Source organism: Dasypus novemcinctus, chromosome 8 (assembly GCF_030445035.2).
Source record: "Dasypus novemcinctus isolate mDasNov1 chromosome 8, mDasNov1.1.hap2, whole genome shotgun sequence".
NCBI lineage: Eukaryota > Metazoa > Chordata > Mammalia > Cingulata > Dasypodidae > Dasypus > Dasypus novemcinctus.
In genome coordinates this window covers 687,715-759,803 of record NC_080680.1, presented here as the reverse complement: position 1 = coordinate 759,803, position 72,089 = coordinate 687,715, and the positions used below count along the sequence as shown (strand labels likewise).

The 72,089-nt window shown below is 38.9% G+C and overlaps 1 pseudogene; it reads left to right on the top strand.

Moving 5' to 3' along the window:
- Positions 1–30,067: 30,067 nt before the first annotated feature.
- On the top strand, positions 30,068–68,270 carry LOC111766382 (SERPINE1 mRNA-binding protein 1-like; annotated as a pseudogene).
- Positions 68,271–72,089: the final 3,819 nt, after the last annotated feature.

The following is a 72,089-nucleotide window of genomic DNA, read 5'->3' as shown; positions in this document are numbered from 1 at the left end:
TCCAAGAGCAGACAAAGAAGCTAAGGAACTGATTAAATCCGTCAAGATAAAGAGATGACCAGAAAGCAACAAAAATCTACAAACCAAACCAGTAATCAGGAAAACATGGCTGAATCCAAACAACAAACCAATAATCACGAAGGGGAGCAAAACTTGGCACAAGCAATGAAAGATCTCAGAACATTTATCACCGACAAATTTGACGAAGTAATGAAAGAGGTTAACAACATGAAGACATCACTTGGAGGGGAAATTGCAGACATACGAAAAAACATAATAGATATGATGGGAATGAACACCACAGTTCAAGAAATCAAAAATACACTAGCAGCAAATATCAGCAGACTAGAAGAGACAGAGCAGAGAAGTAGTGATGTGGAAGACAGTACTTCAGAAATCAAACAGATAGTAGAAGGGGTCAATAAGAAGATAGAAAAAATCCAATTAGGATTTAGGGACCTGAATGACAATGCAAAACGCTCAAGCATACGTATTATAGGCATTCCAGAAGGTGAAGAGAAGGGAAAGGGGTCAGAAGGAGTGCTGCAGGAAATAATGGCTGAAAACTTCCCAAATCTACTGAAAGAGACAGATGTACATATCCAAGAAGCACAGCGCACTCCACAAGTCATAAACCCCAACAGGCCCACCCCAAGACATATACTTGTCAAATTATCCAATGCTCAAGACAAAGAGAAAATCCTAAAAGCAGCAAGAGAAAAGAAAACCATCACATACAAGGGAAGCTCAATTAGATTAAGTGCTGATTTCTCTTCTGAAACCATGGAGGCAAGAAGGCAGTGGTATGATATAGTCAAGGTACTAAAGGAAAGAAATTTCCAACCAAGAATACTCTATCCAGCTAAATTAGCATTCAAACATGATGGAGAGTTCAAAATATTCGCAGACAAACAGAAACTGAAAGAGTATACCAACAAGAAACCTCCCCTTCAAGAAATTCTAAAGGGAGTTCTACAGGAAGAAAGAAGAAAACAGGAAAGGCAGAGTTGGAGGAGAGTATAAGACCAACAACAATAACAAAAAAGACAAAAAAAATATACAAACAAAATATGACAAACACAAATCCAATCAAAATATGGCTAACACAAATAATTCCTTGATAGTAATAACACTGAATGTCAACGGATTAAACTCACCTATCAAAAGATTCAGACTGGGCCATTGGATAAGGAAATATGACCCATCCATATGGTGTCTACAAGAGACACATCTTAGACCCAGAGACGCATGGAGATTGAAAGTGAATGGCTGGAAAACAATCATACAAGCTAACAATAACCAAAAAAAGGCAGGAGTAGCTATATTAATATCAGACAAAATAGACTTTAAATGTGAAACAATTGTGAGAGACAAAGAAGGATACTACATTTTAGTGAAAGGGAAAATCTGGCAAGAAGATCGAACAATCATAAATATCTATGCCCCTAACAAGGGTGCCTCTAAATACGTCAGGCAAACGCTGGAAAAACTAAGTGAAAGAATAGATACATCTACAATTATAGTGGGGGATTTTAATACACCACTATCAACTCTGGACAGAACATCTCAAAAGAGAATCACCAAAGAAACAAAACATCTGAATAGTATATTAGAGGAGCTGGATCTAATAGATATATATAGATCGCTACACCCAAACACAGCAGGATATACATTTTTCTCAAGCGCACATGGATCATTCTCCAAGATAGATCATATGCTAGGCCACAAAGAAAGGCTGAATGAATTCAGAAAGATTGAAATCATACAAAACATTATCTCTGACCACAGTGGAGTCAAGCTGGAGATTTGCAAGGGACAGAAGCCCAGATTTCACCCCACGATTTGGAAATTAAACAGCACACTCTTAGAAAAACAGTGGGTCAAAGAGGAAATCTCTAAAGAAATCAATGACTACCTTGAAACAAATGATAATGATAACACAACATACCAAAATTTATGGGATACAGCAAAAGCAGTACTGAGAGGGAAGTTTATAGCCATAAATTCATATATCAAAAAAGAAGAAAGAGCAAAAATTGAAGAACTAACTGCACATTTGAAGGAATTAGAAAAACAACAACAAAGTGACCCAACAGGAAGAAGAAGGAAGGAAATAACAAAGATAAGAGCAGAACTAAATGAAATAGAAAATAAGAAAGCACTTGAACAGATAAACAAGACCAAGAGCTGGTTTTTTGAGAAGATTAACAAAATTGACAAACCTTTAGCAACACTAACAAAGAAAAAAAGAGAGAAGATGCAAATACACAAAATAAGAAATGAGAAAGGCGATATCACCACTGACCCCACAGAAATAAAGACTATCATAAGAGGATATTTTGAAAAACTATATTCCAACAAAAATGACAATCTAGAGGAAATGGACAAATTCCTAGAAACACATAAGCAGCCCATATTGACGAAAGAAGAAATTGATGATCTTAACAAACCAATCACAAGCAGAGAGATAGAATCAGTTATTAAAAATCTCCCAACTAAGAAGAGCCCAGGGCCAGATGGCTTCACAAGTGAATTCTACAAAACATTCCGGAAAGAACTGACACCAATCCTGCTGAAACTATTCCAAAAAATCGAAACAGAAAGAACATTACCCAACTCCTTCTATGATGCCAACATTACCCTAGTACCAAAGCCAAACAAAGACATCACAAGAAAGGAAAATTACAGACCAATTTCTCTAATGAATCTAGACGCAAAAATACTTAACAAAATACTTGCTAATCGTATTCAACAACACATTAAACGTATTATACACCACGACCAAGTGGGATTCATCCCAGGTATGCAAGGATGGTTTAACATAAGAAAATCAATCAACGTAATACACCATATAAACAGATTGAAGGAAAAAAATCACATGATTATATCTATTGATGCAGAAAAAGCATTTGACAAAATACAGCACCCTTTCTTGATAAAAACACTCCAAAAGATTGGAATACAAGGGAATTTTTTGAACATGATAAAGACTATATATGAAAAACCTAAAGCCAATATTGTTTACAATGGAGAAATCCTAGACTCCTTCCCTCTAAACTCAGGAACAAGACAAGGATGCCCACTGTCTCCGCTCCTATTTAACATTGTCTTAGAAGTACTTGCTCGAGCACTGAGGCAAGAACCAGAAATAAAAGGCATTCAAATTGGAAAGGAAGAAGTCAAAATTTCATTATTTGCAGATGACATGATCCTATACATAGAAAACCCTGAGAGATCTACAACGAAGATTCTAGAACTCATAAATGAGTTTAGTAAAGTCGCAGGTTATAAGATCAATGCGCAAAAATCAGTAGCATTTCTGTACACTAATAATGAGCAAGATCAGGAGGAAATCAAGAAACAAATACCATTCACAATAATAAATAAAAAAATCAAATACTTAGGAATAAATCTAACTAAAGAGGTAAAGAACTTATACACCGAGAACTATACAAGATTGTTCAAGGAAATCAAAGAAGACCTAAATAAATGGAAGACTATTCCTTGTTCATGGATAGGAAGACTGAATATTATTAAGATGTCTATCCTACCAAAACTGATCTACACATTCAATGCAATCCCAATAAAAATCAATGCAGCCTTCTTTAAGGAACTAGAAAAACTAACTATGAAATTTATTTGGAAAGGAAAGAGACCCCGAATAGCCAAAGACATACTGAAAAAGAAAAACGAAATTGGAGGAATCACACTACCTGACTTCAAAACATACTACAAAGCTACAGTGGTGAAAACAGCATGGTATTGGCATAAGGAGAGACACATAGACCAATGGAATCAAATTGAAAGCTCTGAAATAGAACCTCTCATATGCAGCCACATAATATTCGATAAAGCCACCAAACCCTCTCAACTGGGAGAGAGTGGCCTATTCAACAAATGGTGTCTGGAGAACTGGATAGCCATATGTAGAAGAATGAAAGAGGACTACCATCTTACACCTTATACAAAGATCAACTCAAGATGGATCAAAGACCTAAATATAAGAGCCAAGACCATAAAAACCTTAGAAAGCAGTGTAGGGAAACATCTACAGGACCTTGTAATAGGAAATGGATTTATGAATATCTCACCAAAAGCACGAGCAGCAAAAGAACTAATAGATAAATGGGACTACCTCAAAATAAAAGCCTTCTGCACCTCAAAGGAGTTTGTCAAGAAAGTAAAAAGGGAGCCCACACAGTGGGAGAAAATATTTGGCAATCATATATCTGATAAGAAACTTTTAACTTGCATATATAAAGAACTTCTATATCTTGAAAATAAAAAGATAAACAACCCATTCAAAAAATGGGAAAAAGACTTAAACAGACACTTCTCCGAAGAAGAAATACAAATGGCAAAAAAGCACATGAAAAAATGTTCCAAATCTCTAGCTATCAGGGAAATGCAAATCAAAACTACAATGAGATACCATCTTACACCCATAAGATTGGCAGCTATGAAAAAAACAGAAGAATACAAGTGCTGGAGAGGATGTGAAGGAAGGGGAACACTCATCCACTGCTGGTGGGAATGCAGAAGGATCCAACCGTTCTGGAGGACAGTATGGCGTTTTCTCAAAAAACTAGCCATAGATTTGCCATATGACCCAGCAATACCACTGCTGGGTATATACCCAGCAGAACTGAAAACAAGGACACAAACAGATATATGTACACCAATGTTCATAGCAGCATTGTTCACTATTGCCAAAAGTTGGAATCAACCCAAATGCCCATCAACAGATGAGTGGATCAATAAAATGTGGTATATACACACAATGGAATACTACTCGGCTGTAAGAACAAACACACTACAAACACATGTGATAACATGGATGAATCTTGAGAATCTTATGTTGAGTGAAGCAACCCAGACATTGAAGGACAAATACTACATGACCTCAATGATATGAAATAAACAAGCTGCCTTAGATAGCAAGAGACTGAACGATAGGCTTACAGGAAATCGGAGGGTGGAGGAAGGATATGAGCCGATGTCTGCAGGGGTGGAATTTAAGACGAGATGGTGGTAAGTATGAACACAAAGAAGAGATAAAAGGGGGGCAAGGGGTTGCCTTTGGTTGGGGCTTTGCGGGTTTGAGGGTGGCTGGGGAGGGACGGATGGGTGACATTGCCCAAAAGTGGGGGGAGGGAGGGGTAGCATACGAACAGAGGAGAGGGTTAGGTGTTGGTGGAGAGTAAAATGCCGAGAAAATCATATCAAAATATAATAAAGAGGGTTACCTGTTTAGAATGCTCGGAGGGGAGGGTCTGATGCAGGACGGGCTCCTGGGGAATGTCTAAATGCTCATTCTGCCAGAGTGGGTGTCACCATGGGGTAGAAACCCAAGTAGTGAGAGTGGGGGTGGACCCACATCCTGGGGAGGATTGATGCCACCAAATAGAGGGAACTGTATCCCTCGAGAGAAAGGGTGGCTCCCAGGGCATTGGGGCAGTTGAGCAAGTTAGGCCCTGAACACTATTCCATCTATCTCTGGAAGTGGCTCCTCAGGAAACGGAGGTTGGCTGTCACTGTGGGCACCAAGGTGGAAGGGAAAATGGACGTTAAATGTGTGGAACCAAGGTAAATGGGGGGTAAGAGAGGAGTTTCTTGAGAGTACACAAGGATGGATATAAAACATGTAATATTACACCATAACATATAGGAGATGACAGACTGATAATGTAAACCATAATGTAAAACATAGGATAACTAAGAATGTAAAGAACTGTGTATCCTAAAGTATGCACCATAATGTAAGCACAGATGTCACCTTGTTAGAAACCTAATGTCTCAGACTCTGTACATCACGTTAAGTAAATATGATGTGAATAGGGTGTAAGTGTATTGCTCTGGAAGGAAAAAGGTTTTTGTGGGGGATGTATGGGAGTGCTGTATATTATATATATGCATTGCTGTGGTCTAGGACTCCTGTGAAGAGAAGCTGAATAATTAGGGGGGGGGGGGAAAAAAAAGATAGGATGTAGAATTTTTTCAAGTCAACATTCTTTATCTAAGTTCTTTATCTAACTTTATCCAAGTTCTTTATCTAACCTTTAAATCCCTCGCTATATGCCATTCCCTAGTAAGGGACCATGACATTATATTGGGCTTCAAATTTCGGGGAGTTCTGGATCACAGAGTGTTTCAACAATGGCAATGGAGGGATACTGGTATGGGATACCAATGACAGGTGATATATGGCTGACAGGGAGCTGTACAGAACATATGTCCAGGGTGCATGGTAATGTTTGGATATACTCATAGTGGCAACAATTAAAAACCACAGCAGGGGGGGGTACTGGGTTCCTGGCCAGTGGTGCTCTGTCGTGGTCCCTAGGGGAGCAGCGACAGTCTCCCAGGTACAGCGGTGGGGACCGGGAGGGAGTGAGGGTTCAACGGTGAGCCCCTGATGCTAATGACTATGCTTGTGAGCTGATAAGCCTAAAATAAGAACAAGGCCTAGAGCAACATTGTGCCTGGGAATTTCCTCCTGTCAGCCTTCATGTTACTCAAATGTGGCCAGTCTCGAAGCCAAACTCAGCATGTAAATGCAATGCCTTCCCCCCAGCGTGGGACATGACACCCGGGGATGAGCCTCCCTGGCACCGAGGGACCACTATCAACTACCAACTGATGATGCAACTGGAAAATGACCTTATACGGAAGGTTCAATGTGGATCAGCAGAATATCCCTGTCTACATAAAATAACATGACTTTAAAATGCTGTTTGAACTAAAGTAAGGGGGAAATGGAAAAGAGAAATGAGTTTATATGGCTACGAGTTTCTAAAAAAGAGTCTGGAGGCTGGCAGAAGGATTGCCCTCATGCACAACTGAGCAGAGTCAGAGAGACAGATAAAGCAGATACAACCCCCAGATATCGGTTCCTTCGAGGGCTAAAGAGACCCATGGGAGTTATGGTCATGGCCGATGGGGTTAACTACCAGGTCAGATGGCCCCTTTTTGGAACTGGTGTTTATGTGTGATGAATCTGGACTCAGATGGGATCTTCCTTCATAAGACTTTCATGCTAATGTGCTGGAGGTGCAGTTAACGTTGGGGTTTAAGATATATTTAGGGGATTTGAATCTCTGGACTGACAATGTGATAGCCAGGTCCTGAGCCTCAACAGACTCCAGCACCTACAATCTGATTTATTGGACTTACCACACTCAGCTAAGATGGAGTTGAAGAAGGACAACCACCACACCATGGAGCCTAGAGTGATTACAACTGAAAGTGGGAGGATTGCATCCAGCATCCATGTGGAATCTGAGCCTCCTCTTGACATAGAGGTGCAATGGACACAACCAATCCAATGTCCACATAGAAGAGGTGGCATTGGATTGGGAAAAGTGGACATGGTGGCTGATGGGTATGGGGAAAGGCAGGAAAAGATGAGAGGTGGAGGCTTTGGGACATGGAGCTGCCCTGGATGGTGCTTCAGAGGCAATCACCGGACATTGTAAATCCTCACAGGGCCCACTGGATGGAATGGAGGAGAGTATGGGCCATGATGTGGACCATTGACTATGAGGTGCAGAGGTGCCCAAAGATGTACTTACCAAATCCAATGGATGTGTCATGATGATGGGAACGAGTGTTGCTGGGGGGGGGGGGGGGGGAGAGGTGGGGTGGGGGGGTGGGGTTGAATGGGACCTCACATATATATTTTTAATGTAATATTATTACAAAGTCAATAAAAAAAATAAAAAAAAATAAAAAAAAATAAAGTAGATCTCAATTATATACACTATTTCCAATGTTTTTAAAATTGTGCTGTGGAAAGAGAACAAGGTACTTTTTTAAACTTTATTTTGTGTATTTGATAATTGGAAATATAAACCATTAAAAAGTAAAAGAAAACACAGTTGAGTTAAAACATGCATTTCTCAATTATATGTACTGGATGCATATAAAAAATGTTTGCATCATACAATATATTACACAATATATTTGGTTCCTAGTAATGCAGTTTTTCAGGATTTGTCCTTTTCTGTCTGGCTTGCTTCACTCAACATAATGTCCTCCAGGTTCATCCATGTTGTCATATGTTTTATGACACCATTTCTTCATACACCTGCATAATATTCCATTCTGTGAATAGACCACAGTTTGTTTATCAGTTCTTCTGTTGATGGACACCTGGGTTGTTTCCTACTTTTGGCAATCACTAATAGTGTCATTATGAACATTGGTGGGCAGATGTCTGTGTCACTGCTGACAGTTCTTCTGGGCATATACCAGAAGTTATATTGCAGTGTCACATGGCAAATCTATACTCAATTTCTTCAGGAACTGCCAGAAAGTCCTCCACAGTGGCTGTACCATTCTGCATTCCCACCAATAGTGAATAAGTGTTTCTATCTCTCCACATCCTCTCTAACACTTGTAGTACTCTGTTTTTAATAGTGGCCATTCCGATAGGTGTGAAATGATATTCCATTGTTGTTTGGTTTGCATTTCCCCAATCATTAGTGATGCTGAGCATTTCTTCATGTGTTTTTTTACCATTTGAATTTCTTCTTTCAACAAATGTTTATTCAAGTCTTTTGTCCATTTTTTAATTGGGTCATTGGTCTCTTAATTGTTGACTTGTAACATCTCTTTATATATCCGGGATATAAAATGCTTATCAGAGATGTGATTTCCAAACATTTTCTCCCATTGAGTTGGCTGCCTTTTCACCCTATTGACAAAGTCCTGTGAGGTGCAACAAAAGTGTTTAATTTTGAGGAGGTCCCATTTATCTATTTTTTCATTTGTTGCACATGCTTTGGGTATATGGCCTAAGAAACCACCACCTACTATATGGTCTTGAAGATGTTTTCCTATAATTTCTTCTAGTAATTTTATGGACCTGGCTTTTATATTTGAGTTGATTCATGTATAGGGAGTGAGATAGGGATCCTCTTTCATTCTTTTGATTATAGATATCCAGTTGTCCCAGCACCATTTGTTGAAGAGGCTGTTTATTCTTGTTTATTAAATTGGTAGATTTGTCAAAAACTAGTTGACTGCATAGGTGAGGGTTTATTTCTGGGTTCTCAATTCTATTCCACTGATCAATGTGATTTTCTTAATGTCAGTTCCATGCTGTTTTGACCACTGTAGCTTTGAAATATGTTTCAAGGTCAGTAAATGAAATTCCTCCTACATCACTCTTCTTTTTTAGAATGCTTTTGGCTATTCGGGTGCACTTTGCCTTCCAAATGAATTTGGTAATTGCCTTTTCTAATTCTGTAAAGTAAGTTGTTGGGATTTCATTTGGTATTGCATTGAATCTATAAATCAGTTTGGGTAAGATTGGCATCTTCACTATATTTATTCTTCTAATCCATGAACATGGAATGTGTTTCCATTTGCTTAGGTCTTTTAAAATTTCTTTAACATTATTTTGCAGTCTTCTGCATATAGGTCCTGTATGTGTTTGTTTAAACTAATTTCAAGTTATTTGAGTCTTTTTGCTGTCCCCTGATTTCCTCCTCAGAATTGTTCAGTAGTAGTGTACAAAATCTTAGCAATTTTTGCATGTTGATCTTGTATCCTGACACTTTGCTGAACTCATTTATTAGCTCAGGTAGCTTTGTCATGGAAACTTCAGGATTTTCTAAGTACAGGATCATGTCATCCACAAACAGTGAGAGTTTTGCTTCCTCTTTTCCTGCTGGATGCCTTAATTTTTTTTTCTAAGTGATCTAGCTAGAACTTCTAGTACATTATTGAATAACAATGGTGGCCTTGGACATCCTTGTCTTGTTCTTGATCTTAGAGGTAAAGCTCTCCACTGTTTCCTATTCAGAATGATGTTGACTGTGGCCTTTTCATATGTCTTTTATCACATTGAGGAATTTTCCTTCTATTCCTATATTTTGAAGTGTTTTTATCAAAAAGGGATGCTGGATTTTGTTAAATGTCTTTTCTGCATTGATTGAGATGGTCATGCGGTTTTTTTCCCTTCAGTTTGTTAATGTGGTATATTAGGTTGATTGATTTTCTTATGTTGAACCAGTGTTGCATACCAGGAATAGATGCCACTTGGTCGTGATGCGTAAGTCTTTTGATATGCTGTTGAATTCGATTTGTAAAAATTCTGATGAGAATTTTCTATCTATGTTCATTAGAGAGATTGGTCTGTAATTTTATTTTCTCACAATATCTTTATCTCGCTTTGGTATTAGAGTAATGTTGGCTTCATAAATGTGTTGGGTATTTTTCCCTTCTCTCCAAATTTTTGAAAGCGTCCAAACAGGATTGGTGTTAATTCTTTTTGAATACTTTCTTGAATTCACCTGGGAATCCATATGGTTCTAGAGTTTCCTTAGCCAGGAGATTTTTGATGATGGAATCAATCACCTTAATTGTGGTTTTTTTTTTTTAAGTTCTTCTATTTCTTGTAGTATCAGTGGAGGTTGGTAGTGCATTTTTAGGAGCTTGTCCATCTCACCTAGGTTGTCTAGTTTGTTGGCATTCTCAGATATCCTCTTATGATCTTTTTGATTCTTTTTGTTTTTGTGGGGTCAATTCTAATTGCCCCTTTCGTTTCTGATTGTATTTATTTGCATCTTCTCTCTGTTTTTCTTTGTTTAATCTGACTTGGGGTTTTGTCAAATTTATTGATCTTCTCAAAGACCAGGTATCGATTTAGTTGATTTCCTCTATTGTTTTTTTTGTTCTCAGTTTCATTTATTCTGCTCTAATCATTATTATTTCTTTCCTTCTGCTTGCTTTGGATTGGTTTGCTGTTCTTTTTCTACTTTCCCTAGTTCTTCAGTTAAATTTTTGAGTTTAGCTGTTTCTTCTTTTTTAATATAGGCATTTAGGGCCATAAATTTCCCTCTCAAGACTGCCTTCCTTTTATCCCATAAATTTTGATACATTGTGTTCTCATTTTCATTTGTCCCAATATATTTTCTGGTTTCACTTGCAACTTCTTCTTTGATCCACTGATTATTTAGAAGTGTGTTGTTTAGCCTACACACTTTTGCAAATTTACTTTTTTCCTATTATTTATTTCCAGTTTCATTCCATTGTGATGTGAAAAAGTGCTTTGTATAATTTTAATTATTTTTTATTTCTTGCAAGCTGCATTGTGCTGTAACATGTGGTCTATCCTGGAGAAAGATCCATGGCCACTTGAGAAGAATGTATAACCCACTGAGTTTGGATGCAGTGTTCTATATATGTCTGTTAGGTCTAACTTATATATCATATTGTTCAAGTTCTCTGTTTCCTTGTTGATCTTCTGTTTAGTCCTATCTAATGATGTCATTTGGATGTTGAAGTCTGTAACAATTATTGGAGAGATGACTTTTTCTTCCTTCAGTTTTCTCAGAGTTTTTCTCATGTATTTTGGTGCACCCTGATTAAGGGTATAGATATTTATAACTGTTATATCTTCCTGGTGGATTGTCCCTTTTATTAATATATAATGGCCTTCTTTATGTCTTAAAACTTTTTGCCTTTAAAGTCTGTTTCATCTGATATTTGTATAACTTACTGCTCCCCTTTTCTTATTATTATTTGCCTGGAGCATCTTTTTCCAACCTTCACTTTCAGACAGTTTGTATCCCTGGCACTAAGGTGAGTTTATTGTAAGCATCATATGGATGTCTCTCTCTCTCTCTCTCTCTCTTTTTTTTTTAATCCATTCTGTCAGTCTGTTTCTTTTGATTGGGGAAGTTTAGTCCATTCACATTTAATGATAATACTGTAAAGGCACTATTTACTTGCTCATTTTTATTCTTTGGTTTTCCTATTTCATATCTTATTTTTGTCTGTCTTTTTACTCTTTTGGTTAGCCTTTCTGTTATTCTTTCTTCTGTACTCTCCTCCAAGCCTTCCTCTCCTGTCTTGTTCTTTCAGGCTCTAAAGCTTCCCTTAATATTTTCTGCAAAGTTGGATTCTTTTTTATAAACTCTCTTTATTTCTATTGTTTGTGAATATTTTATACTTACCTTCATATTTGAAGGAGTATTTTACTGGTTAAAGAATTCTTGACTGGAAGTTATTCTCTTTCAGGATCCTAACTGTATCATACTACTGTCTTCTCACCTTCGTAGTTTCTGTAGAGAAATCAGCCCTAAGTCTTACTGGACATCACTTGTATGTGCTGGTTCACTGCTCTCTTGCTCCTCTTAGAATTTTCTCTTTATCTTTTACATTTGACATTCTGAGTAGCATGTGTAGGTCTATTTGGATTTATTCTGATAGGGGTACGGTGTTCCTTTTGGACATATAAGATAATTTCATTCATAAGAGTTGGAAAATATCAGCTATAATTTCCTCAAATACTCTCTCTGCCCCATTTCTCTTCTTCTGGAACTTCCATGATATGTGCACTGTTGCTTTTTGTGTTGTCTTTCAACTCTCAGATTCCCTGCTCAATTTTTTCCATTTTTTTCTTTCTTCAATTTTAGCTCTTCTATGTTTGGTATCACTTATGCATTCTTCTATAACTTTGAGTCTGCTGTTGTATGCTTCAAAAGTGTTTTTGATCTCACCTTTGTGCCTTTCATCCCCCTAAGCTGTGTTACTTTTCTTTTTAGGATTTCAAATTTTTCTTTGTACACACTTAATGTCTTCTTGATGTCCTTTATCTCTTTGACCATATTGTCTTTCAACTCATTAATTTCATTTTGAAAATTTGTGTGTATCTCACTGATTAGTTCTCTCAAATTCTGCATCTCTTCTGGGGCCTTGATATATTCCTTTTCTTGGGCCATGTGTTCTATTTTCTTAGTATGATTTGCAATCTTTTGCTGATATCTAGGCATCTGGTTAGGATGTAATTTACTCGATGCTCAGTTTTTTTTTTTTTCTTTCTTTTTTTTATTGACTTTGTAATAATATTACATTAAAAATATATATGTGAGGTCCCATTCAACCCAACCCCCCCACCCCCCCTCTCCCACCCACCAATAACACTCATTCCCATCATCATGACACATCCATTGGATTTGGTAAGTACATCCTTGGGCACCTCTGCACCTCATAGACAATGGTTCACATCATGTCCCATACTCTCCTCCATTCCATTCAGTGGGCCCTGTGAGGATTTACAATGTCCGGTGATTACCTCTGAAGCACCATCCAGGGCAGCTCCATGTCCCAAAGACGCCTCCACCTCTCATCTCTTCCTGCCTTTCCCCATACCCATCGTCCACCATGTCTACTTTTCCCAATCCAATGCCACCTCTTCTATGTGGACATTGGATTGGTTGTGTCCATTGCACCTCTATGTCAAGAGGAGGCTCAGATTCCACATGGATGCTGGATGCAATCCTCCCATTTTCAGTTGTAATCACTCTAGGCTCCATGGTGTGGTGGTTGTCCTTCTTCAACTCCATCTTAGCTGAGTGTGGTAAGTCCACTAGATCAGATTGTAGGTGCTGGAGTCTGTTGAGGCTCAGGGCCTGGCTATCACATTGTCAGTCCAGAGATTCAAATCCCCTAAATATATCTTAAACCCCAACATTAACTGCACCTCCAGCACATTAGCATGAAAGTCTTATGAAGGGAGATCCCATTTGAGTCCAGATTCATCACACATAAACACCATTTCCAAAGAGGGGCCATCTGCCCTGGTAGTTAACCCCATCGGCCATGACCATAACTCCCATGGGTCTCTTTAGCCCTCAAAGGAACCAATATCTAGGGGTTGTATCTGCTTTATCTGTCTCTCTGACTCTGCTCAGTTGTGCATGAGGGCAATCCTTCTGCCAGCCTCCAGACTCTTTTTTAGAAACTCGTAGCCATATAAACTCATTTCTCCTTTCCATTTCCCCCTTACTTTAGGTCAAACAGCATTTTAAAGTCATGGTATTTTATGTAGACATGGATATTCTGCTGATCCGCATTGAACCTTCCACATAAGGTCATTTTCCAGTTGCATCATCAGTTGGTAGTTGATAGTGGTCCCTCGTTGCCAGGGAGGCTCATCCCCGGGTGTCATGTCCCACACTGGGGGGAAGGCATTGCATTTACATGCTGAGTTTGGCTTCGAGACTGGCCACATTTGAGTAACATGAAGGCTGACAGGAGGAAATTCCCAGGCACAATGTTGCTCTAGGCCTTGTTCTTATTTTAGGTTTATCAGCTCACAAGCATAGTCATTAGCATCAGGGGCTCACTGTTGAACCCTCACTCCTTCCCGGTCCCCGCCACTGTACCTGGGAGGCTGTCGCTGCTCCCCTAGGGACCACGACAGAGCACCACTGGCCAGGAACCCAGTACCCCCCCTGCTGTGGTTTTTAATTGTTGCCACTATGAGTATATCCAAACATTACCATGCACCCTGGACATATGTTCTGTACAGCTCCCTGTCAGCCATATATCACCTGTCATTGGTATCCCATACCAGTATCCCTCCATTGCCATTGTTGAAACACTCTGTGATCCAGAACTCCCCGAAATTTGAAGCCCAATATAATGTCATGGTCCCTTACTAGGGAATGGCATATAGTGATGGGTTTAAAGGATAGATAAAGAACTTGGATAAAGTTAGATAAAGAACTTAGATAAAGAATGTTGACTTGAAAAAATTCCACATCCTATCTTTTTCTTCCCCCCCCCCCCTAATTGTTCAGCTTTTCTTCACAGGAGTCCTAGACCACAGCAATGTATATATATAATATACAGCACTCCCACACATCCACCAGAAAACCTTTTCCCTTCCACAGTGATACTCTTACGCCCTATTCATATCATATTTACTTAAAGTGATGTACAGAGTCTGAGACATTAGCTTTCTAACAAGGTGACATCTGTGCTTACATTATGGTGCATACTTTAGGATACACAGTTCTTTACATTTTTAGTTATCCTATGTTTTACATTATGGTTTACATTATCAGTCTGTCATCTCCTATATGTTATGGTGTAATATTGCATGTTTTATATCCATCCTTGTGTATTCTCAAGAAACTCCTCTCTTACCCCCCCATTTACTTTGGTTCCACACATTTAACGTCCATTTTCCCTTCCACCTTGGTGCCCACAGTGACAGCCAACCTCCGTTTCCTGAAGAGCCACTTCCAGAGATAGATGGAATAGTGTTCCGGGCGTAACTTGCTCAACTGCCCCAATGCCCTGGGAGCCACCCTTTCTCTCGAGGGATACAGTTCCCTCTATTTGATGGCATTAGTCCTCCCCAGGATGTGGGTCCACCCCCACTCTCACTACTTGGGTTTCTACCCCATGGTGTCACCCACTCTGGCAGAATGAGCATTTAGACATTCCCCAGGAGCCCGTCCTGCATCAGACCCTCCCCTCTGAGCATTCTAAACAGGTAACCCTCTTTATTATATTTTGATATGATTTTCTCGGCATTTTACTCTCCACCAACACCTGACCCTCTCCTGTGTTCATATGCTACCCCTCCCTCCCCCCACTTTTGGGCAACGTTACCCATCCGTCCCTCCCCAGCCACCCTCAAACCCGCAAAGCCCCAACCAAAGGCACCCCCTTGCCCCCCTTTATCTCTTCTTTGTGTTCATACTTACCACCATCTCGTCTTAAATTCCACCCCTGCAGACATCGGCTCATATCCTTCCTCCACCCTCCGATTTCCTGTAAGCCTATCGTTCAGTCTCTTGCTATCTAGGGCAGCTTGTTTATTTCATATCATTGAGGTCATGTAGTATTTGTCCTTCAATGTCTGGGTTGCTTCACTCAACATAAGGTTCTCAAGATTCATCCATGTTATCACATGTGTTTGTAGTGTGTTTGTTCTTACAGCCGAGTAGTATTCCATTGTGTGTATATACCACATTTTATTGATCCACTCATCTGTTGATGGGCATTTGGGTTGATTCCAACTTTTTGCAATAGTGAACAATGCTGCTATGAACATTGGTGTACATATATCGGTTTGCGTCCTTGTTTTCAGTTCTGCTGGGTATATACCCAGCAGTGGTATTGCTGGGTCATATGGCAAATCTATGGCTAGTTTTTTGAGAAACCGCCATACTGTCCTCCAGAATGGTTGGATCCTTCTGCATTCCCACCAGCAGTGGATGAGTGTTCCCCTTCCTTCACATCCTCTCCAGCACTTGTATTCTTCTGTTTTTTTCATAGCTGCCAATCTTATGGGTGTAAGATGGTATCTCATTGTAGTTTTGATTTGCATTTCCCTGATAGCTAGAGATTTGGAACATTTTTTCATGTGCTTTCTTGCCATTTGTATTTCTTCTTCGGAGAAGTGTCTGTTTAAGTCTTTTTCCCATTTTTTAAATGGGTTGTTTATCTTTTTATTTTCAAGATATAGGAGTTCTTTATATATGCAAGTTATAAGTTTCTTATCAGATATATGATTGCCAAATATTTTCTCCCACTGTGTGGGCTCCCTTTTTACTTTCTTGACAAACTCCTTTGAGGTGCAGAAGGCTTTAATTTTGAGGAAGTCCCATTTATCTATTAGTTCTTTTGCTGCTCGTGCTTTTGGTGAGATATTCATAAATCCATTTCCTATTACAAGGTCCTGTAGATGTTTCCCTACACTGCTTTCTAAGGTTTTTATGGTCTTGGCTCTTATATTTAGGTCTTTGATCCATCTTGAGTTGATCTTTGTATAAGGTGTGAGATGGTAATCCTCTTTCATTCTTCTACCTATGGCTATCCAGTTCTCCAGACACCATTTGTTGAATAGGCCACTCTCTCCCAGTTGAGAGGGTTTGGTGGCTTTATCGAATATTATGTGGTTGTATATGTGAGGTTCTATATCAGAGCTTTCAATTCGATTCCATTGGTCTATGTGTCTCTCCTTATGCCAATACCATGCTGTTTTCACCACCGTAGCTTTATAGTATGTTTTGAAGTCAGGTAGTGTGATTCCTCCAATTTCATTTTTCTTTTTCAGTATGTCTTTGGCTATTCGGGGTCTCTTTCCTTTCCAAATAAATTTCATAGTTAGTTTTTCTAGTTCCTTAAAGAAGGCTGCGTTGATTTTTATTGGGATTGCATTGAATGTGTAGATCAGTTTTGGTAGGATAGACATCTTAATAATGTTCAGTCTTCCTATCCATGAGCAAGGAATAGTCTTCCATTTATTTAGGTCTTCCTTGATTTCTTTGAACAATCTTGTATAGTTCTCGGTGTATAAGTTCTTTACCTCTTTAGTTAAATTTACTCCTAAGTATTTGATTTTTTTATTTACTATTGTGAATGGTATTTGTTTCTTGATTTCCTCCTGATCTTGCTCATTATTGGTGTACAGAAATGCTACTGATTTTTGCGCATTGATCTTATAACCTGCAACTTTACTAAACTCATTTATGAGTTCTAGAAGCTTTGTTGTAGATCTCTCAGGGTTTTCTATGTATAGGATCATGTCATCTGCAAATAATGAAATTTTGACTTCTTCCTTTCCAATTTGAATGCCTTTTATTTCTGGTTCTTGCCTCAGTGCTTGAGCAAGTACTTCTAAGACAATGTTAAATAGGAGCGGAGACAGTGGGCATCCTTGTCTTGTTCCTGAGTTTAGAGGGAAGGAGTCTAGGATTTCTCCATTGTAAACAATATTGGCTTTAGGTTTTTCATATATACTCTTTATCATGTTCAAAAAATTCCCTTGTATTCCAATCTTTTGGAGTGTTTTTATCAATAAAGGGTGCTGTATTTTGTCAAATGCTTTTTCTGCATCAATAGATATAATCATGTGATTTTTTTCCTTCAATCTGTTTATATGGTGTATTACGTTGATTGGTTTTCTTATGTTGAACCATCCTTGCATACCTGGGATGAATCCCACTTGGTCGTGGTGTATAATACGTTTAATGTGTTGTTGAATACGATTAGCAAGTATTTTGTTAAGTATTTTTGCGTCTCAGTTCATTAGAGAAATTGGTCTGTGATTTTCCTTTCTTGTGATGTCTTTGGCTTTGGTACTAGGGTAATGTTGGCATCATAGAAGGAGTTGGGTAATGTTCTTTCTGTTTCGATTTTTTGGAATAGTTTCAGCAGGATTGGTGTCAGTTCTTTCCGGAATGTTTTGTAGAATTCACCTGTGAAGCCATCTGGCCCTGGGCTCTTCTTAGTTGGGAGATTTTTAATAACTGATTCTATCTCTCTGCTTGTGATTGGTTTGTTAAGATCATCAATTTCTTCTTTTGTCAATATGGGCTGCTTATGTGTTTCTAGGAATTTGTCCATTTCCTCTAGATTGTCATTTTTGTTGGAATATAGTTTTTCAAAATATCCTCTTATGATAGTCTTTATTTCTGTGGGGTCAGTGGTGATATCGCCTTTCTCATTTCTTATTTTGTGTATTTGCATCTTCCCTCTTTTTTTCTTTGTTAGTGTTGCTAAAGGTTTGTCAATTTTGTTAATCTTCTCAAAAAACCAGCTCTTGGTCTTGTTTATCTGTTCAAGTGCTTTCTTATTTTCTATTTCATTTAGTTCTGCTCTTATCTTTGTTATTTCCTTCCTTCTTCCTGTTGGGTTACTTTGTTGTTGTTTTTCTAATTCCTTCAAATGTGAAGTTAGTTCTTCAATTTTTGCTCTTTCTTCTTTTTTGATATATGAATTTATGGCTATAAACTTCCCTCTCAGTACTGCTTTTGCTGCATCCCATAAATTTTGGTATGTTGTGTTATCATTATCATTTGTTTCAAGGTAGTCATTGATTTCTTTTGAGATTTCCTCTTTGACCCACTGTTTTTCTAAGAGTGTGCTGTTTAATTTCCAAATCGTGGTGTGAAATCTGGGCTTCTGTCCCTTGCAAATCTCCAGCTTGACTCCACTGTGGTCAGAGATAATGTTTTGTATGATTTCAATCTTTCTGAATTCGTTCAGCCTTTCTTTGTGGCCTAGCATATGATCTACCTTGGAGAATGATCCATGTGCGCTTGAGAAAAATGTATATCCTGCTGTGTTTGGGTGTAGCGATCTATATATGTCTATTAGATTGAGCTCCTCTAATATACTATTCAGATGTTTTGTTTCTTTGGTGATTCTCTTTTGAGATGTTCTGTCCAGAGTTGATAGTGGTGTATTAAAATCCCCCACTATAATTGTAGATGTATCTATTCTTTCACTTAGTTTTTCCAGCGTTTGCCTGATGTATTTAGAGGCACCCTTGTTAGGGGCATAGATATTTATGATTGTTCAATCTTCTTGATAGATTTTCCCTTTGACTAAAATGTAGTATCCTTCTTTGTCTCTCACAATTGTTTCACATTTAAAGTCTATTTTGTCTGATATTAATATAGCTACTCCTGCCTTTTTTTGGTTATTGTTAGCTTGTATGATTGTTTTCCAGCCATTCACTTTCAATCTCCATGCGTCTCTGGGTCTAAGATGTGTCTCTTGTAGACAGCATATGGATGGGTCATATTTCCTTATCCAATGTCCCAGTCTGAATCTTTTGATAGGTGAGTTTAATCCGTTGACATTCAGTGTTATTACTATCAAGGAATTATTTGTGTTAGCCATATTTTGATTGGATTTGTGTTTGTCATATTTTGTTTGTATATTTTTTTTTGTCTTTTTTGTTGTTGTTGTTGGTCTTATACTCTCCTCCAACTTTGCCTTTCCTGTTTTTTCCTTTCTTCCTGCAGAACTCCCTTCAGAATTTCTTGAAGGGGAGGTTTCTTGTTGGTATACTCTTTCAGTTTCTGTTTGTCTGCGAATATTTTGAACTCTCCATCATGTTTGAATGCTAGTTTAGCTGGATAGAGTATTCTTGGTTGGAAATTTTTTTCCTTTAGTACCTTGATTATATCATACCACTCTCTTCTTGCCTCCATGGTTTCAGAAGAGAAATCAGCACTTAATCTAATTGAGCTTCCCTTGTATGTGATGGTTTTCTTTTCTCTTGCTGCTTTTAGGATTTTCTCTTTGTCTTGAGCATTGGATAATTTGACAAGTATATGTCTTGGGGTGGGCCTGTTGGGGTTTATGACTTGTGGAGTGCGCTGTGCTTCTTGGATATGTACATCTGTCTCTTTCAGTAGATTTGGGAAGTTTTCAGCCATTATTTCCTGCAACACTCCTTCTGACCCCTTTCCCTTCTCTTCACCTTCTGGAATGCCTATAATACGTATGTTTGAGCGTTTTGCATTGTCATTCAGGTCCCTAAATCCTAATTGGATTTTTTCTATCTTCTTATTGACCCCTTCTACTATCTGTTTGATTTCTGATGTACTGTCTTCCACATCACTACTTCTCTGCTCTGTCTCTTCTAGTCTGCTGATATTTGCTGCAAGTGTATTTTTGATTTCTTGAACTGTGGTGTTCATTCCCATCATATCTGTTATGTTTTTGCGTATGTCTGCAATTTCCCCTCCAAGTGATGTCTTCATGTTGTTAACCTCTTTCATTACTGCATCAAATTTGTCGGTGATAAATGTTCTGAGATCTTTCATTGCTTGTGCCAAGTTTTGCTCCCCTTCGTGATTATTGGTTTGTTGATTGGATTCAGCCATGTTTTCCTGATTATTGGTTTGGTTTGTAGATTTTTGTTGCTTTCTGGTCATCTCTTTATTTTGACGAATTTAATCAGTTCCTTAGCTTCTTTGTCTGCTCTTGGAGGTTAATTAGTTGTTATTTTTGCATAGGTGTTATATCTTCTCTTTGTCACTTTTATCTTCTTATTCTAGTTACTTGTTGTTGGTTAAGCTCACTTTAGAGGAAAGTATTAGTGTTGGGTAAAGGCAATTGTGTAAGCAAGGGAAAAGTGTAAAGTAGTATTGGTGATGTATGTTAACAAAGCAAGAATATGAGATCTGGGAGGATGGAGGTTAGATTCGTGTAGATTGTATAGAGTTATAGCTGTAGGTAGAGTACCTTTTATGAAGTAGATGACTGAATATGGGAGGAATATGGTATGAACTACAAAGCTATTGTTTTCATGAGAGAGGGAAAAAGAAAAGAAAGGTAATAGTTTCAAGAGTGGATAACAGACAGAAAACAGAACAAAGGTATTAGAAATTAAGAGTTAGACACTTTGTGGATCAAAGAATGGGAGGTGGGGGGTGGAATATAGGAGAGACAGTAGATGATAGTGGATATCAAGATGCAGGGGAAGGGGGATAGTGTAGGTAGCCTAAATCAGTTCACACAGAAATGAGACAGTGGAGGATGGGAAAACCCCAGCAAATGTGAGGTGTTCCCTGTAGCACCTATTGTATACTTGAATTAAAATAAAATAAGTGGAAGATGAGGGACAAGAGGGAAAGAGAAAACCGAAAAACAAAAAAACTAATTATAATAAAGAAAAAAAGAAAGACAAGAAGAAAGGAAGAAAGAAAAAGAGGATGGGCAAACGGTGGGGAACGGATAGGAGGAAGAGAGATACAGGTATACACGTGTCACAATTGCAACACTATCTAAAACAACAACTTCCCCCCACTTTGCCCTAAAACCCCCCGTCTGTCTGCCTAAATGGGTCTGCAAGCACCTCCCTTCCCACAAACCCCCAATAGGCCGCCCAGGGCCCACGAACTCCCCAGTACTGCAGATGCTCCAAAAAAAAAAAAAAACAAAAACAAAGAACAGAAACCCCTCCGCAGGCCCGGCTCCGCCCGCCGCTGCCCGCCGCGGAGGCCTGGACCGGCTCTGCCCGGCTCCTTACGCCTCCGCGGCCTGGCCTGGCTCCGCCCGGCTCCACTCGCTACAGCGGCCCAGCCGGCTCCCGCGTCCACCTCCCGCCGCCGCGGCCTGGACCGGCCCCGCCTGGCTCCATACGCCGCCGCGGCCTGACCCGGCTCCACCTGGCTCCGCTCGCTACAGCAGCCCGGCCCAGCTCCGGCGTCCACCTCTCACCGCCGCGGCCTGCACCGGCCCCGCCCGGCTCCGTACGCCGCCGCAGCCCGGCCCAGCTACACCCGGCTCCGCTTGCTACAGCGGCCCGGCCCGGCTCCGGCGTCCGCCTCTCGCAGCCGCGTCCTGGACCGGCCCCGCCTGTCTCCGTACGCCGCCGCGGCCCGACCCGGCTACGCCCGGCTCCGCTCGCTACAGCGGCCCAGGCCCGGCTCCGGCGTCCGCCGCCCGCCGCAGCGGCCCGGCTCGGCCCCGCCCGGCCCCGCTCGCCGCCGGTGCAGCCCGGCCCGGCTCCGGCGTCCGCCGCTGCGGCCCGGCCTGGCTCAGCCCCACCGAGCGGGGCTAGATGCCTCGTCTCCGCCTACCCAAGGAGGGAATCCTCTACAGGTAGCTGGGATCTCCGTGTATATTTCACAGACGGATCCTCTCTGTTCTCAGTTTCTTTCTTTTTTGTAGGAATTTAGTGACAGGAAGCTGTGTGTTAACATTAGTCTTTGATTCTTGGCTTGATCTAGATTGTTAGGATTGTCCTGCTGCTTGCTCAAAACTGGGCATTGGACTCAGTAATTGGTTTTATAGTCACTTCCTAAGACCTTGGAAAGACCTGGTAAAAACACTTCTAGAAAGAGCATTGTATATGTTTACTCATTTCTACCACTTCAAACTTCCTATTGCTCTGTTCATTTGAAAAAGAAAATATAGGAAAAATTTAGGTAAACAAATCATGGACTCTTGATGGCATTAACATATTCACTTATACATAATGCCTTCAATCATTATCCACCTGCATGAGTAGTCATACAAATAACTGTGATGGGAGTTTAAATACCATTTTATACATACTTCATATCATCTTGTTTAATGTTACATTTAAAATTTCTCACATGCTTCTGCTAACTATAGTATAAAAAGTGGTCCTTTATTCCAACAGGTTGGTGTCCCATGAATTATCATTAACCTTTTACTTCCCAAGAGAAGAATAGTAGTTTTTAGTACTTGACTCCCTTTTTTATTTTATATCCCTAGGGTTTCTATGAAGATTAAGTTCTCATCTACAAAAGTTGTGTTCAAAAAAGTTCTTTGGCTTCTATGCACAATGGTGACAATTCACAGTGGAAGCATAATTTATCCCTGTTTGTGACACTCTCTTCAGAGACTCCCACCTCTCAAAGTGTCAGTGCCAGACCAGGTGATACGATAATCATATCCCAGTGTGAGATGAGCTCAGCACACTGGCTTTTACTATACCTCGGACTGAGACATTGTCCCCAGACACAGCCTTCAGCCCGTCCTGCGCACACGTCAGAGGCAGGAGCACCAGCTCAGGTGAGTCTGCTCTACCTCACCCCTAGTCTCAGGGAAGAGGGGAACAGAGTCTTCCAAAAAATCTACTTTTAAAGTTTCCTCCATTAAAAACGTTTCTCTGAGTAAACCCATTTTATTAATATTTGTGTGATATCTCTTTTTCTCTTTTCAACACTCTCCATCAGGTCTTTCCTTCATCAGTGATTCATTTCATCCTTTTCCTTAGTTTTTGTGTCCTTCCTACTTCTCTTTCCTCACCTCTCTGCACCACCTCTTCTAAATTAAATGACAACTCCATTATTATTCTACTGAATTCTTTCCTGTGTTGTTGTCATCTTGCATTCAGTCTCTAAGGAAATTCCCACTTTCATTCTTCTCCTCTAATTATTTAAATTTCCTCAGGTCTTGCTTCTCTCTGTGACATTAGAGTATAGTAGCTGTGAATACTCTCTCTGGAGCCAGACAACTGGGGTTCAAATGCTGCTCTGCCAAATCCTTGCAATATTACTTGTCAAGGTTTCCTGATTTTTCTATGTTTTCATGTGCTGCTCTACCAAATCCTTCCAATATTACTTGTCCAGGTTTCCTGATTTCTCTATACTTTACTAAATCGTTGTAGAAATCAATAATTTAATGAAAGGAAATCAATGCCTTAGAAAAGACCAGGACAAATAATTATTTGGCATTCACAAAGACTTACTAAGGCAAACATTTCTTCAACATATGGGTAGAAAAATTAACTTTGGACATTTATAAAATTTGTGTTTGAGTGATAGATTCTTATAAATATGTGAAGAAATATTTGCTTTGGCTTTTTATAGAATTCATGTTTGAGTGATAGATTTTCTTATTTTCTAGCCCACCCTCATTATTTCTACTAGGGTATAAATTTTTACTTATGCATATATGATCCCTGTCATCTTCATTCTCCAATTCCATTTTATCCACATTCATTCAAATTTTTTTGTTTAAATCACATGATTTTTTTGTGCTCTGATATTTCATGTTCCAAGTTTTGTATTTTTAATAAGGTTTTTAATTGAAATAATTTTAGATTTCTGAAGAAAGTGCAAAGACATGCTAGAGTTCTTGTTTGCCCTCTACTTACCTTGCTCCAGTGTGAACATCATGCCTTATCATGACTCATTTATCTACTTAGAAGCTAACGATGGCCCCATAGATATTAATGTAATCTGGACATTGTTCAGATTTCCCCAGGTTTTCCCACTAATGTCCTTTCTTTTTTCAGGATCCATTTAGGACACTGTACTGCATTGTGTCATCATGCATTTTTAGTATCTACTGGTCTGTGAAATTTTCTATCTTTCCTGCTTTTCATTAAATTGACAATTTTGAAATAGTATTACTTAGATATTGTGAACAATACCCTCAGTATGCATTTGCCAAAGCTTATCTCGTGGTTAGACTGGGTTATGCATTCTTATGCATATCATATATGCATAAGTAAAAAGTGAAGCATTACCATTGCATCATCACATCAAGTGGCTACATTGAAGTAGGATAACATTAGTGCTGATGTAACCTCAAACATTTGGTGAAAGTAGTGTTTGCCAATTTCTCCACGAATAAGTTGCTATTATTCCCTGTGAATTAAAAGTGAATCATTGAATCTACTCCATACACTCAAGGGGAGTGAAATCAAACTCCTTTGGTGAGGGTCCATATCTACAAAGAGTATTTGAAATTCATCTAAGAGGGAGAGTTGTCTTGTTCCCCTGTGTCTTTGTTTATACAATCATTTATTTATATGGTACAGACTAAAGAATATTTATTTTATTCCCTCTATTAAAATCCAATATAATATTTTTATTTTGTTGCAAATTTGTTCTAGATTTAGCCTTTGGGAACATTTGCAGGTTGACTCCTATGGCCTTTTAACATAGCTTGTCTTTTTTTCTATCTGCAAAACACCATTAGACTTCATATAATTTCCTCCTGAAATATATAGTATACATCTGGGAAGTTAGTAAAAAAAATAGGGTCTTGCGTTTTCTTCTTTGAAAGATTTGTAACTACAATTTCTTATATAAACATGGGGGTATTCAGGTTTCCTATTTTTCTGAGCATTGGCATTTTGTCTCTTTACGGAATGGGTCTATTTCATCTGTGTTAACATATGTATAAAAATAGAGTTTTTTTACTATTCCATTTTATCCCTAAAATGTGTCTGGGATCAGTAGTGATGCCTCCTTTTTTAATCACTGGCATTAGTAGCTTGTGTCTTCTATTCATGGTTAGAAAGGATAGAGGTTTATAAATTATGAATATTTTCAAATGGCCAGTTTTTATTTCACAGTTTCCTCTATTTCTTCATCAGTAATTTGTGTATTCTCTCTTTTTCTTCATTAGTTATGTAGAGCATTTTACTTTTATATACTTCTGAAAGCAAAAGCTTTCTCTTTTGGTCTATCCTAGAGAATGATCCTTGTACACTTGAGAAGAATGCTTAATCCTGCTGTTTTTGGGTCATTGTATTGTATATCTCTTTAGTCTAATTCATTTATCAACTTACTCATGCTCTCTGTTTCCTTGTTGATCCTCAGTTTAGATGTTCTGTATATCAATGTGAGTGATATATTGAAGTCTCCTACTATTATTGTGGAAATGTTAATTTCTCCCTTGAGTTTGCCCCATGTATTTTTGAAGCACCCTCTTTAGGTACATTAATACTTATGATTGTTACTTATTTGTGATGGGTTGCCCTTTTTATTAATATATAATGTCCTTTTTTGTCTTTTATAACAGCTTTGCATTTATAATCTATTTGCTCTGATATTACTATAGTTATGCATACTTTTTTTGTTGGTGTTACTATTTGTGTGGAATATTTTTTACCAGGCTTTCAATTTCTATATGTATCCTTGGGTCTAAGGTGAGTTTCTTGTATACAGAATTTGGATGGGTCATATCATTTATCCATTATGCCAATCTGAGTCTTTTGAAGCGGGAGTTTAGACCATTAACAATTAATACAACTACTTAAAAAAAAATTTTTTTTTAAATTTCTCACCCCTTCCCCCATCCCAGTTGTCTGTTCTCTGTGTCTATTTGCTGCGTGTTCTTTGTCCGCTTCTGTTATTGTCAGTGGCAGGGGAATCTGTGTGTTTTTTTTTGTTGCATCATATTGTTGTGTCAGCTCTCCATGTGTGCGGTGCCATTCTTGGGCAGGCTGCACTTTCTTTCACACTGGGCGTCTCTCCCTACAGGGAGCACTCCTTGGCTTGGGGCTCCCCTATGCAGGGACACCCCGGCATGGCACGGCACTCCTTGTGCACATCAGCACTGTGCATGGGCCAGCTCCACATGAGTCAAGGTGGCCCGGGTTTGAACCATGGGCTTCCCATGTGGTAGGCAGACGTCCTAACCACTGGGCCAACTCCACTTCCCAATTTAACTACTTTTAATACTGTGTTTACTTAAAACATTTTATTACTTGACTTTTATATGTTATATCCTATTTTTGTTTGTCTTTTTCCCCATTTATTTATCTTTATTGATAATCTTAAATTTACACTTACTCAGGCTGGCCTCTCCTATCTTTTTCTGTTAACCAGGAGAAAGACTGCCATAAGTATTTTGATGGGCAGCTCTCTTTTTAACAAATTTTATGTTTCTAATTATCTGTGAATATCTTAAACACTTCCTCATTTTTGAAGCACAGTTTTGCTGGATAAAGAATTCTTATCTGGCAGTTTTTCTCTTTCAGTATCTTAAATATATCACTCAACTGCCTTCTTGCCACACAGTTTTTGATAAGAAATCGACATTTACTCTTATTTGGCAACCCTTGTATGTGATGAATTATATTTCTTTTGCTGACTTTGGAATTCTCTCTTTATCTTTGGCATTTGATATTCTGATAAGTGTGTGCGTCTTTGGTAGGCCTTTAGAATGTATTCTCTTTGGAGTATGTTTTGACTCTTGGATATACATTTTACTATCTCATAAATTTTGAGAAATTTTGGCCCATTTTTCCTTTCATATTCTTTCTCCCCATTTTCCCTTCTCTTCTCCTTCTCAGACACCCCTGAATGCAGGTTTGTGTGCTTCATGTTACCATTCAGTTCTCTGAGAAACTGCTCAATTTTCTCCACTCTTTTTTCTATCCATTCTTCTGTCTGTTTGATTTTGGATGCCCTGTCTTCGAGATCACTGACCCTTCTTCTCCTCCTCAAATTTGCTATTTTATGACTTTAGTGTATTTTAAATTTCATCTATTGCACCCTTCATTGCCATGAGATCTGTTATTTTTCTTTGCATGCATTCAAATTTTCTTTATGCTAACCTAGTGTCTTATTATCCTTTATCTTTTTAAATTTAATTTAATTTTAATTATCTTTTTTAAAGTTAATAGAGCACACTAAATGTTACACTACAAAACATAAGAAGTTCCCATATACTCCACTCTCCATGCCCCCACCCCCATGATTTTTTAAAATTATATATTTTTGAAGATACATAGATCACAAAGAATGTTGCAATAAAAAATATAAGAGGTTCCCATATGTCCAACAACCACTTTCATCATTGTGGCACATTCATTGCATTTGATGAATACATTTTGGAGCACTGGTGCACCACATGGATATTAGTTTACATTGTAGTTTACACTCTCTTCCAGTCCATTCAGTGGGTTATGGCAGGATATATAATGTCCAGTATCTGTCCCTGCAATATCATTTAGGACAACTCCAAGTCCTAAAAATGCCCTCACATCACATTTCTTCTTCCCTCTTCCTGCGCTCAGCAACTACCATGGCCACTTTCTCCACATCAATGCTAAAATTTCTTCCATTACTTGTCAAATAGTAGCAAATCAATAAGTCCACTCTAATCCATATTGTGTTGCTTCATCCTGTGGACCTTGGGATGGTGATGTCCACTTCACTTCTTTATCGAGAGGGCACTTAGATCCCACATGGATGATGGATGCAGTTCTCCTGCTTGTGGTTGTAGGCACTCTCAGTTTCCTGATGTGATCATTGCCATTTTTATTTCCATATTAGCTGACCTGGGTAAGTCCAACAAACCAGGGAGTAGGAGTTGCAACTCTGCTGAGGCTCAGGGCCCAGCTGGCACATGGACAATCCAGAGATTCAAGTCTCCTGAGTATACACCAACCCTATTACCAACCACAGGTTCAGTAAAAGTGACAGAAGAGGCATGTGTAGAAAGGTCACATCTGAGTCCAACTCCATCACACTCAGGAACACAAATTCCAATGTAGGGCCCACTGACATGACACTGAACTCCAGAGTCATCTGCCATGACCATAGAACCTGCGGGTCTCTGTAGCCCTCCAGAGCACCAGTACTTGGGGTTGTATCTACTTTGACTGTCTCTAGAATCCTGCTGAGGTGTGCATAAGTGTAATCTCTCTGATGATCTCCCAACTCTTTTATGAAGACTCTTAGCCATATAAACTCATTTGTCTTTGCCATTTCCCACTTTTATTCAAGGTCAAAAAGCAGTTTTTAACACATGATCCTACATGTAGGTTGAGATATTCTGCTGGTCTGAGATGACCCTTTTACTCAAGGTCTCTTTCTTGTTGCATCTTCAGTTAGTGATTGTTAGTAATCTCAGCACCAGGGAGGCTCAACCCCAGGAGTCATGTCACATGCTAGAGGGAAGGTAATGCATTTACATGCTTAGTTTGGCTTAGAGAGTGGCCATGTCTGAGCAATGTGGAGGTTCTCAGGAGATAACCCTTAGACACCCTGCAGCTCTAGGCCTAGTTCAAATTTCAGGTACACAGGCTCATAAGCATAAGACCGTCCTTCTTCGTTGGTCTTTGCCATTGCACTTGGGGGATTGTTGCTATTCCATTGGGGAATGTGACAGAGCTCCCCTGGGTAGGAACTCAGCACTCCCTCAGTTGGCATTTGTAACTGTAACTACTATGATAATACCCAACATATATCTGAACATTTTTATGTACCCTATATACATGCCCTGGAGAATTCCTTTCCAATCCTGTGCTCACCATCAATAACACCCCACACCAGTGTTCTTCCCCTGCCCTAGTTGAACCTCTCTGTGGTCCAAAACTTCTTCAACAATGAAGCCTAATATATTGCCAAATTCAATTAATAGGAAAATGAAATAGTAGTGATAGGTTTAAAGATTAGAAATAGAATATATACTAATTTAGAAAAACTAAAATAAAATATTTAAAAAGTAACAAATATTATAAAAGTTTGTTTTTGATGTTCTGCCTTTCATCACTGTAATTATTGTAGCCCTGTATGTACACTGGCAAGGCAATTTCTTTCATTTCTTCCTCAGTGTCTACATCCTTTATTTTTTCTTCTTTTTCTAAATTTTAATTTTGTCTTTAAAAAACTTAAGATCACAATAATTCATATAAACAATAGAGGGGACTCCCATATATTCAATATCAAGCCCTTTTTCCCCTTCCCCTGCAATGATCTTTTTACATATTCATGTTATATTTGCTGCAGCTGATGCACAGATATTGAAACATAGTTATCAAACAAAGGCACAAACCAATATATGCACACCAGTATCTATAGCAGCATTGTTCACTATTGCCAAAAGTTGGAATCAACCCAAATGTCCATTAACAGATGAATGAATAAATAAAATGTGGTATACACATACAATGGAATACTACTCAGCTATAAGAAGGAATATAGTACAAACATATGGGATAACATGGGTGAATCTTGAGGACCTTATGTTGAGTGAAGCAAGCCAGGCATTGAAGGACAAATACTACATGACCTCTATGATATGAAGTAAGCAAACCAAGATATCTCAGAGAGCTAGAGACAGGATGATAGGCATATAGGAAGTTGGGGGGGGGGGAGAGGAAGGTTGAGATCTGATGCGTACATGGGTAAAATCTATGATAAGCTGGAGATAAGTATTTGTATAGGGAAGGGATAAGATGAGGGCATAGGGATATCTTTGGGTGGGACCTTGTGGGCTTGAGGGGGCTAGGGTTGGGAGGATGGATCAGAATTGGGGAGATGGCTGGAGGGAACAGTTGAACATGGGAGATTGTCAGGTATGTGGTTAAAACTATAATGTTGAGAAAACTCTTTAGAAAATATAGTAAGGAAGTATTACCTGTTTAAGGTGCTTAATGGGGGGGGCATCTGGCTCAGGGGCAAGTTTCTAGGGAGTGTGTGAATGCTCATTTTGTCATAGTGTGTTATATTATTGTGTGGAGACCCATACAATGAGTTTGAAGGTGTACCCACATCCTGGGAAGGCCTGATGCTCTCAAACAGAGGGAATTGTGTCTTTTGAGAGAATTGGTGGGTCCCAATGGGTTAGGGCAGTCTAGTATGTCAAGCCCTCAGCATTATTGCAAGTATCTGTGAATCTGATCCTTCAAGTATTGAAGATTGGTTGTCACTGTGGAACCTGAGGGCAGAGGGAGAGAAGTCTAGACTTATGGAAGCAGGGCAACTGGGGGACGATGGAAGTGTTCCACAATGTCATGCAATGATGGATATAGGACATGTTAAATTACACGAAAAATGTATAAAATCTGTAGGCTAAAATATAAACCATAATGTAAAACATAAAGTAACTAAAAATTTAGAAAATTGTATAGTCCTTTATCTCTTAAGCCAACTCCTTAATTGATTTAGCAGATTTGTTTGACCATTATTGATTAGTTGATCCAAATTCTGTCTCTCCTCCAAGTTTTTAATTTGCTCCTTTGACTGGGCCATATCTTCCTGTTTCTTTTATGGCTTCTAATTTTTGTCTGTTTGCTGGGCATTTGATTATCTTTAAGAATTTCCTCAGAATGTTAGTTTCTCTCACTTGTCTAAGACATTTTTGTCGATTTCGTTTGTGTTAGTGCTCTTTTTTGACACTTTGTTTTTCAGTATTACCCCATCCATCAGAGTCAGGGACCCACAAAGGGGGTGTTCACTGCGGCGGCTTGCTCGGTCAGTAGAGGTGGGGTCAGGCTGCGGACGAGGGGTCGGTCCCGCTTGGGACGAGGGGTCGGTCCCACTTGGGATGAGGGGTCAGTCCGGCAGCAGATGAGGGGTGGGTCTCACAGGGGTTGCGCGGTTCGGCTGACAGGGTCGCCCGGCGAAGCCGGCGACGAGGGGGTCGCCCGGAGAAGCAGGCGACGAACTGGGGACAAGGGAGGCCAGGGTCTTGTCGGGGGCTCTCAGGACTGGAGGGCGCACGGCAGAAGAACTACCGCGGAGACAAGGTAAACACACAAGTCCAACTTTATTGAGGGAGAGGCAACAGTTTTATAGGGGCTGGGGAAGGCTGATTGGTCGAAGCCATGCCCTGTTCTGATTGGTTGCCGGAGAAAGGTCAGTGGGAGGTACTGGAAGGGGGAGGGGTGGTGGTTAGGGATTGGCTGTTGCTGTTGCTGGGGGAAGTGGCAGGGTTTAGGGATTGGTGGCTGCTGTTGCTGGGGTAGAGGGCAGATTTGAGTTTCCCGCCCATGCCTGGCTGTTGCTGCTGTCGGGGGAAGGGGAAAAGGTGGACTGGAATTTTCTACCCTGCGCCTGCGCAGGGAGAAAGAAGGTATCGTGTGGCGCTATCCGGGAGGAGGGGCGGCCACGGAAGCATGGCTGCCGAGAAGGGGAGACCCGAGGGCACTCTGCGCCCATGCCGAGCTTCCTTCAGGGGTGGCGGTGGGCCCAACCAACCACCCTATTATGGGGGCAGCGGTTTGGAATAGGCCTACCGCGGCCGCCGCCCCCCGCCAGGTCAGCAAACCACACTTCAGCCCGAGGGGTGGCCACAGTTCACCAGTTCCAAAGTGTCTTTGGAGAGAGGGTGAAAAGAGTCACCAAAGATGTGGGATGAGTGGAGGGTGGGTGGGGAGTGGGGTATATGGGAACCTCTGGTAAGGATGGATTGAAACAGGAGGACTCAACTTTCGAAATTCACTGACCAAAAGTTGAATCAGTAGTGGACCATGGCCATCCCTCTCCCTCTTCTTGGTGAAATGGTCTTCCAGTTCCTTCTCAGTCTTCAGCCACCCTCCAGACAGGGACTGGTAGACTTGAAGCTGTTTGCCCAAGAGTGGGGTGTGGGCACTAACAGCAGCAGCAGTCTGAGTTACTTCCAGAACTCCTTGCAGATTCTCAGTTTCTTCATCCAGCTCTTTCCTGGATGCTGCTGTACTTACTGGTTTCTGAAGCCTGGCAACACTTGTTTCATACTGTTCCTAACTCTCAACTAGCTGATTATCTGGGAGAGAAGTGAGTGCTGCAGCTGTCTAATCTTCCATCTTCCCAAAGTCCCAACAAGGGATGTTCTTATGCTTATTCTGTAAGATTGCCTTAAAAGCATTCTAGCTTTTTTCTTTATACTACTTTTTCTACATTTTGTATTATAAAAATTTACTCTTTTACAAAATTCCTATTACACCATTTCAATCAAAGGCTCTTGAAGTATTGTAAGTAATGACTGAGCATAATTTGCCTTTCAGTAAACTCTGATTTCTTCAAGGAATAAACAGCACTGTGCAATTACTAAACTTCACAAAACTTTAGAAAATATATCTACTAGTAATCACATCACTATAGGAATAAAATATAATTATGTATGCTGCAAACCATTTCAAAATACTTGAAAATTTCAACTTCATTTGCTAAAACTCTCAACCGTAGATTGTGTTGTTGTTGTTTATGTTGTAGTTTTCTCTATGCTTCAATAGATTGTGACCATTTTTTTTTTTAGTGCTAATAAAGTCACCAGAAAAGATTTCAAAAGATGATCTTTGGAATTCTCTTCCTCTCTCAAACTGGCATTGGGATTCTGGGGAACTCCTAGATACTTGTGGTGAACAGCTACATCGCCTTTGCCAAACCTTCTCAGAGCAAGTGCACAGAGAAGATTCTTACACAGCTGACATTTGCTAACCTGGTTACTGTATCCTCTAGGGGAGTCCCAGAAAGTATGTCCTCATTTGGAATTAGACATATGCTGGACGACGTTGGGTGTAAGGTGGTGATGTACATTTACTGCGTCAACCGAGCACATTCCATTTGCACAACCTGTCTTTTGAGCATAATCCAAGCCATCATCCTCAGTCCCAACACCAGCAGATGGCCATGGCTCAAATTCAGAGTTACCAATTTCATTCATCCTTTGTCTTCCTTCTTCTGGGCCCTCAACATGTTCCTAAATACTAATGTCATTACTGAGACTACAGCAACAAAAAATTATACTTCCTGTAAATGTCAGTTTTATATGAAATATTGTTCCTCTAAATCCATGCATTTGGTTTTTGTATTTCAGATGGTTATTCGGGATGTTTTTATGCTCTTCTTCATGACATTGTCCAGTGTCTACATAGTTATTCTCTTGTGCAAGCACCAGAAGAAAGTACAGGAAATGCATAAAAGCAAGCATATCCAGAAATGTTCTCCAGAAACAAGAGCTACAAAAACTATCCTGTTTTTGGTGTCAACTTTTGTTTTATTTTATTTGATTAATTCTTTCCTTACTGTCCACATAGCTTTTGCAAATCAGAAAGATATTAAACTTCAAAGCCTCAATTGTCTTTCCTCTTTCTGTTACCCAGTTCTGTGCCCTTTCTTGTTGATCCACACTGATAGCAGGATTTCCAAAGCACTCAGGGATCTCAGAAGAGTTCATAAATCCTCAGCAGTTAATAATGATGTCACTCCCAGAGCTTGTGTTGTATCCAAGCATTCCATGAAGACATGCCCATGAGAAGAAATAATCATCCTTCAAGAATTTTTGTAAAAACAGCTCTCTTTACCATCTCCCTCACACAATTCCAGTCAAACTATATTTATTTGAGAATAATTGAAAAAATCAGCACAGAACCAATGTTAAATTTTTGAAAGGGCAGTCTGAATATTACCTTGAATATATTCTTCATGGTTGTAAAATAAACAAAAGTCTTTCTAATTCTCTTCATTGAATATATCCATAGATGAACTGATATCTTAAATCTTGAGCTTTTAATGTTAAGGCACCAGGAATTTGTTCCTTAATCTTGGGAAAAAGAAATACAGAGGTTAGGAAATGAAAACATTAACTGCATTCTCAAAATTGTCCTGATAAATTTAATTAGTCAGATCCTAGCTGATATAGCAGGATAATATAGTGCAAAATAGTCATAGGTATAGGTCATTCTTTTGGTATGCTTCCCTTTGAGAGTACAAGAAAATGAAAACATTCCTAACGTTAATAAGAAGTAGAAATGATATCTCAACATAACTTTTCAAATGCATTTGTGGATTTCTTTTTTCTTAACAACTGCTTCCTTTTTTTCCAGGGAGATACAGCGTAGTCAGGTCTTCTAGTTTTATAGTGTTTTCTTATAAATATTGTCTGGTCTGAATGCTTTTTATTCCAACCATGACAAGTAGGACTAGGGAGTCTGAGATCTTAAATCTACAAGAATATAAAAAACACAAAAATATGTATAATTTACTTTAGAGTGTTTGTTTTTCTTCCTGTGCTTATATACAGCACTTAATCACATGAGGTTAATTAATTGCAGCATTTCTTACCTCTAATATTAACTGCATTTATGAAGGTAATGTCTAGATCTTGTGGGGTTTTTGTTTTGTTTTGATTTTTTTTTGGTTTTGGCTGAATAGTCTGAGCCTCTGAAACTGAATTATCAGGACATTTGTGTTTTATCATCCCTAAAATATGAAATACCAGTACTATTTTGATGATGTCTGTTCCTCATTTGTAAGAAATGTTTCACAGCAATGCAAGATATCAGTAGTGATATTATGTGCAGGATTCCTGTAGGCTATGCATGATTGCCCTGCACACTCACAGTTTTTCTAAATAAATAAGTACATAAATAAATAAATAAATAAACAAATGATATCAATTTGGATATTCCCTTAAAACAAATATTCAACATGTGTGCTGTATTTCTTCACTACCATTTATTATAATTTTATAATGTGTGTACCTTCTTTAATGTTTGCATGCTCCTTAAGGAAAGGATCCATGTCTTGTTCTTTGGAATTATACATGATCTCCACCTAATGTATCTGGTTCAAATTTAAGATGCCTAACTTTGTTTAAGTAACAAATCAGCTCTGATAATGAAATTATCATCTCCATATCATGTTAGTATTGACAATTCCAGAAATTTTACATTAGTTTAGGCCTTTGGGGTCACCCTCACATATATATGAACTAGGTTTTTTGGGATGATGCTGTTGAGAGGTATTTTGGACAGTACTTGATTATCTGAAAATCTTGCCTCTTATACTTATGAACCTGCCAATGCTCTCATATATACAAGAAAATGGGCCAGTAGAAAAGCTTCCTTCTCCTGGAAGCTGAGTTAGGGCTCATTTCTTGAGTTCAGAACTCTCTTTCCACTCTGGTAGGACCTTGTTCTTTACTTCAAGTCCATTTTCCACCACCACCTGTGACCTAATCATGAAGTGACCAGACTCAGTTAAACTGTATGAAATATAATAGCTAAATACAGACTTAAATTGTATAATTATATTCTAAATTGTTTAGGTGGTATAAATATCTTAAATATTTCTCATGTAACCTATATGGCCAGTGTTATCCTGATATAAAAACAGATGAAGAAATTATCAATAAAAATTTCCTCTGGTTATAAAAATGCAGAAGTCCTCAACAAAATGCTAGTATAGTGAGTCTAATATCAAATAAAAAGATTTATAGTCCACAACCAAGTAGGTCTTCATCCATGGATTACAGGAAAAGAAGTGTTGCTAGCATTCATCTCCAACAATCTATTTAACATGGATATTTCTCTGGGACAGGAGATTAGAACTCAGAAACAATAAAATATAATTTCTGTTTTCATTGAACCACGAATTCATTTGTGGAGATCTAGAGAAAAATTGCATTGTAGTATAAGGAGGACATGACATTTGTAAATGTTAAAAAATAGGGAGAACCAATGGCAAGGACAAGTAATTGAGGCTTAGAGGTTTTCTAAGGAAGGTTCTGTTCTTTATTCTCTACTTGCATGCCACCATCTCTTTCCAGGACACCATTATCTCTTTACATGACAAATGCAATAGCTTCCTACCTTGTCTTACTGCTCCCAATTTGACCCTCTTGAAATCCATCGCCCGAATAACTGGAAGGACCTTTGAGTACCTAAGTACTTCTAGCTTCTGCCTTCTTCTGATAACGCAGACAGTTGAAAGTACCATTAATCCCACCCTAAAAAGAAGAAAAGTCATGATAATCTACAAAATTTACACATTTTTTGAGTACAGCAAGGGAGCTGAGAATATATTGCACCTTTGGGGGCATGAAATGCAAATGAAATCAGATGTTAAATGTGTTAAAGTGTATGAGCACTGACCTGTGGCATATGAGGAAAATGAGGCTATCCCAAAAGTGGGTACAAAGTCAAGTAAATATGTTAATGAAATGTTAAAGGAAATTTTAGAACCCCTAGAAACTACAGGTACAAGCTAAATTCACATCTACATGTAGGCTCTTCTAGTGGTTATGGCAGTTTGATATTATGTGAATTCCAAAAAGAGATGTTGATGATGTTTGTAGTCTGGTTAGTTTCTTTGGGCATGATATCCCTTTGATTGTATTAAATTCAGAGTTTTAACTTTTACTTTATTAAATCAAGAGTAGGGATTTGATTTGACCATGTCATTAGGGTGTGTAGGATTGAGTCCCTGCTGCCTTGGTGGGCTATATAAATGGACACTTAATCCAGAACATGAAAGTATATACAAAGCAAAGATACACAGAGGAAGAGAGACAGCTCCATAGACACAAAAGAGAGAACTTGATGCTAGAGCCACAGGAGATGAGACATTAGCCTGATAGTTTACAACTGACCTTGTGAAGAGAATAGAGCAGTTGAACCTGGAAAGAAATGACTCCCAGGAAGAAAGAGTAGCCTCCCAGCTTCCAGCTGAGATGAGAAAAGTTGGACCCATGGAGCCTTAAGTAGAAAAGGAAGGCTGAACCATCACAGACAAGGCCACCATCTTGCTTCAACACATGGCAACAGACTTTGTGTTAGAACTACCTTTTATAGTACCTTACATGGCCTCCATTCGGTCTTGTGTCTGTAAGCCTCTACCCCAAATAAATACCCTTTATAAAAGTCAACAGATTTCTGGTACTTTGTCTCAGCACCCCTTTGGCTAAATAATACAATGGGCTTCCACCAGTCTTTCATGAAAAAGATTTGGAGCAGTGCATGAGACAAGAGGAAACATCCCTAGTAAAAGCTAATAGCTGCCAGTGCAGACACTTCTCCCATAAGAAAAAAGGCTTAAGGCTCTGGGGAAAGAGCAACAGACACTGTCATCTGCAGTGCAGAGGTAAAGTAAGTTCTGGTGGGGAAGACAATACAAATAGGCCCTCTACCCTTAAGGACAGAGTATAAAATGTTCCAATTCCAAGTCATAAGAGAATCTCTGCTGGGAGAGGGCAAGAGCACTAAAAAATCTCCATGCCTAAGACCAATGGACAATCAAGGCTGGATCCTCTGTCCTCCTCCACCAGTCTAGCTAGCAGAGAGTAATAAGCAATAGGAGTCTACAAGTGAAGAAGATACACAATTGTGTAAAGAGATCTCTGAGGCACAGACACATAGGAAAGTCCAAACCTTACACAGGATCACTGGGGAAAACACAGCACTATATAAGTAGCCACCTTAAGGACAAGTCAGTAAGGTAATGCTCAAGGAATTTGAAGCAGACGATGTCCTGAAAGTAACATGGCAATAACAAAACCCAAACATTTATCAATACTTTTACACAAGGTGCTGTACAAATGGTCATGTAGAATACTACATGTGCACGTCACCTATTAACCTTTATTTTTACTGTGCAACATAATGGTGACAGGCATTCAATCAAAGAAAAAAAAACCACAAAAACAAACAAGAAAAGAATTGCGCACTAGGGAAAATAAAAATAGCAAACTGTAAGGAGACAAAGCAACCATCAGAACCAGATTCAAAGAGAATTACATTTTGGAACTATCAAAAGGAAATTTAAAAGAACTATGGTTACTACATTAAAATAATTTTTAAAAAAGTTGGAAACATGTATGCGCAGATGAGGAATATCAGCAGAGAGAAAGATACTTCAGGAAAGTGTCAAATTTATGTGAAAAGTAGAATATCTGGTAAGAAAGATGAAGAATGCCTGCAGTGTGTTCATCAGTAATTTGGCACCATCAAGGAAAGAATCATGGGACTTGAACAAAGGACAATATATATTTTGTATACCAAAATTAGTTTGTGCTTAATAGTATAAATATGAGAATGTCCATCCTTTACAAAGTGTATTAGTCAGCCAAAGAGGTGCTGATGCAAAATACCAGAAATCAGTTGGTTTTTATTAAGGGTATTTATTTGGGGTGGAGCTTACAGTTATCAGGTCATAAAGTATGAGTTACTTACCTCACCAAAATCTATTTCCATATGTTGGAACAAAATGACTGCTGATGTTTGTGAGGGTTCAGGCTTTCTGGGTTCCTCTGGGCTCAGCTCCTCTGCTTTCTCCACAAGGTCAGCTGTAGACTATCAGGAGAATGGCTCTGTCTCTTTCCCTGGGGCTCCAGCTTAAGTCTTCAGCATCAAACTCCAACACAAAACTCCAACATCAGAAACCCTCAACTCTGTTCTTTGCCATGCCTTTTATCTGTGAGACTCCACCCCTTGGTGGGTGGGGACTCAATATCCTAATCATAACTCAGTCATGCCCAGGTACAGATCAGATTACAAACTTAATCCAATATCTATTTTTGGAATTCATAGTCATATCAAACTGCTACACTCCACCCTCTGAATTCCATAAAGACATTATAATATTTTAAAAAAACTTAATCAGTTACAAAGCAAGTGATGAATCATATCACAATCAATTTAAAGAAATACAGTTTGTCTTGGGGCAAAGCTCCATCTGCAATAGACCTTCAAAACTTATAAAACAATTCATTTGCTTCCAATACACAAATGGACAGACAAACGATAAATATTTTCATTACAATAAGGAGAAATTTGGAGGGATACATGAGTTACGGTTTTTCTACAGTTCAGTAGACCTGCAGGGAATACTCTGTTTGATTTCAAAGTCTGAGAGTCATTCTTAAGAAGATGTTTATTTCTCCTTGGGGCCATATGGGAACCCACCCTTTCAACAGGCTTGCCCAATGGCCATTTTCTTAGTTCGACCCTCATCAAGCATCTGGGTGTCGACCAATCTCCAGACATCTCTCTCCAAGAGTGTTGGGGTGATTGCCTCACCATACCAAATCTTTGGGTTAGAGTCTTAACCCCTCTAGCTCAGTGATGTGAACACAACATTCCTCCTAACCTTTGGGGGACAGGTCCACCTGTCTCAGACCTCTGGGGTGCTGACCTTAACCACCCTATTCCTTGGGGAATGTGCTCCACCCTCTGTAATCTGGGGCAGCAAAACTCTCAAAGAACTTCAGACAGGAACATCCACCTTATTCAGCTGCTGGGACAAACTCAACCTCTCTGTACACATATGTGGGGTTCTTCTCTTAGCCCAAGGTGATGTCCTAATTCCAGATCTCAGCTTTCATGGTTATCCTCTTAAAGCTCTTTCTCCTTAAATCTCTCCATGTCCTTTTTATTCCAGGCTGACGTGGTTTTGTTCATACATTTCTCTCAAAAACCTCATTGGTTTAGCATTCAGGAAGCAGGGGTAAAAGCAGTCAGACAGTAAGACTTTCCACAAGTCTTTCCTAGATAACTTCAACTTTAATTTTCATTTACCAGTTTCAAGATTACTTAAGTCCTCCAATGGGGCACTTTCATCTGGGAGCTTTATTTCCAGAGGTTTGGAATTTCCAGAATCTATTTTCTTTGTGTCCAACTGTTCAGTCCTCAGCATATCATCTAGTGTTTTGCTGTAAGGTGCAAGAAGCCAAATTGCATTCTCTGAATTTACTTTGGAAATTTCTTCAGATAAATACCCAGGCTCACCATTTTCAAATTCTGCCTTCCATGAAACACCAGGAATTATCTTGCTAAGTTCTCTGCACTTTTAAAACATGAACCACCTTTCCTCCAGTTTCCAATAATAGTTTCATCTCTTACTTCTAAGGCACTATAAAAAGTCTCTTTAGCATCCATATTGTTAAGAACAGTCTCTTCAAAGCACTTTATGTCTTTTCTTCCAAGCATCTCGCAATTACTCCAAAAAATACCCCTTACCCATTTATAAAACCATTCCAGCATTTCTGTAATTGCAAAAGCACTTCCCCAGCCCTTGGTACCAAATTCTGTATTAGTCAGCCAAAGGGGTGTTGATGCAAAATACCAGTAATCAGTTGGTTTTTATTAAGGGTATTTATTTGGGGTGGAGCTCACAGTTACTAGGCCATAAAGCATAAGTTACTTCCCTCACCAAAATCTATTTCCATGTGTTGGAACAAAATGGCTGCTGATGTATGTGAGGGTTCAGGCTTTCTGGGTTCCTCTGGGCTCAGCTCCTCTGTTTTCTCCACAAGGTCAGCTGTAGACTATCAGGCATACAGCTCTGTCTCTTTCCCCAGGGCTCCAGCTTAAGACTTCAGCATCAAATTCCAACATCAAAACTCCAACATCAGAAACCCTCAACTCTGTTCTTTGCCATTCTTTTTATGTGAGGCCCCACCCCCCAAGGGTGTAACTCAATCATGCCCAGGTACAGATCAGATTAGAAGCATAATCCAATATCTATTTTTGGAATTCATATCCATATCAAACTGCTACACAAAGTGTTAAGAATATGGTGATACACATAAAAATTATAACTAAGGTAACTTATGGATGATAGGTAACAGTAATAGTGTAATATTTTTTCAGGAATGGCAAAGAAGATATATCAAATCTAAAGAGCAAAAAGGGAAGTATAAGAGGGCATGGAATTTTCCTTTAGGGGTAATGAAAAGGTTCTAAAATTGACATGTGATAACATCACAACTCTTTAATGAAAAAGAGAGCCACTGATTGAATATTTTGAATGGATTATACAAAGCTTGGGACTGAATAACACAGGGAATCCAGTGGTAGAAGATGGGCAGCAGATAACAGAATAAATATGAGACTGTTCTGTTATCAAGCTTAAATATATATAATACTAATACAGAGTGTTATTAATAATAACTGGGTAGGTTGGAGAAAAACACACCAAATGTAATGTATTGGCTATTATTACTTGTTCATATATTTGAAGATGTTCTTTCATAGTTTGTAACAAATGTTTTATAACAATGCAATGTTTTGGTGGTGGGGTGAAAAACAATGCCTTAAAACCTAGCAAGACCAAAGCATCCATGAGCTGTGGGATTCATTTAAATGATCTAAAATTTGTGTAATTAGTATTTAAGAGGGAGAAAAAGAAGGAACAGAATAGAAAAAATACTTGCACAGAAAATGATTTTGACTTTTTCAAAAAGATTGAAAAACATCAGCCAACAGATCTACATATAGCAAATCTAGAAGTTTAAACACAACACTCAATTGCTGTTTCACAGTTCTGTAGATCACAATTGCAAGCATCTCTTAGCTGGGTTTTCTACTTGGGTCTCGCAAACTGTAAAAGTATTCAGGTGCAGCTAATCTGAGGTCTGAGAATACCTCCAAGCTCGTTTTAGCTTTTGGAAGAATTCTTTTGTTGTAATTGTGGTACTGAGACCTCTGTTTTCTTACTGGCTGTTAGTTGGGAATTTCTCTTAGGTAGCCATGTGGTCCTCACACAACACTTAAGCTTTCTTTTACAAAGCAGCAAGGGAACATATTTTAGGGGCTTGATGATTTGATTAACCCACCTCTAATGATCTATATTTTGATTAAATCAAAGTCTACTAATCTAGACCTCAATTATATTTAAAAAATTCTTTTGTGTTTTGCATGTAATTTAACATGGGAAGAATATGCCATCATATTCATCAGCTCTGTCTGAACTGAAGAAGCTGATATTGATAATTCAGGATATATATAAGGAAATTGCCTTCAGCAATGAGACACATTTCATACACTTCTTAAATGGAGAAGTGATGATTTCAGTAGTCATGGGAGAGAAGTTCCAACTCTTTACCTGCCCACCAGCTTCTGGAGAATTCATCAAAAACCTTCATTGGAGTTCCCAGAATGCAGCCTGCTCAAGGAGTTAGGACATGTGCATCCCCATCATAGAGTGAAACAATTTTACCCAGTCTCATAATATTTTCAGATATCTCCTGTCAGTTCTGTTACCCTAGAGAATTCTGACTGATACAGCTTGATTCTTGGCATGGTTCTTGAGAAACAGAAGTTTAAACATGGAATTTTTGAGTTGGTTTGGGGTTTTTACAATTGGTTCTCTATGCTGACTAGACTCAAAGGCTCTTATTACTCTATTTCCCACAATGAATATGCCCATGTGTTCTACTAAATAAAATACTTTGCTAATGCTTTGATATATATGTATATATGTATATAGATTGATATGATGACTTAATTTAAGCATAAGAAAGCAATACACAGACATTTATTTTATTAAACTTCTATTAAAACTTGGGAGAATATAAAATAAGCAAAGGATTGTCTACGAACAGGGGTCCAAGTGCTGCAACATAATCCTTTGGAATATACATACATATAGATATATGTTCACCAAACCGGGAGACACACCAAATTACCAGGTCCACGTCAGGTCAGAGTCCCGATTGAATGCAATATATATAATTATATATCTAGTTTAATAAGTCTATACTAACAACTAGAGTGCAAAGCAAGAATACCACAACCACTCCAAAGATAAGATCAATGTTCAATTGGAGTCAAAAATAATAGAAAATTAGAACAACAGTCTTACATACAAACTCACCAACATCTAGCTCACTGGGGGGAAGCCCCAAATCAGCAGTCAATACCAGAATCTTGATTGAAAAAAAACACCTGTGTAAACCACCTTCTCCCAGGGTGGGTCTTCAACTAGCCTGACCAGGGACTGTCCTTTTAATTGAGCTCATAATCAAAGAACTCTATACTAAAGATGCCAACTTGCAAGTACTGCATCAGTTCCCGAGGAAGTGGCCAGCCTCCTCAGGAAGGAACACAACACTCCCTGGGCAGTACATCCCAAAGTTTATGTCTCAGTCCCAGAGAAAGTGGCCAGCTTTCCCAGAAAAACACCACACTCCATGGAATGCACCCTATTGGTTCTTACTTTTTACAAAATATCCCCCAAATGTGTCCACTCTTCTAGTTCTTTTCATTCCTTATGAAATATGAAAAGTGCTCACCAGTAAGGCACCGGTTTGTTGATTAACAAAGTTTCCTGCATGATGTTTCACTCTTAGCTCTGAACAATACTCACTAAATTTTTTTCCCAATACACTGTGCCTGATACATGGAGTGAGTTTGCAATAGAGATATGCAAAATACCGCCATTGTATATGACTACTCACAAACATACAGAGGCAAGGTTCTGGGTGAGGGTGTTTTTGACTCCATAACAGAATTCTGCAAGTCAAAGAATATAATAATATTGACTGGTTGTTCCTAAATACACTAGTCATAGTTATTAAAGAAAGGGATGAGCTGATGGCTTCAAATTTGCAACTTAGTGCTGCATGAAGGATCAAAGTCTCTGTGTGTCTTGAAAGACAATCTTGTTTCCTTTAGCTCCAGACTTGATATCTTTGAAAACCAGATCCAGAGTCTCATTGTGCAAATATCATATTTACAACAGAAACTAAAATCTCATCTTTTAGGGAGTCTGCTGTTAAAGTGAGGACATTGATTTGAAAGGAATGATATCCTGAAATTGGAATGCGAACACAAGAGTTGTTTCTGATGTTAGTGGGGTGATTGATCCTGACTCTCCAGGGAAAGTATGACTGCAACTCCACAAGGAGGTCAAGAAGAGTTTGCTTGGAATACAGGAGATTCTCTAGGGTGTCTCTTAGTCCTACCATGCCCTGTGACTAAAGTCAATGCAAAAGTGCAACAACCCAATCTAGGCAGGACTACCAGGGGCCCAGAAACATCAGGAATGCAGGTGTGGGTCACCCACCCCACCAGGCAAAGAACCACAGCCAGCTCCTGAGGGGGACTCAGCCCCCTGCACCAGGGAAGCTCCTGGGGCCCTGCACGCTCAGACTTGGAGTCCCACTCAAGAGCTTCCAGGAACTCCCACTACTGCCTGTCAGCACAAGCCCCCTTCTGTCCCCTTCCCTACAGGTCTATCCTCGAAGCACTGCATAAACCAGAAGTTTCCAGGTGCTCTTCCCATGTGGCTGCAGAAGGCAGAAAGGAGGCAAGGAGGCTGTGCCTCCATACGCACACAGGGAGCCCCAAAAGGCCCTTCCCAGAGTGCTGCCCAGGCAGCACTAGGCGGAACTTCATTTCACATAAAACCCCACCTGTGTCCTGAATGGCCTTTGTGGCATTTAGGTCTTTTTAGATGATGGGAAGGTATTGTTCATGATCTTCTCACCTGTCCACATCCACTCAGAGCACTCAGGCGTTATGGGTCAACCTTTAAATTTAATGTCAAATGCATTGCAGGGGTCTTCATCACATTCCAACTGGAAAGAAATCAGCTGCCAAATAACACTGGAGAAAATTCAAAAATTCGAATATGGAATGTGAATTAGAAATATTTAGGAACATAAAATTCTTCTTGTTAATTGTGAAAATCATCTTGAAGTATATTGTTAAGTATGATTTTTTTACAAAAACTATGAATACTGAGATACTCAGGAATAACATTGTACCTTTGCAAATTAACTATATTTTAAAAATGTGAGAATCGATGCTTTTTAAAACTATATTCTGAATTTCTGCATAGAAAATTAGTAGAAAGCTCAACAGGAAAGAAAATAATGGATTCTTCCCAAAACCATTAAAATAGAGATTAACAACTGTTTTACAAAAGAAAAGGAAAAAAAGAGAGAAAGAAAAACATTAAGATTTTAGAAAAAAAATCAGTAATATGTTAACATATATGTAATACAAATTAAGAAGATGATGATATGGATCATTCATCTTCCAGTTATGACACTACTTAAAAGATAGAAAACTGATGTCACTGAAGACAGCTTGGTAAATTAACGTTTGCTTGATGAAAAGATAAAAAATTTCTTGTCATATTTCCAACTATTATTTCAAAACATAAATGTTTGTTTTACTTCTTTTAAACATTTCAAATCTTGCTTGATTACTAGAAAATAGAATTCTAAGTTTCATAAAGGTTATGATGATGATTAGAAACATGTTGGAAAAGAAAACAAAAGTAATTAATTTGGTCCTGGTGCAATAAGCATACACATGTAGGGTCAGAGAGCTTGGGAACCTTGTGGGAGAAAGAAATGGCATTTCAAAACAATGGGGAAGAATGTCTCCTTCAATACCTGCCCTTGGAACTTGGTGTTAGGCATCTATCCATAGTACAGATAGTACAAAAAAGCAACTTCCACAAGTACGTTTTCCAAGATAGGACTATTTCAGAGGAAATTTGAGTTTTTCACAACTACTTGCAGTTTATAAATGTAAAAAAGAAAGCACCCATAGCTCTTTTCCCAGAATACGCAGCTCCCCCACTCCTCTGAAACCCTCACCCAGTTCCTCAACAGTGGCAAGACCCTCCTACACCTTGACATTTTTTGCCACATGGAAGTGCTAAGTTTTCCACAGTCAATTTTATCAGTCTTTCACTTTTTTGAATTTGGGATCTGTGATTTTTGAAACGCTTTTCCAACTTTATTTTTTCAACTAATTCATGTTTTCTGTTTAAATCTTGGAATATCTTTCATTTATTTTGTAATGAAAAAGAAAATGGACAAGCAGTTTTCCCCCAAAATTAATTATGATCCAGGGTACAACATACTTTATTTAATAATCAAACATTTCCTTATTAGTTTGAATATCTACTTGCCTTATTTTAAGACTCTGTACTCAGATCTGTTGATCTATTCGTATAGTCTATTTTCTTTTTCCTTGATATGTTTACTGCTGCAATGTGTGTCAACAACTCTATGTTAATTATTTTAACTTTATTATTTCTTTTGCTACTAAATACTGCTAATCCCTCATAGTGGCTCTAAGTTTTCAGATTTTTCCTTGCAACTCTCACATGCTATTCTCTCAGATAAACATTACCTTGAAACTTTAGGGTTCAACCTCTAACACACTTATCTTGATATTCTGATTAATATCCCTTTATTTTTATAAGTTAACTTATTTTAAATAATATTTTTAGATTTAAAATAATGACATGATCCCATTGAAGAAAAATACAATACTCTCCATTACATATTCTCTTTCTTTACAGGTTCCTAGCTTTCTTTAGAGATGTACACATAGGTAAACATTTCTAATTACATTTATAATTAGGGTAATATGGTTGGATTTCATGTTCTTAGATGTATCAATCATCATTTAAAGAGCTCTTCTAATTCCCTTTCTTTTCCTTCTTGTTTACTTTGTTGGGTTTTTTTTTTTCTTTCTCTGTATTATTTACTTACAATTTTCTTCTACCTTCCTTGTACTTTTTTTTTGTAGATTTTTAAATTTTTGAGTTGAATGATTATCTCATTAATTTTAAATCCTGTCTCTAACACAATTAATACATTTAAGCCTATAGTTTCCCTCTGAACATCACTTCATAGCATTTTACATATTTTGATTTTGTTTTTTATTTTTTGCTAAAATTTTATGATTGGAATAAACTCTTTTTATCTACAAACTAATTGAAATCATGAATTCTTAGCTATTTAAAGTAGATCTCAATTATACCTTTCCAATATTTTTTTTAATTGTGTGGACAGAAGGCAAGATTCTTTTTTTAAACTTTATTTTGAACATTTAATAATTGAAAATATAAACAATTAAAAACTAAAAAGAAACAGTTGAATTAAAACATACATTTCTCAATTAAATGTACTGGATATATATAATTTTTTTGAATCATACAATATGTTTCACAATATATTTGGGTCATAATAATACAGTCATGCAGTATTTGTCCTTTTCCTTCTGCCTTGCTTCGCTCAACATAATGTCCTCCAGATTCATCCATGTTGTCATACACTTTATGACATCACATCTTCTTACAGCTGTACAATATTCCATCATGTATAAAGATCACGATTTGTTTATCCATTCATCTCTTGGATATCTGGGTTTTTTCCAACTTTTGTCAATCGTGAATATTGCCACTATGAACATTGGTGTGAGGTGTCTGTTTGTGTCACTTGTTTTTTTCAAATTCTACTCAATTTATTCATTTTTTAAAAAGATATTACATTAAAAAAATATGAGGTCCCCATTCGCCCCCACCATCCCCACCCCACCACTCCCCCCACAGTAACACTCTCCCCCATCATCATGTCACATCCATTGCGTCTGGTGAGTACATCTCCATGCATTGCTGCACCCCATGTCCCATGTTCCACACCATAGCCCACACTTTCCCACGTTCCATCCAGTGGGCCATGGGAGGACATACAACATCTGGCAATTGTCCCTGGGGCACCACCCAGGACAACTCCAAGTCCCAAGAATGCCTCCACCTCTCTTCTCTTCCTCCCATTCCCCACACCCAGCAGCCACCATGGCCACTTTTTCTACACCAATGCCACATTTTCTCGATTATTAACCACAATAGTTCATGAATAGGATATCATTAAGTCCACTCTGATCCTTACTGTATTCCTCCTTCCTGTGGAGGTTGGCTTGGTTGTGTCCATTCCACATCTATGTCAAGAGGGGGTTTAGATTCCGTATGGATATTGGATGCAATCCTCCTGCTTTCAGTTGTAGGCACTCTAGGCTCCATGGTGTGGTGGTTGACATTCTTCAACTTCATGTTAGCTGAGTGGAGTGAGTCCAATAAATTAGAGTGTAAGAGCTGAAGTCTCTTGAGGCTCAGGGCCTGGCTATCATATTGTCAATCCAGAGATTCAAATCCCCTAGACATATCTTAAGCCCCAGCACCAACTACAATTCCAGTAAAGTAGCATGAAAGGCTTGTGAAAAGAGATCCCATCTGAGTCCAGCTCCATCACACAGAAACACCAGCTCCAAAGAAGGGCCAACTTGCATGGCAGTGAATGCCATCTGCCATGACCATAGAACCTGGGGGTCTCTTTAGCCCTCAAAAGGACCAATATCTGGGGTTGTATCTACTTTATCTGTCTCTGACACTCTGCTCAGGTGTGCATAAGGGCAATCCTTCTGACAACCTCCAGACTCTATTTTGGAAACTCATAGCCATATGAACTCATTTGTCTTTTCCATTTCCCCATTACTTTAGGTCAAACAGCATTTTTAACTCCTGTTATTATATGTAGACAAGGATATTCTGCTGGTCCACATTGAACCTTTAATTTAAGGTCATTTTCTACTTACGTCATCAGCTGGTACTTGGTAGTGATCCCTCGGTGCCAGGGAGGCTCATCCCCAGGTGTCATGTCCCATGCTGGTGGGAAGGCATTGCATTTACATGCTGAGTTTGGCTTCGAGACTGGCCACATTTGAGTAACACGGAGGCTATCAGGAGGGAACTCTTAGGCACAGTGCTGCTCTAGGCCTTGTTCTTATTTCAGGTATATAGGCTCACAAGTATAGTCATTAGTATCAGGGGCTCACTGTTGGACCCTCATTCCTTCCTGGTCCATACCATTGAACCTGGGGGACTGCTGCTGCTCTCCTAGATTTCACGACAGAGCCCCTCCTCCCTCCCTCGGCCAGTAACCCAGTACCCCCTCAGCTGTTGTTTTTAATTGTTTCCACTATGAGTATATCCAAACATTTCCATGCACCCTGGACACATGCCAAGTATAACTCCCTGTCAACCATATATCACCTGCCAATAACATCCCATATCAGTATTCCTCCGCTGCCATTGTTGAACCACTCTGTGATCCAAAACTTCCTGAAAAGTGAAGCCCAATATAATGCCAGGTTCCCTTACTAGTAAAATGGAATGTAGCGATGAGTTTAAAGGTTAGATATAGAATACATATTGATTTGGAAAAATTCTACATCCTATCTTTTTCTTTTTTCTTAATTATTCAGCTTATCTTCACAAGAGCCATAGATCACAGTAATTCATATATACAATATACAGTACTCCCACACATCCACCATAAAACCTTTTCCCTTCCACAGCGATAATCTTTTAACTTATTCATATCATATTTACTGAAACTGATGTACAGACTCTGAGACAATAGCTTTCAAACAAGGTGACATCTGTGCTTACATTGTGGTCCATACTTTAGGATATACAGTTTTTTAAATTTTTTGGTTATCCTATATGTTACATTATGGTTTACATTATTAGTCTGTCATCCCCTATATGTTTTTGGTGTAATATTACATGTTTTATATCCATCCTTGTGTACTCTTGCGAAACTCTTCTCTTGCCCCTACATTTACCTTGGTTCCATCCATTCAACATTCATTTTCCCCTCCCTGTGGGGCCCACAGTGACAGCCAATCTCCATTTCCTGAGGAGCCACGTCCAGAGATACTTGCAACAGTGTTCAGGGCCTGACTTGCTCAACTGCCCTAATGCCCTAGAGCCACCCTTTCTCTCGAGAGATACAGTTCCCTCTATTTGATGGCATTAGTCCTCCCCAGGATGTGGGTCCACCCCTCTCTCGATTCTTGGGTCTCTACCCAATGCTACAACCCACCCTGGCAAAATGAGCATTCAGACATTCCCCAGGAGTCCATCTTACGTCTGACCATCCCCTCCGAGCATCCTAAACAGGTAACCCTCCTGATTATATTTTGATACGGTTTTCTCAGCATTTTACTATCAACCAACACCTGACAATCTCCTAGGTTCGTATGTTGCCCCTTTCTCCCCCCAATTTTTTGGACAATATTACCCATCTGCCCATCCCCAGCCCCCCTCAAAGCCACAAAGCCCCACCCAAAGGCAACCCCTTGCCCCCATTTTATCTCTTCTTTGTGCTCATACTTGCCGCCAGCTCATCATAGATTCCACCCCTGCAGACATCGGCTCACATTCTTCCTCCACCCCCCGATTTCCTGTAAGCCTATCTTCCAGTCTCTAGCTCTCTGAGGCAGCTTGCTTAATTCATATCATTGGGGTCATGAAGTATTTGTCCTTCAATGCCTGGGTTGCTTCACTCAACATAAGGTTCTCAAGATTCATCCATGTTATCATGTGTGTTTGTAGTGTATTCATTTTTAAAGCTGAGTGGTATTCCATTGCATGTATATACCACATTTTATTGATCCACTCATCTGTTGATGAACATTTGGGTTGATTCCAACTTTTGGTGATAGTGAACAATGCTGCTATGAACATTGGTGTACATATATCTGTTTGTGTCCTTGTTTTCAGTTCTGATGGGTATATATCCAGCATTGGTATTGCTGGGTCAAATGGCAAATCTATGGTTAGTTTTTTGAGAAACCACCAAACTGTCCTCCAGAATGGTTGGGTCCTTCTGCATTCCCACCAGCAATGGATGAGTGTTCCCATTTCTTCACATCCTCTCCAGCATTTGTATTCTTCTGTTTTTTTCATAGCTGCCAATCTTATGGGAATAAGATGGTATCTCATTATAGTTTTGATTTGCATTTCCCTGATAGCTAGAGATTTGGAGCATTTTTTTCATGTGCTTTTTAGCCATTTGTATTTCTTCTTTGGAGAAGTGTCTATTTAAATCTTTTTCCCATTTTTTAAATGGGTTGTTTATCTTTTTATTTTCAAGATATAGGAGTTCTTTATATATGCAAGTTATAAGTCTCTTATCAGATATATGGTTGCCAAATATTTTCTCCCATTGTGTTGGTTCCCTTTTTACTTTCTTGATAAACTCCTTTGAGGTGCAGAAGGCTTTAATTTTGAGGAAGTCCCATTTATCTATTTGTTCTTTTGCTGCTTGTGCTTTTGGTGTGATAGTCATGAAGCCATTTCCTATTACAAGGTCTTGTAGATGTTTCCCTACACTGCTTTCCAAGGTCTTTATGGTCTTGGCTCTTATATTTAGGTCTTTGATCCATCTTGAGTTGATCTTTGTATAAGATGTGAGATGGTAATCCTCTTTCATTCTTCTACATATGGATATCCAGTTCTCCAGGCACCATTTGTTGAATAGGCCATTCTCTCCCAGTTGAGAGGGTTTGGTGGCTTTATCGAATATTATATGGCTATATATATGAGGTTCTATATCAGAACTTTCAATTCGATTATATTGGTCTGTGTGTCTTTCCTTATGCCAATACCATGCTGTTTTCACTACTGTAGCTTTATAGTGTGTTTTGAAGTCAGGTAGTGTGATTCCTCCAATTTCATTTTTCTTTTTCAATATGTCTTTGGCTATTTGGGGCCTCTTTCCTTTCCAAATAAATTTCATAGTTAGTTTTTCTAGTTCCTTAAAGAAAGCTGTGTTGATTTTTATTGGGATTGCATTGAATGTGTAGATCAGTTTTGGTAGGATAGACATCTTAATAATATTCAGTCTTCCTATCCATGAACAGGGAATATTCTTCCATTTATTTAGGTCTTCTTTGATTTCCTTGAACAGTCTTGTATAGTTCTCGGTGTGTAAGTTTTTTACATCTTTAGTTAAATTTATTCCTAAATACTTGATTTTTTAATTTACTATTGTGAAAGGTATTTGTTTCTTGATTTCCTCCTGATCTTGCTCATTATTGGTGTACAGAAATGCTACTGATTTTTGTGCATTGATCTTATAACCCATGACTTTACGAAACTCATTTATGTGTTCTAGAAGCTTTGTTGTAGACCTCTCAGGGTTTTCTATGTATAGGATCATGTCATCTGCAAATAATGAAATTTTGACTTCTTCCTTTCCAATTTGAATGCCTTTTGTACCTGGTTCTTGCCTCAATGCTCGAGCAAGTACTTCTAAGACAATGTTAAATAGAAGGGAGACAGTGGGCATCCTTGTCTTGTTCCTGACTTTAGAGGGAAGGATTTTAGGATTTCTCCTTTGTAAATGATGTTGGCTGTGGGTTTTTCATATATACTCTTTATCACGTTCAAAAATTTTCCTTGAATTCCGATCTTTTGGAGTTTTTTTATCAAGAAAGGGTGCTGTATTTTGTCAAATGCTTTTTCTGTGTCTATAGATATAATCATGTGATTTTTTTCCTTCAATCTCTTTATATGGTGTATTACATTGATTGATTATCTTATGTTGAACCAACCTTGCATACCTGGAATGAATCCCACTTGGTCACGGTGCATAATTCGTTTAATGTGTTGTTGAATACGGTTAGAAAGTATTTTGTTGAGGATATTTGCATCTAGGTTCATTAGAGAAATTGGTCTGTAATTTTCCTTTCTTGTGGTGTCTTTGTTTGGCTTTGGTACTAGGGTATGCTGGCATCATAGAATGAGTTAGGTAATGTTCCTTCTGTTTTGATTTTTTGGAAGAGTTTCAGCAGGATTGGTGTTTTTCTGGAATGTTTTGTAGAATTTACCTATGAAGTCATCTGGCCCTGGGCTCTTCTTAGTTCGGAGGTTTTTAATGACTGATTCTATCTCTTTACTTGTGATTGGTTTGTTGAGATCATCAATTTCTTCTTTCATCAATATAGGCTGCTTATGTGTTAGTCTTTATTTCTGTGGGGTCAGTGGTGATATCTCATTTCTTATTTTGTGTATTTGCATCGTCCCTCTTTATTTCTTTGATAGTCTAGGTAAGGGTTTGTCAATTTTATTGATCTTCTCAAAGAACCAGCTCTTGGTTTTGTTTATCTTTTCAAGTGCTTTCTTATTTTCTATTTCATTTAGTTCTGCTCTTATCTTTGTTCTTTCTTTCTTTCTTTCTTCTTCCTGTGGGGTTACTTTGTTGTTGTTTTTTTTTTACTAATTCCTCCAAATGTGCAGTTAGTTCTTCAATTTTGGCTCTTTCTTCTTTTTTGATGTATGAATTTATGGCTATAAATTTCTCTCTCAGTACTGCTTTTGCTGCATCCCATAAGTTTTGGTATGTTGTGTTATCATTTTCATTAGTTTGAAGGTAGTTATTAATTTCTTTTGAGATTTCCTCTTTGACCTACTGTTTTTCTAAGAGTGTGCTGTTTAATTTCCATATCTTGGTGTGAAATCTGGCCCTTTGGCCCTTGCAGATTTCCAGTTTCACTCCACTGTGGTCAGAGATATTATTTTGTATGCTTTCAATCTTTTTCAATTCATTTAGCCTTTCTTTGTGGCCTAGCATATGGTCCATTTTGGAAAATGATCCATGTGCACTTGAGAAAAATGTATATCCTGCTGTATTTGGGTGTAATGATCTGTATATGTCTATTAGATCCAGCTCCTCTAATATACTCTTCAAAGTTTTTGTTTCTTTATTGATTCTCTTTTGAGATGTTCTGTCCAAAGTTGATAGAGGTATATTAAAGCCTCCCACTATAATTATAGAAGCATCTATTCTTTCACTTAGTTTTTCCAGTGTTTGCCTCATGTATTTGGAGGTGCCATTGGTAGGAGCATAAGTATTTATGATTGTTTCTTCTTCTTGAAAGATTATCCCTTTCACTAATATGTAGTATCCTTCTTTGTCTCTCACAATTGTTTCACATTTAAAGTCTATTTTTTCTGATATTAATATAGCTACTCCTGTGTTTTTTTGGTTATTGTTTGCTTGTAAGATTGTTTTCCAGCCATTCACTTTCAACTTCCATGAATCCCTGGGTCTAAGAAGTATTTCTTGTAGACAGCATATAGATGGGTCATATTTACTTATCCCTTCTTCCTATCTGTGTCTCTTAACAGGTGAGTTTAATACATTGATATTCAATGTTATTACTTTTGAGGAATTACTTATATTAGTCATATTTTCTCTGGATTTGTGTTTTGTCATATGTTGCTTGATTTTTTTTTGCTCTTTTTGTCTTTTAGTTGTTCTTACACTCTCCCCCTACTCTGTCTCTCTTGTTTTTTTCTTTCCTCCTCAGAATTCCCTTTAGTATTTATGATGGGCTGGTTTATTGCTTTCATACTCTCTTAGTTTTAGTTTATCTGTGAATATTTTGAACTCTCCATCATTTCTGAATGATAGCTTTGCTGGATAGAGTATTCTTGGTTGGAAATTTTTTCCTTTTAGTATCTTGACTATATCATGCCACTGCTTTCTTGAGTCCATTGTTTCAGAGGAGAAACCAGCACTTATTCTTATGGAGTCTCCTTTGTATGTGATGGTTCTCTTTTCTGTTGTTGCTTTTAGTATTTTCTCTTTGTCTTGAGCATTGAATAATTTGACAAGTATATATCCTGTTGGGATTTATGCTGTTTGGGGTGCATTGTGCTTCCTGGACATGTACATCCTTTTCCCTCATTAGGTTTGGGAAGTTTCAGCCTTTATTTTCTCCAACACCCCTACTGTACACTTTGCCTTCTCTTCTCCTTCTGGGATGCCTATAATGTGTATATTTGTGCATTTTTGTGTTGTCATTCATGTCCCTAAATCCTTGCTGGATTTTTTCTGTCTTTTTATTGAACAATTCTACTATCTTTTTCATTTCAGATGTACTGTCTTCCCCATCATTAACTCTTTCCTCTGCCTCTTCAAATCTGCTGTTATTTGCTGAGAGTGTACTTTTTACTTCTTGGATTGTGCTGTTCATCACCATCATATCCATTATCTTTTTCTGTACATTTATAATTTTTTCTGTATTCTCTCCAAGTGTTTTTTTAATATCCTTATTCTCTTCATTCACTTCATTAGATTGGTCTATGATTAACATTTTGAGAGCTTTGATTAGTTTTTGATGTTCTGCTCCTTTTCCTGGTTTTTAGTTTATTCATTGGATTGGGGCATATTTTCCTGATTATTGGTATGGTTTGTAATTTTTTGTTGCTGTCTGGTCATCATTTTATCTTGATGATTTCATTCAGTTGATTAGCTTCTCCATCTAGCCTTGTGATTTATTTAGCTATTGTTTTTATGTGCATGTTAAGTCTTCTCTTTGACACTTTGTTCTTCTTATTCTATTTCCTTATTGTTGTCTAAGTTCCCTTGAAGGAAATTATTAAGGCCAGGGAAAGCAAAAGGGGTAAGAAAAGAAAAGGTATAATAGTAGTATTGATTGTGTTAGCAGAAGAATCATGAGAGACCTAGGAGAATGGATACTGAAGTCATGTAAGCTGTGTAGAGTTATAACAGTAAAAAAGTGGAGTACCTCCAATAAGATGGTAAACTGATTATGGGGAAGAACGTAGTATGAATTAAAAGACCAGTGAGGTCAGGAGTGAGGGAAAGAGAAAAGAAAGGACAATACTATAAAGAGTGAATAAAAGATAGAAAACAGAATGGAGGTATTAGAAGTAAAATTTCAGAAAAAATTGGTGGCTTAACAAAGAGAGGTGGAATGTAAGAGAAACAATAGATGATGGAAGATAGAAAGATGTAAAGGAAAGGGGATAGTGTTGATAGCCAAAATCAGTACACAGAGAAAAGAAGAAATTGGGTATAAGGAATCGCAGCAAATAAGAAACACTTCCTGTAGCACCCAATATAAAAAAAAGAAAAGAAAAGAAAAAAGAAGAAAAGGAAAAAGCAAGCAAGGAAAACAAAGAAAGAAAAAAGGACCATGGGGGCTTAAAGAGGAAGGAGAAATAAGAAAACAAACCAATAAAAAAGACCAGACAAGCCCTAAAGCAAGGAATCCTCTTTGCAATTGAATAAACTGCTCAGGAGTCTGCCCTTCCCCCTTTCTCCCTTCCTCACTTCCCTTTCTCCCAGGGCAGCAGGAAGGCCATGAGAGGGCTCCCCTCAGATATTCAAATGGGACCCTGGTGAACCAACTCACCACAGAAAATAATGACTCTTAGTTTCTTGAGGGAGAGTGCCCGCACCTTGCCAGGAACCCTAAATATGCTATTGGAAGCCTGCAAAGCACATCTTACTGTCCCTCTTCCTTAGGTGTGTTACTGAGGGGGCTAGTAAATTTTCTGACTCCTCCTTCTCCCAGGAAAAGTCTCTCTATCCCAGGGTGTTTAGGTAAATTGGGTTCTCTCAGCAGATTCACCTCTCCTCTCTTCCTAGGCTCTCCCCAAGCCAGCTGGTATGGTCTTTCAAGATCAAAAAAAGGGGGGCCAGAAAACCGAACCTGCACTGCTTGGGCCCCTCTGCATCCCCCAGCAAAACCCTCCCACTCCCGGAGCTAGTCCAAGACCAGAGGTCTAGGGGAATGCCAGAGTTGGGGGAGTGCTTGCCTTGGGGAACGCGGTCTCAGAGTACATGGGCCTGGGCATCGTGCACCTGGGAACAAGGGGCTCAGGAAAACTGCCCTGTGACCGGCGGTTTTCAGGGAACCCCGTGGCCATCAGCACTAGGGGAAGGGTTTTGCCTGCCCACAGCTTCTGGCTTCAATGTTAGAAACCTGCAGTTTACCTTGAGCCAGCACTTTTGCCACAGTCTCTCCAGATCAATGTCCAGACACCTCCTGCTTTGTAGGTTCCCAACACTGCCCGTTTCAGCAAGAGTCCATCCCCCCTCAGCTGGTCCTCCACAGAGAAGCAATGAGGGTGCACTCACTCAGACACCATCTTGCCCCACCGCTAATAAATTTCATTAGTTAGACCTTAGCTGATATAGCAGGATAACTTTTTGTAGTATAAATAGTCATAGGTCACCCGGGGATGAGCCTCCCTGGCAACGAGGGACCACTATCAACTACCAACTGATGACGCAACTGGAAAATGACCTTATATGGAAGGTTCAATGCGGATCAGCAGAATATCCATGTCTACATAAAATACCATGACTTTAAAATGCTGTTTGACCTAAAGTAAGGGGGAAATGGAAAGGAGAAATGAGTTTATATGGCTACGAGTTTCTAAAAAAGAGTCTGGAGGCTGGCAGAAGGATTGCCCTCATGCACAACTGAGCAGAGTCAGAGAGACAGATAAAGCAGATACAACCCCCAGATATTGGTTCCTTTGAGGGCTAAAGAGACCCATGGGAGTTATGGTCATGGCCGATGGGGTTAACTACCAGGGCAGATGGCCCCTCTTTGGAAATGGTGTTTATGTGTGATGAATCTGGACTCAGATGGGATCTCCCTTCATAAGACTTTCATGCTAATGTGCTGGAGGTGCAGTTAATGTTGGGGTTTAAGATATATTTAGGGGATTTGAATCTCTGGACTGACAATGTGATAGCCAGGCCCTGAGCCTCAACAGACTCCAGCACCTACAATCTGATCTATTGGACTTACCACACTCAGCTCAGATGGAGTTGAAGAAGGACAACCACCACACCATGGAGCCTAGAGTGATTACAACTGAAAATGGGAGGATTGCATCCAGCATCCATGTGGAATCTGAGCCTCCTCTTGACATAGAGGTGCAATGGACACAACCAATCCAATGTCCACATAGAAGAGGTGGCATTGGATTGGGAAAAGTGGACATGGTGGACGATGGGTATGGGGAAAGGCAGGAAGAGATGAGAGGTGGAGGCGTCTTTGGGACATGGAGCTGCCCTGGATGGTGCTTCAGAGCTAATCACCGGACATTGTAAATCCTCACAGGGCCCACTGGATGGAATGGAGGAGAGTATGGGCCATGATGTGAACCATTGTCTATGAGGTGCAGAGGTGGCCAAAGATGTACTTACCAAATCCAATGGATGTGTCATGATGATGGGAACGAGTGTTGTTGGGGGGGGGGGGAGAGGGGGGGGTGGGGGGGTGGGGTTGAATGGGACCTCACATATATATTTTTAATGTAATATTATTACAAAGTCAATAAAAAATAAATAAATAAATAAATAGTCATAGGTATAATTCCCCATTTTGGTATGCTTATCTTTGAGAGCACAAAAAAATGAAAATATTCCTAATGTTAAGAAGTAGAAATGACAATTCAAAAACAGCCTTTGAAATATCCTTGGTATTTCATTTTGCTTAACAACTGCTTCCTTTTGTTCCAGGGAGCTACAGCATAGTCAGATCTTCTAATTTTGCAGTGTTTCCTTATAAATATTGTCTAGTCTGAATGCCTTTTTTCCCAACCACAACAAACAGGACTAAGGACCCTGAAATCTTAAATCTAAAATAATACAAAAAACAAAAAGTATAATTTGCTTTACGGTGCTTGTTTTTCATCCTATGCTTACATATGGCACTTAATCAAATGAGATTAATTAATTAAAACATTTCACACCTCTAATATTAACTGCATTTGTGAAGGCAAAGTCACTATATTATAGTTGAGTCTGATGATCTGATCTTGTTTACATCCTGTTGATTTTTTTGTTTTGTTTTTACTTTTTTGGACCTCTAAACACTGAGTATATCAGGGCTTTATATTTTATTATCTGTAATATATGAATTAAAAGTACTATTTAGATGGTGTTTGTAACAATATTTCACAACAATGCAAGATATCAGTAGTGGTGTGATGTGTGGGATCCTGTAGGCTATGCATGACTGCTCTGCAAGCTCAGAGCTTTTCTAAATATATATACATACATACATACATGCATACATAAACAAACAAAATAAATCAATTGGGATACTTCCTCAAAACAAATATTCAACATGTGTGCTGTTATTCTTCACCATCTTTTGTTATCTTTTTATAATATGTATTGAAGCCTCTGCGGGGCTTCGTGGGGTCGCTGGAGGCGAGGACGACGCGGCCCGGCTAGAGGAGACAGACCACGGAGACTGGCTGATGGCGCAGATCTGGTTTATTGCGGAACTGCAGGCACTGATATACTGGGCTGGTGCAGGGAGGGCCGTTGCTGGCCCCAGCTCCCTATTGGTCCGGGCGGGCTACATGCCCTTATAAGGCTAGGCGGTCGGCTCGGCAAGCAGGGGCGGGCATGAGATGACGTGCGGTGGGAGGGCCGAAGGGCGGGCCGAGGGAGGTGACGCCCGTACCAGGCCGAGGGCGGAGCGCCTGTACCAGCCACCCTTACCCTAGCGGAAGTGGTACCTACTTCGCGCCAGAGCTGGCCAGAGAGGCAAGCCAGACTGTTGCCTGATGCTGTGCCTCAATGTATAGCTTCTTTAATATTTTCCTTCTCCTTAAGGAAAGAACCCATGTCTTGTTCTTCTGATTTACACATGGTCTCACTTAGGTTATCTGGTTCATTTTAAGATGCTAACTTTGGTTCAATAACAAAGCAGTTCTGATTGTCGCCAAATCATGTTAGTATTGCCCATTACAGAAATTTGACATTAATTTAGGCCTTTGTTGTCACCCTCACATAATAGAAACTAGGTTTTTGGGGGGAAATGTTGGGAGGTAATTTGGACAGTGCTTAATTATTCTACAAATCTTGCCTCTTATACGTATGAGTCTACTGATACTTTTATATATAGAAGAAAATGAGGCAATGGAAAAGCTTCCTTATATTAGAAGTGAGTTAGGGCTCATTGCTTGAGTTCAGAACTATCTTTCCAATCCGGTTGGACCCTGTGCTTCACTTCCAGTCCAGATTCCATCACCACCTGGGGCCTGATCATGAAGTGACCAGACTCAAGCTGTGTGAAATATAATAGCTAAAATACAGACCTAACTTGTATAAATGTGGACTAAATTAAATAGGTGGCATAAATAAATTATTTGTAACTTTTCTTATTTCATTTAAAATAAAATTGGCTGCAGACTTGGCCCAGTGGTTAGGGCATCCGTCTACCATATGGGAGGTCTGCGGTTCAAACCCCGGGCCTCCTTGACCCGTGTGGAGCTGGCCCACACGCAGTACTGATGTGCGCAAGGAGTGCCCTGCCACGCAGGGGTGTCCCCCACGTAGGGGAGCCCCACACGCAAGGAGTGTGCCCTGTAAGGAGAGCCGCCCAGCGCAGAAGAAGCGCAGCCTGCCCAGGAATGGCGCTGCACACACGGAGAGCTGACACAACAAGATGCAACAAAAAGAAACAGAGATTCCCGTGCCGCTCACAACAACAGAAGCAGACAAAGAAGATGCAGCAAATAGACACAGAGAGCAGACAACCGGGAGGGTGGGGATAAATAAATAAATAACTCTTTCAAAATAAAATAAAGTAAAATTACATGAAGAAATCTTTAAAGTTGCACTGATGTACTTATAAGATACAAAGTTGTAATATTTATGAAAATACTAGGGCAAAGGAAGGAGAGAGCAGATCTATATTGGAGCAAAATTTCTGTATACTAGGCAGAAGATCAAGTGTTAACACAATGTAGAAGAATATAAAACACTATAAACAGTCTAGACTTATCAAAGTTATAAAGACGATTCCACAGAACAATAGCAAAATACAGATCCTTCTTGTGCACAAGAGATAAACCATGTGTTAAGAATGAAACCAGCCTCAGGGTTCAACTCATACAAGTGTGCTCCCTGAACATAATAAGAGAAAACTTCAAGAGAGACACAGCTATAAAACATGACTCAAGAAAAAATATAAAATCTGACTACACTTATAAAAAGTGAAGAGACTGAATTAGCAATTAAATTTTTTTCTGCAATATAGAACACAGACCTAGATACCATTACTGTGAATATTATAAAATACTTAAAGTAGAATTACTAAATATTTTCACAAAATCTTTCAAAGTATAGTGGAGCAGGAAATATTTCTCAAGGCAATCTATAAGGCCAGTGTCACCTTGATATGAAAAAGAGATGAAGAAATTACCAATAAAAATTCCTCTGGTAATAAATTGCAGAACTTCTCAACAAAATGCTAGTATACTGAGTCTACTATCAAATAAAAAGGATTACTCTCCATGACCAGTGGGCTTTATCCCAGGAATTGAAGGTTGACTTAATATCTGAAAATTAATCAATGTATTAGAGAACAGAGGACAGAACTTGCATGAATATAAGCATGTACATCTCTGTACATGTAGAAAAACATTTGAAAAATTCAACACTTTTTAAATCACAAGCATTCAACAAACTAGAAATATAAGGAAGCATCCTGACCCTGATACATAGCATATATGGAAAATCCTCAGCTAATATTATACTGACATCAAAAGACTAAATGCTTTTCACCAGGTTCAAGAACAAGACAAGGACATCTGCTCTCACTGCTGCTATTCAACATTGCCCAAGGAGAACAAGACAGAACAGGAGTAAGTTTTAAAATATTCAAACTGAAGAGTAAAAAATAAAATTATTTTCCATTAGAAAATAACATGATCTTTTTAACAGGTAATCATATGAAATCCATGAAAATTTTATTATACTTTATACATAATGTCAGCAATATTCTAGAATACAAGATCAATTGATAAATATCAATGTTATTTCTGTTCAAAAATGAAGTTAAGAAAACAATTCCATTCATAACAACATAAAAATAATAAACTTAACCATAAATTTAATAAAACGAATTTATGTATGCTGAAAACTAAAAGATCCATTGAAAGAAATTAAAGAAATATATAAACAAAAAACATCCCAAGTACACAGATCTGAAGATTTATTTATCATTGAGATGGCAGTATTATCCAAATTGATCTACAGACTCAATTATATCTATATAAATGTCTCATCCTACTTTTTTAGTTACATTGACAGGTTTATTCTAAATTTCACAGGGAAATGCAAGAGACACAGAATGGTCAAAAAGTGACCTTAGTTGTAAGGATTTATTTTGGGAAACTAAATTCTATTCCTTGAATCAATCTGTCTATCCTCATGCCTGGACCACCCTGTAGTAACTACTTTGTAGTAAGTTTTGAAATCATGAAGTGCGACTTATCTAATTTTGTTTCTTTTCAATTTATATATGTATTTTTTGCTATTTAGATCCCCTTGCAATTCTATGAAAAACTGAGGATTCACTTTTCAATTTCTGAAAGAACTATCTGGATTTCTGATAGAGATTATATTGAATCTGTAGTTCCTTTTGGGTATTTTTGATATCTTAAAAATATTAAGTCTTCAAATCCATCAACATTGGATTTGCAGCTATTAATTTAGGACTCATTTAAATTTTTAAAAAATATTTTTTAGTTCTTAGTGTACAAGTCTTTTTATCTTCATGACCTATTTTATTCCTAGATATTTTACACTTTTAGATGCTATCACGAACGAAATTTATTTGACTAATTTTATTTCTAGGTTGTTTATTGCTGCTGTACAAAAACTCAAATGATCCTTTATGTTTTAATCTTATACCCTTTAACTTTACTGATTTCGTTTATTAGTGCTCTAGCTCTTGGTGGATTCCGTGGGATTTCTGTAAAAAAGACCACATCATCTGCATTTGAACATAGACCCCTCTTACTGTGCTGGACTTACCACTCCCTTTCGTCCTCCAGGTGCCAGCCGCCCCTCTGCATCTTGCTGTGGGTTCACGGGAGGCTGGCCTCCACTGGCTCCTTCATTCAGGTTCAGCTTGGGGGGTAGTTTGTTTAAGCCAGTGGAGCCTCAGAAACATGAGGAGAGAAAACAAACTGTTCAGGGACATTTGGACCACTCCTCAAGGAAGGATTGACTGTGGCTGTTCCTCTACCTACGGCCATAGTTCTTAGTGGACATCTTCCTTATATACCTACAAATATTTCCATCTCTCTTAGCTGCTTTTGAACTTTTGGCTTATAAGTGATATCATCTTTCCTTTAACATCAATATCTTATAAATAGTATCTTATAAATGGAATCTTTATTAAATCATCCTATTCATCTATATTTATTATACCAGGTAGTGGGGTCACTAACACACAGAGAATTTGGTTAAGGCATTAGCACTTGGAAGTACATACTTAATGTGGGATTCTAATATTAATTTGTTCACATATTGAACCCACTCATTATCCCCTCCTGGGGATACTGGATATTGTTCATCACAAAGATGTAGTTGTACCACAAATACTCAAGTATCACTGCTGGTGACAAGACATGGAGTTAACACAAAGGGTTTAGTAAATTGACATCTACAGGCCACAATCTGCTTCCTCTTTCAGTAAATAAATATTATTGAAACTAAACCACATCCACTTTCTTACATGTTATCTATGGCTCTTTCTAGCCCTCAAATGCAGAGGTGAGTAGTAGGGACACAGACCAAAATGTGCACAAATCCTAAAATGTTTTCTCTTGCTTGTTACACAAAGAGTTTGCTGACTCCTGCATGGCAACAGGAGGATATTGTGACAAATTCTAGGTTTAAAAAATCACAACACTTGAGCCCAGTCTCCAAATCATCTCAGTCTCGGATGGAATTTAGGTGATCTGCCCTTAATCAAACCGGACACACCAAAAGCTGAAATAAAACTTAGCTATAAGAACATGGCATTATCTAGAGCCTTGTCGAGATTTATACAAAATATTCATTATTATTATACATTAGAAACCAAACATACAAAGATACCTGACATATACAGAAAAAGCTCTTGACAATAAAAACAAAACACCAAATTATTCATATGTTGCATTTGTCAAATAGATGTATTAAAGAAAGTGTTACATATATTTTGTTTAAATAGGGAACTTTATGAGCTGATGGAAATGTGTATCTTGATTGGGGTGGTTGTTACATCTGTAATATTCAATAATAGTCAAATAAGAGCTTCAGGTCCCTAAGAGTTACCTCCTGAGAGTTTCCATGTTGCTCAAATGTGACCAATCTCTAAGCAAACTCAGCATGTAAATGCATTACCTTCCCCCGCTGCGTGGGATGTGACTCCAGTGATGAGCCTCCCAGGTGCCAAGGGATTTCTATCAATCACCAGTTGGTTATGCAACTAGAAAGAGAAATTGAATAAAGGGAGAAATGGTAAAGACAAATGAGTTTATATGGCTAAAAGACTTCAAAGTGAGTCAGGAGGTCTTCAGAGGGGCTGTGCTTACACATATCTCAGGAGGATCTCAGAGACAAAGTAGATACAACCCCAGTAGTGGTGCTCTTGAGGGCTATGGAGACACCCAGATACTGTGGTCATGACAGATGGCTCTGGAGTTCTGTGCCTCCCCATGGACCCTACCTTGGAATTTGTGCTCCTGAGTATGATGGAGTTGGACTCAGATGTGATGTCTCTACACATACCTCTTCTGTCACTTTTACTGAACCTGTGGTTAGTGCCCAAGTTAGTACATACAACTAAATGAGGTAGATCTTACTTTTATCACTCATTTGCACATGGATTTTACAGAAAAGCACTGATTGGGAAATAACCAAAGTTACACAACTAGTGGATGGCACAGCCAAGTCTCTAACCAGTATATCATGGCTCCTATGTCCCTCCCAGAGATTATCTTCTGTCTTCAGATTCACTCAGGATGAAGACTCCAGAGAGGAGGCAGAGGAAGGCTTGTAGAAAGGGGATCAAAGCATCCCCTGGCTTATCCCATGGCCTCTCATCTCCATGGCACACTCGCTTAGCCAGAGTAGCTGCTCAAAGAAGCCATAATGACAACAGACCCCTTCCAGCTAATAGGCCATGTCCAACACACATCTTGGAGCTACATACACATTTTAAAATGGTCTTGAAGTGCCCAGTACCTTTAAGGGTCATCACCAATGTATCCAAGGCCCCTGTTCTAAGGTTACCACTATGCCACAAAGAATAGAAAATATTCACACACATCCAAAATTCCTTCCACATTCTTTCCTAGATTTTTGGAAGCACCTTCCCTAGCTTACTCTAGCAATCTCCAAAATGTACCCTAAATTTTAAGTTTAAATCCTTTTATAGCCATTGAGGCAGTGGTCAAATAAGGGAAGAAAATCCTGGTGATCCTGGGTCACTGCTACATCCAGCAGCTGCTCTGAGGAGGGATAGCATAGGCAGCTATACCATTCTTTAGCCAGTAATCCTGTTGACTACCCTTCCCACCTGGGACTCCAGCTTCTCCCCATGAGAAGTCTCATTCTGTGTACTCACTCCCATTCCAAACCTGACACAGCCTGTCGTGTGCTGTTAAAAGAAAAGAAAAACAGCAACACTTGTTTTCTAGAATTGCCTCAGTAAAGACATGAATGTCTTTAATTTCTAGCTAGATAGCTTCCTGAGTATTAAGAATAAGACTTATTTTTTCCCTTCAGGTGTAGGATTTTTTAAAATGCAGGAATACCGGTACAAAGAAGGAAGAGGGATTCTTTAGATAGATTCAATGTACAGGTGTTCAAATGGAGTCTTCATTATCTTAGAGACCAGTTAATTCTGATGGAAGTCTCTCTCCTTTGGAAGATTGAGACCAGTCTCAGTTGTCTTTACTTTTTCCTTTTTGCTCTACTTTCCAGGTTAGAATTATTTCCAGAAGGGCCGTCACCAGAAGAATGAAGAGGGGTGACTTATAGTAATAGCATATGGAGAATTGCATATCATTTGAGGGAGAAGAGTTTTTCCTTTCCAAGATACCAGATCAGGATGATTGTAGCATGCTCACAGATGGGGATGGTAATTTAGAAGTAGAATCACATGTGTATGCTCTGGCTTTTGTCCCTGAAGCCTTCATCCATGGATTACAGAAAAGGAAGCGTTGCTAGGGTTCATCTCCACCAGCCCATGTAACATGGATATTAGGCTGGAACAGGAGGTCAGAATTCAGCAACATTAAAATGGAATTTCTGCCCTCATGGATCCTCCAATTTGTTTGTGGAGACCAAGCAGAAAGTTGTACTGTAGTATAAGGAGAACCATGATATTAGTAAATGTAAAAAATTGGGGAGAACCAATGGGGAGGCCATATAATCAAGGCTTAGAGGTTGTCAAAGGAAGAATTTCAGTGCTCTTCTTTGTTCTCTACTTCCATGACACCATCTCTTTCTAGGACACCATTATCTCTTTATGTGATAAGTGCAATAACCTTCTACATTATTCTCCTTCATCCAGTTTGGCCCTCTGGAAATCCATCACTCCAATAAATGGAAAGAACTTTAAATTCTTAAGAACTTCTAACTTCTGCCTTCTTCAGATAATGCAGACAGCCAAAAGTGCCATTACTTGCACCCTACAAAGAATAAAAATCATGATAATCTACAAATTTCTACATTTTTTGAGTTCAGCAAGGAGGTGAGATCACATTGTACCAGTGGGTCAAGGAATCCAAAGGAAATCAGATGTTATACGTGATATAGGGAATGAGGACTGACTTGTGGCATAGCATATGAGGAAAATGAGGTTATCCCAAAAGTGGGTGCAAATTCAAGTAAATAGTTTAATGAAATGAAAAAAGAAAATTTAGAATGCTTGTGAACTACAGATACAAGCTAAATTCATATGTACATGCAGGCTTTTCTCCATGGTTGTGGGAGTTTGATATTATTTCTGAATTCCAAAAAGAGATATTGATGATATTTGTAAACTGATCAGATTCTCTAGGCATTATACCCCTTTGATTGTATTAAATTCAGAGTTTTTACTTTTACTTTATTAAATCAAGATAATGGGTTTGATTTGACCACGTCATTAGGGCTTGCAGGATTGAGAGTCAGCTGCCTTATTGGGCTATATAAATGGACTCTCAGTCAAGAACATGGAGTAGATACATGTAGAAGATACACAGAGGAAGAGAGACATCTCTATAGACACAGAGGAGACAACTTTCTGTTGGGGCTCCCGAGAGAGATGAAATATTCACCTTGTAGTTTACCGCTGACCCTGGGAAGCAAACAGAGCAGCTGAGCCAGGAAAGAAATGAATCCTAGTAAGAATGATGAGCCCACCAAACTTACAGTGAGATCAGAAGAAGCTGAGCCCATGGAGCCTTAAGAGGAAGAGGAAGGCTGAACCATTGTAGAGAAGGCCACCTTATTGCTTGAGCATGTGGCAACAGAATTTAGGTGAATTTAAGTGAGAAAGTATAAAATTTTTATTTTTTTATTTTTTATTTAATTGCCTTTTTAAAAAAAGATACATAGATCACAAAAAATGTTACATTAAAAAATATAAAAAGTTCGCATATACCCCACTCCCCACTCCCGACCCCCTCCCCCACTCCTTCCATATCAACAACCTCTCTCATCATTGTGGCACATTCATTGTATTTGGTGAATACATTTTGGAGCACTGCTGCATGGCATAGATAAGAGTTTACACTGTAGTTTACACTCTACCCCAGTACATTCAGTGGGTTATGGCAGGATATATAATGTCCAGCATCTGTCCCTGTAATATCGTTTAGGACAACTCCAAGTTCAGAAAATTCCTCCACATCACATCTCTTCTTCCCTCTCCCTGCCCTCAGCAACTTCTGTGGCCACTGTCTCCAAGTACCTTTTATGGTACCATGAGTCGGACTCCTTAGGGCCTTATGACTGTAAGCTTCTACCCCAAATAAACACCATTTTTAAAAGGCAACAGACTTCTGATACCTTGCATCAGCACCCCTTTGGCTAACTAATACAATGGTCTTCCACCAGTCTTCCATGAAAAAGATGTGGAGCAGATGTGAGACAAGAGGAATCATCCCTAGTAAAAGTTAATAGCTGCCAATGGCAGACACTTCTCCCTAAAGAAAAAAATGCTTAAGCCTTGGGAAAAAAGCAACAGTGTTATCTGCAGTGCAGCATTAAAGTTAAGCTGTGGTGGGGTAAGACAAAACAAAAAGGCCCTCTACCCTTAAGGACAGAGAATAAAGTGTTTCAGTTCCAAACCTTTGGAGGACTTCTGCTGGGCCGCGGTGGTCCTGAAGAGGCCGAGGAGCCCGCGGACCTGGAAGGGGCCGAGGAGGTGGCTTTGACTCTCGGGGCCATCGTGAAGGTGAGAGGCCCGGCGGGAGTGAGCGCTCTGGGCGCAGCGGGAGGACAACCGCGGGGCAGCGGATCTCACACGTGGGGAACTGTCAGAGACCGGTTAACCGACTTGGACCCAACAAACGTGGCTGCGGAAACACCCGAAGGCGAAGAACAGCCAGTTGCAGACGCTGAAAATAAGGAGAATGAAGTTGCAGAGGTAAAGGAAGAAGGTCCAAAGGAGATGACTTTGGATGAGTGGAAGGCTATTCAAAATAAGGACCAGGCAAAGGTAGAATTTAAAATCCGAAAACCAAATGAAGGTGCTGATGGGCAGTGGAAAAGGGATTTGTTCTTCCTAAATCCAAGAGTGAAGAGGCTGATGCTGAAGATTCCGTGATGGACCATCATCTCGGGAAGCCAGCAAATGAGGTAACATCTCAGCTGGAGATGGATTCTGGAGACCTTGGCCGCCCAGGACGTGGTGGCAGGGCAGGACGTGGTGGGCGTCGTGGGCGTCTAACCATGGCAGGACTGACACGTCAGGTGCTTCTGCTCCTGCAGCACACGAGCCAGAGGCATTCCCAGCTCTGGCTTAGCTGGATGCCAAGAGCCAACCCTGGCTCCTTTGTGGACCCTCCTCTCTGAGGCTTTATTTGCTTAAGGCTCCCAAACGACTAAGAAATTAAAACAACAACAACAAACAAAACGACTGTCATTCATACCATTCACACCTAAAGACTGAATTTTGTCTGTTCTGAAAGTGAACTTCTCTCGCTACACAGAGGTAACAAATATGGTAGTCAGTTTTGTATTTAGAAATGAACTGGTAGCAGGGATGTTTTCATAAATTTCAGAGATTATGCATTCTTCATGAATGCTTTTGTATCACTGCTTGCAAATATGCATTTCCAAACCTGAAATATAGATGTGAACAGTGTGTACCAGTTTAAAGCTTTCACATTTCATTTTTTTTTTAAATTAAGGATTTAGATGTATCCCCAAATACGAGCTGGTTTTAAATATTGGACATACCAATTTTAATACCTGCTTTGCATTTTCACACATGATCAACTTGGACATGTATACTTGATTTGTCAAATTTTATGCTGTCTGGAATACTAACTACTATTTTAACTTAGTTTAATATTTTCATTTTGAGGAAAATCTTTTCGATTCTCTTGATAGCTGTATATATGTTAAATCTTTATATACAAAATATTAGTACCTGAAAAAATTCAAAGCATGTAGGTTTATTAATCTTGCTCCTGCAGTGATGCATGGTTTATTAGGTTCAAGTCATAACTCAAAATTTCAGCTCTGTGTACTTAAAAATATGTGACTTTCCCAGAAAGGAACACAACACTCCCCAGAATGTACCCTATCAGTTTTTATTTGTTACAAAATATCCCCCAGTATACCCGCTGTTCTAGTTCTCTTCATTTGTCCTGAAATAGGAAGAGTGCTAACCAGGAAGGTTTTTGTTTGCGGATTAACAAAGCTTCCTGCATGATGTTTCACTCTTAGCTCTGAACAATACTCACTAAATATTTCCCCAATACTCCATGCCTGGCCCATGGAGTGACGTTGTAACAGAGAAATGCAAAATATCACCATTGTATATGACTACACACATACTTATAAAGGCAAGGTTCTGGGTGAGAGTGTTTTTGACTCCTTAACAGAATTCTTCAGAGTTAAAAGATATAATAATATTGGCTGGTTTTTCCTAAATACGCTGGATACAGTTATTAAAGAAAGGAATGAGCTGATGGCTTCAAATTTGAAACTTAAGTGCCACATGAAGGCTATGAAACTTTCTACGAGTGATCTGAAAGAAAATCTTGTTTCCTTTAGCCCCAGACTCGAGATCTTTGGAAACCAGATCCAGAGTCTCATTGTGTGAATATCATATTCACAACGGAAACTAAAATCTCTTTTAGGGAGTCTGCTGTTAAAGTGAGGGCATTGATTTGAAAGGAATGATATCCTGAAATTGGAATGGGGACAGAAGGGTTGTTTCTGATGTTAGTGGGGTGACTGATCCTGACTCTCCAGGGGATGTATGACTGCAACTACACAAGGAGGTCAAGAAGAGTTTGCTTGGAATACAGGAGATTCGCTAGGGTGTCTCTTACTCCTACCATGCCCTGTGATTAAAGTCAATGCAAAAGTGCAACAACCCAATCTAGGCAGGACTACCAGGGGCCCAGAAACATCAGGAATGCAGGTGTGGGTCACCCCACCAGGCAAAGAACCACAGCCAGCTCCTGAGGGGGACTCAGCCCCCTGCACCAGGGAAGCTCCTGGGGCCCTGCCTGCTCAGCCTGGGAGTCCCACTCAGGAGCTTCCAGGAACTCCCACCACTGCCTGTCAGCACAAGCCCCCTTCTGTCCCCTTCCCTGCAGGTCTATTCTCAAAGCACTGCATAAACTGGAAGGTTCCAGGTGCTCTTCCAGGGTGGCTACAGAAGGCAGAGGGGAGGTGAGGAGTCTGGGTCTCCATATCCACACAGGGAGCACAAAGTCCTTTCTCAGAGTGCTGCCCAGCCCGCACTGGGTGGACCTTCATTTCACATACAACTCCAGCTGTGCTCTGATGGACTTCATGGCATTTTGGCTTTTTCAGACGATGGGAAGGTCTTGTCCATGAGCTTTATACCTGTCCACATTCACTCAGAGCTCTCAGGTACTATGAGTCAGCCTTTAAATTCAACGTTCAGTGCATTGCACGGGCCTTCACCACATTCCAGCTGGAAAGAAATCAGCTGCCAAACAGCGCTGGAGAAAATTCAACAATTTGAATATGGAACGTGAATTAGAAATACTTAGGAACATTAAAGTTATTCTTGATAAGTGGGAAAATCATGCTGGAGAACATAGTAAAGTATGATTTTTTTAAAAAAGTATGAATACTGAAATGCTGAGGAATGACATTTGTATACATCTGTAAATTGAATATAATTTTTAAATTAAAAGCACAAAATACAGCAAAAAACTAAAATGAGAGAATGGATTTGTTTTTTGTTATATTCTAAATTTCTGCATAGAAAATGAGTAGAAAGATGAACAGGAAAGAAAAAAAAATGGATTCTCCACTAACACTCTTACAATAATGAGGAACAACAGTTTACCAAAAAAAGGAAAAAGCGGGAAAAAGGTAAGCATGCAAGATTCAAAAAATATATATTAACAAATATGTAATACAAATTAAGAAAATGATGTAGATCAAGTGTCTTTCAGATATGACTCTACTTAAAATTTAGAAAACTGAAGTTACTGAAGAAAACATGGTAAAATTGATGTTTGCTTGATGAAAAGATTAAAAATTCCTTGCCAAATTTCAGACTATAGCTTCAAAACATAACTATGTTTAATTCTTTAAACATTTCAGATCTTGTTTGATTACCAGAAAAAAAAGTAATTCAAAATTTCATGAAGGTTTTTATGATGATTAGAAGTGTTTTGAAAAAAACCCAGAAGTAAATAATTTGGTCCTGGTGCAATAAACATACACATGCGGGGTCAGAGACCTTGGGAACCTTGTATAGGAAATAAATGGCATTTCAAAACAATAGGGGAAAATGTCTCATTCAATACCTGCCCTTGTGTTAGGCATCTGGAATAAATTATGGCTCTATCCATAGTACAGATATTACAGAAAAGTAACTTCCATAGGTGTGTTTTCCAAGATAAGAACATTTCAGAAAAAAATTCTGTTTTTCAAGAAAATTTGCATTTTATAAAAATAATTAAGAAAACACCCAAAGCTCCTTTCCCAGAATACACTAGCTCCCCCACTCCTCTGAAACCCTGACCAGTTCCTCAGCATGGCAAGACCTACCTACCCCTTGATATTTTTTGCCACGTGGAAGTGTTAAGTTTTTCATAGTCAATTTTATCACTCTTTCACATTTTGGAATTTGAGATTTGTCATTTTTTGAAATGCTAACCCAACTCTTTTTTTTTTTCCAACCAATACATGTTTTTGTGCTTAAATCTTTGAATATCTTTAATTCATTTAGTAATAAAAAATGAAAAAGAAAAGCAGTTTTTCCCCAAAATGAGTTATGATCCAGGGTGCGACATACTTTATTTAATAATCCAGTATTTCCTTATTAGTTTGAAAATCTACTCTCTTATATTTTAAGACTTTGTACTCTCTCTTGATCTATTCATATACTCTATGTTCTCTTGGTCTGTTTATTGCTACAATGTGTGTCAACAACACTATTTAATTATTTTAGCTTTATTATTTCTTTCACTACTAAATACTGTTAATCCCCTCTAGTGACTCTAAATTTTCAGATTTTTCCTTGCTATTCTCACACCCTTTTCTCCCAGATAAATATTAGTATGAACCTTTAGGGGTAACAATTGATATTCTGATTAACATAATATTATATTTATGAGTTAATT